The following is a 72089-nucleotide window of genomic DNA, read 5'->3' on the forward strand; positions in this document are numbered from 1 at the left end:
TGCTATGGTAGAGGAATATGATTCCATTATCAGAAAAAAGTGTTTGGGAAGTGGTCCTAAGACCAGCAAACAAATCAATGGTTGGTTCGAGATGGATTTTAAAGGTTAAGAATACAACAAATGGAAGCATAAAGAAACACAATTCTAGATCTATGGCCAAGGGGTTCTCTCAGGTTGAGGGAATTCACTATGAGGAGACCTTTGTTCTAGTATCAAGGTACTCATCCATCATGTCAATTCTAGCACTTTCAACACATATGGCGTGGAAGATCCACCAGATGGATGTGGAGACAACATTCTTCAATGGAGTTATTAAGGAGGAGGTGTATATTGTGAAGCTAGAGGGGTTTGTGGCCTTTGACAGAGAGTCACATGTGTGCAAACTCAAGCTAGTGTTGTATGGACTCAAGAAAGCACCCCATGTTTAGTACAAGAGGATCGATAGTTATAACACTAGTTTGGGATTCACCAAAAGTGAAGCAGATGCAAACCTATATCATATTTTGGAAGAAGGTAAATTATTGATTATAGTTTGATATGTTTATAACTTGATCCTTATTGGTTATGATCAACTGATTAGATATTGCAAGGATGACCTTGAAAGAGAGTTTAAGATGAAGGACATGGGCCTCATGCACTATTTCCTTGGATTGGAAGTATGGAAAGGTGATGGGGAGCTATTTGTCTCTCAGGGAAAGTATGCTAATGAGATACTTCAAAGGTTCAGTATGGACAGGTGCAAACCCATGGAGACTCCTCTAGTAGGAAATTGGATGATAGAGGATGCTACTTTAGGTGAAGTAGTGGAGACTACAATTTACAGGCGGCTTGTGGGTTCACTTGTGTATTTGGTGGACACACAAGTAGACATGTGTTATGCCGTTAACCAACTTAGTCAAGCAATGATTAAGCCAACCAAGTTGTATTAGAAGGAAACAAATCATGTGTTGATATACCTCAAAGCCACTACACAATTTAGTCTTTTGTATAGACAGATAGAAGGAGTGAAGCTATAAGGATTTAAAAATTTAGATTAGGCAGGGAGTCCATCAGACAAGAAGAGCACTTGAGAAGGAATTTTTAGTGTTAGGTGAGCAACATTTTCTTGGTACAGTAGGAAGTAGAGATCTGTGGCACTCAACTCAATAGAAGAAGAGTACATGTATGCAAGTCAAGCAACATGTGAGGAAATCTAGATGAGAAAGATTCTTGTTCGGTTATTTGGTCAAATGATGGATCCTATTATGATTTACTGTGATAATCAGAGTTGTATCAAACTCTCTGAGAATATTGTATTTCATGATCGATCCAATGATATTGATATGTGATATCACCATCTACGGGTTTGTGTGCAAAGGTGGACTATGTTTTTGTAGTACATTCCGAGAGAGGAACAAGATGCAAATATTTTGACAACGGATTTTTCAAGAGGAAAATTTGAGTTCCACAGGTGCAGGATAGGGGTGGTTGATAATCCATTTCTTGCTGAGACAGAGTGTTGAAAATTCAGGAAGAAAATAAAGTTTTGACTTTGCATTGGTAAAACTAGATTAAAATTCGAATTTCTATTTCAAAAGAATACTTGGAGGTAGATAACTAAGGTGACATGGCTCTTTTCACTCAGTTAACTCAGTAAATTTGAGCTAGAGACACTTGATTTCAGTTCTACATGATTGATTGCTAATTTATAGCGATCCATTTCAGTTAGTTTGAGTTATTATTAGTTTAACTAGTTCTAACTATCTAAACAACTAGTGGAGGTCAAGTTGTGGAAGTGAAACTTCAACCACACTCAGTGATCAACCAATTAACTAATTAATCAACCCAAAATAATTTTTGCATGCAGACAATTTGAGTTACCTAGTTGAGATGGAGATTCCAAGGCAGTGTACTATCAGTTGTAGCATATTCCCATGTGTATAGGTGGTGCATATAGTTAGAGATTGACCTAAGGCTATTTCACAATTCCTTGGCATGAAATTCGTAAAAAATAGGGGCAATTTCATAAGGGAACAACACAAGGAAATAGGAGCTTATGAAGGCTTGAAATTTGGTAAGTGTTGGGTCAGGTTCAGTCAGTTAGGTAGAGGGATAAACTATACACTTGCAAGGTGTGCTTAGGATTGTGAATGTATTATATTTCTTCTTTGTTCTCTAATTAGTGCAATACAGATAGTGAGGGGTTTTGAGTAATTTCTTTCCCCAGTTAAATATTTGTGCATGTGTGATGTTTCCTTTTGCATGTCTATGATTCTTATTTTAGATGGTGAATTAACTTCCACAAATTAATAGAGTAGCTTCATGTCTTGTAATTTAGCAATTTTCATGAGGAATATAGAATCTATGCATTAATTTTTACATATTTCAATTTTTATATTAGTCCAATTAAGTTTTTTTATCATAGGTATAACCAAAACACAGGAAATGAAACAAAAATAATTTTATTGATGAAGATAGTGAGGAATCTATTCCCTTTTTTACAAAAATTCAAGCTCCAACTTGTACAATGGAATCCCTAAACTTTTCAAGGCTCCAACCTTGAACAAATCCAAGCTCCAACTTGGTCAAAATGAGGACTCCAATCCTCTCAACAACTCCAAGCTCCAACTATGTCAAAGTGAGGACTCCAATCCTCTCAACAACTCCAAGCTCCAACTTTGTCAAAGTGGGGACTCCAATCCTCTCAACAACTCCAAGCTCCAACTTGGTTAACTCAAAACTTTACAAGGAATACTCACTCAAAAAATGCTCCAAAATGTCTTCAACAAATCTTTTAGGATGTCTTCAAAAATTCTCCAAGGATGTCTTCAACACTGCTCCAAGATTATTTAAGGAAGTTTGCCCCAAGAAGTGGCTAAAGTCTGTTCCAATAAGACTTCAATCAAGCTACACCAACAAGGTTTCAAAGATATCTTCAACAATGCTCTAGACATTTCCTCAGATGCTGCTACATAAGTATTCAACATTTATCCAACTCCCCTTAGAAAATGTCTTATAATTCTACTACAATTCAAGTTTTAGTTCAAATATTAGGAGGTTGAGATTTGGCTTTAGGATGTGTTATCACTCAGGTTGTCCCCCAGGTCGGAGTAAAGGGATACGGCTGAGGTAACCACAAACCAACTTTGGACTGCAGGTTCTAGTCCACTTGCAGTCAAAGAGGGCTCTCTCTTCATGATTTAGCTTTGTTGATGATGATTTTAGGCTAGCTATTGAGTTCAGGGATTTTTGTTTGTGTTTTGTTTGTGTTTTGTTTGTGTTTTGGTGGGAAAATTGATGTTTTCAAGTAAAAAGGCAAGTGTAGTGTGAAAGTTTCAAACCATTGGGCACAGAGTCAAGGAAGTAAGACTACTGGTGTGTTTTCTTGGTCACAAGAGGAATGAGGAGCAAGGTAGCTGCACATGGAACAATTTTCCAAGTTTTAAAGGATGGAAGGAATGCTAAGGAAGGAGAGGCAATTAAGAATCTCTCAGTCAGCTTAACAGAGAAAAGTGGATGAGCTCTATCTAAGGGCAGTAAAGAATCCCTAGATAACTGTCAAATAGATGTGAATAAGAGTAAATATGAGCCACAAGGAATTCATATTCATGTCCAGTTCATTTCAGATGAAAAAACATAAAGAAATAGCAGAAATTGAGCCTAGAGTGCAGTTAAACAAGTTCTAAGCTAATCTTTCTTTTTGCTATTTAGATGGTGAAAAATGAAAACAGAGATAAGAGGCACTTATTGATTCATGTTGCAGCACAAGAATTCCATCATTCAGTCTCCAGAGACCATTAACAACACATCAGGCAGTCATTCTTCCAATCTCTTCAGCAATCTTTGATTAAAGAAAAATATCAGACATACAGTGCGAGTCTCTAATGAAAAGTTATCAATCAACCAACCCTTGAAACAATACAATGGGTGGTATATATAGGGAAGATTCTCCAAAATTGTTTATTACAGCTGTGACCTAAACAGGTCTGAAAGTAAATGATTACTTTAACCTAAACTTATAAATGCAAAAAATATCTATGAGCTGCACTGAGGGCAGCCGTATCAGAACTGAATCAATGCATTGTCCTCGGTGGCTTCGTGCAGTGTTTCTGCAATAATTGCGCATGGACTTCTGCTCCATTGTAGTTCGGTGGCTTTAAGTGCTTTAACTGTGATTTGAGAGCTGGGATGGGCTTACAGCTCCTGACTTGATTCTGCTGGAGGCCAATCAATGCTGACCTGCCTTGGGAACTGAAGATTTCTATTAAAAAATTAACTGATACTCTTTGCCGCTTCATCTCTCCTCTGATACTCTTTGACAAATGAATTGGGTTGGTTTCTCTCTCGCTGCGGGTCAAATCAAAACTTAATGGCCGCGGTTCGGCCCTTTGTTTCCTTTAGAATTGTCTTTTGTTCATCTCAGCATGCCTCGCGAAGAAAAACGGGTCATTCGGCGCCTTTTGGGCTTGCTGGGGGCTGCACAATGAGGGATTTTCCATTTCAGCCTTTTTCCCGTAGCCATGCGCAATTAGCGCTAGGTGCTAATCACGCATGAAAAACTGCCTCGGAATTTGAATCCGGGCCTCCTAAGCACGATTTTCGCCTCAAAAATTGATGATGACGTCAGCGGGGGGACCATGGTACGACGGATGATGTGGCAGGATGACGTCAGTAGGGTGACGTCAGCATGTACGGTGGATGACGTGGCAGGGATGACTCGGCAGGAGGCCGATGTTGTGCAGGTGATGTGGCACGGTGACTCAGCAGGTACGTAGGACAGGATAGGTGACATGGGGCGCGCGTATAGAAGGCGGAAAGTGGTTTCATCAGACTGCTTTCTGTACGGGGGTGGTATCCGTCAGAGCCCCTCCGATGCAATAGGAAGTGGACAAGTGTCTTTGGGTACGGCGGAAAAACCACCTCGCTATCGGAAGCTAACGACCGAGCAGTGGGGCGCCTCCGAAATTGCCGAGAGCCGTCGGATGGGGAGGGCCCGATCCGACGGTGGATGGAGCGCGGAGCTGGCGAGAGAATAATGGACGGGCGCGTGAATATTCGATTTTTGATATAGCGCGGCGGGGAGGGTGAAGACTTAGGAAAATGTGGGTTTTCGTGGGTGTTAAACGAGCGGGGGTCGAATATATATGAACAAAACTTTAGGATAAGGGCAAAGAAGTGGGTTTTGTAGGTTTAGGGTTAGGGGAAAAGGTTGTTAACATGACCAGGTGTCACACCAACTCCTGTTAGGACGCGGATGGGTTCATGATAGTCCCAGGTGGACTATTATGTCCCAGAACTGATAAATACATAGCTATAGTGCTAGAGGGTGGGGTATGTATATAGGGGAGTTATTTAGCATAGATTTAGTAGGGGAAAAGGAAATAGATAGGGGCCTATATAATATAGTCAAGAGTTAATATGGAGATGATGAGAAAGCGCTAAGGTAAGGAACCTTAGGCCATTTTGGGGGAATAGGACTTTGTAACAGAAGAATGGAAATCCTTGAGTGAAGCAAATCTTCACCAAGGCCAATGATGTGGAAAATGATGGCTAAGAGGCATTAAGCAGACCTTGACCTCTTTTGGGAAAATTAGTGAGTGATTTGGGGAATAAGAATGAACAGGGGAGTTAGTTATGTCCAGCTTGACTTCCTCCAGATGAAAACTGCATCATGGCTGTGATCTGAAAAGATATAACACTTAGAAACACAAAATTGATCATGGATCATCATTCTGCAACCTCAAAAACTACCTACCCAGCCTACCATCCTAAGATTTTTTCTTCTCTTTGGTTTGGGTGCACTTAGACTTGCAAACCCAGCTTTACAAATTTTTCCTTTTTCTGTTATCCTATCTAAGTCTACATTTATTTCTGCCAAAGGTCCAGATTAAGCAGTTGGGCTCCTTTGATTCTCTACCTATCTACAAATCTGCCAAGATTAAACTGTTTGGACAGATATCATTCTCTATATTCTAAAACAGGAAATTGAAACCTAGGGAGACCAAGTTTAAGCTATTTGGCCCTCCCTTTTATAGAACAAAATGGTTGAGTCATCAAAATTGGAATTCAGCAGTGGCATTTGGATTGGCACACTTTCACAGTGTCTTCTTTAACCTCTTTTTGGAAATATGGAACAATGCAGCATGCAAAGTATGACATATTTGGCATGTAAAAATGTCAATCATGAAAAATGAACACCTATCGCAACAGGAGGCTAACAGGATGTCCAATAACTTTGCTTCAAAATGATCAAGGTTTCAACTCCTGGGTGACTAAGACTTCTACTCTAACGTGGCCATGGCTTCTATTCAGAAGGTGACTATGAATTTTTATCCAAAGGACCAAGACATTTTCTCAAACTACCAAAGTTCCTACTCTGGTAATTTTCCTCCAAAACTTGATATTTTCTGAAAAACAAGGTCAAAACTTCTTCACAATAAAGGCTTGAAACGTTTTCTCAATGAGGATTTATTCAAGGGCTGAAACTCAGAATCTGCTAAAAAAATCCCACAGGTCCAAACTTACTTTCCTCACAGTTGATATTTGCAGGAGTCTATGGTACATATGCCTCAGGGCCAAGGTATTATCTCATAGTCGAAGTGTACCTCAAAACTTTAGGATAGTCTATTTCAAGAGCAAGAAATGTATTCTCAAAAGGCCGAAAAATTCTTCAAAACGAGGGAAATGAATCTAGAAAAAGAGGCTACAAAAACTAAATAGATATCAACCAAAAAAATCCAAAACTAGATCCAAAAATGAGTTCTTCCTCTTGCTTGCCACCAATTTCATGATCTGTGAACTTTACCTTTGGTATGAACTCCTTGTCTTGGTTTCCAAGTTGGATGATTGAAATGGAGGAAGCATAGTTTCTATTTATACTTGTTTGACCATCTTTTTAATAGAAATGTCTCTTAGGGAGGCCGACTTGAAGAGATAAAAAAATATAATTTTCAATCTTGTAAATTTCAATTATCTTTAACGATGAAGAGTTAAGAGGAAAGTAGATACTCGTTGGAAAGAGCCTGGAGTGCTATACAATATTATGTGATTGTCTTCTTAAGCTATTATTCCCTTTGAAAATAATAATAGGATTTTTTCATAAAATATCCCCCTTTGTTATTGATGGAAACAATATCCTCATATGTTTATCCCTCTATCATTATGCTTCTCCCCTTATCATCATGCTCCTCCCCCTATCATATTATCCCCCTTTGACATCAATATAAAAAGGGATGCTCTAATGGGATGCAAGAGAGATGACCTCCATGTTTTGATGAAGATGTTCAAATGCTTCTTGAGGTAGGGATTTTGTGAAGATTTATGGAATTTGTTTCTTAGTGTTTAAATAATCCATATTGATGTTGTTCTCTGCAACTTGTTATCAAAGAAAGTGGTATTTTATTGGTACGTTTTGTATTTGAATACATGATTGGATTCTTTGAGAGGTTCATTGCATTGGTATTATCATAGTAGATGGTGATTGGATGATTTGTCTCTATGTTTACATCCTTTAAGGCTTCCTTCATCCATAGGATTTGTGTACAACAATCTACTACAACTATGTACTCGAATTCAGTTGTGGAGAGAGATATAGATGATCGTTTCTTGCTTAACCAATATACAAGACAATATCCTATTAAGAATGCATTACCACTAGTACTTTTTCAATCATCAATGCTTCCTACCCAATTTGCATCAGTGTATGTTGTCAAAGTAAGATTTTTTCTTTTAGGATACCATAGTCCAAAATCAAGAGTTCCTTTCAGGTATCTGAGTATTCTCTTTACAACTAGCATATGTGATTTCTTAAGGGATGATTGGAATATTTCCACCATTCCTACATCCTGAATGATGTCTGGCCATGAAGTTGTTATATATAAAACATCTCCAACCATTGATCTCTAAAGAGTAGCATTCACCATAGGATATTCATCATCTTTCTTAGCTTGCAATATGTAATCATAGGTGTGCTCACAATGACACATTATTCCATACAAATTTGCTTAAGAATATCCCTGAGATATTTTTCTTATGATATGAACATACCTACTTTGGTTTCAGTTACTTGAAGTCCAAGAAAGTAAGACAACTCACCAATCATTGACATTTCAAATTCTTTTGACTTTTCTTGAGCAATTTTTTGACTCATTTCATCATTATTGCTCCCAAAAAATAGATCATCCATGCATACGAGTGTGATTATCAGATTTTCTTTATCCATCTTCATGTAGAAAATTCTTCCTGCGGCTCCTTTGTTGAATATTTGTTGTCGAAGATAGTGATCAAGTCTATCATTCCAAGCTCTTGGATCTTGCTTTAATCCATTACGGGCCTTCTTTAATTTGCATATAAAGTCTATATTTTTAGACAGGTCAAACCCTTTTGTTTGTTCGATGTATACTTCTTCTTTTAGATCTCCATTTTGAAAGGTTGGCTTCATATCCATTTGGTATACTTTGAAACCTTTTGAACAAACAAATGCTAAAAACATCCTTATAACCTTTATCCTAGAAACAAGACTGGAGTTCTCTTCAAAGTAAATTCCTTTAATTTGTGTGTATTCATTGTGTTGGTTGCAGTATTGAAGGATATTTTAGACACCTTTTTCCCTATTTTGGGCCATTTCCCTTCACCGAATCCATCAACCCCTTGGCACAATGTCACTTTCCCTAGTCAAAAAGTAATCTTCTTCTCCGACATATTAATTATGCCATTTTCTATTAAGTATCGAAAGAAACAATGTCTTTTTGGAATGACTAACCAGGGCAATTGTGTAAGAGATCTTTTAGAAGTTTTCATTTTAGGTGTTGTTGTAATTACTAAAGGCTATGGGAAAAAAGTTGTTGTTATCACACCCTGGAGATTGTTGTTACACCCTAAAGGTTGTTGTTACATTGTGGCGCTACTGCTACACTGCAAACTGTTAAAGACCATGGCCGTTATTTTAGAGATAATTATTGAAGACCGTGAGATGTAATTCTATGTTGAAGATTGAAAAGATCTGAACGGTTATAGCTATAAGAAGGTTATATGATAGCTTGATAGTATGGCACTTTTCAGAGCAATTTATGGTTCCTCCATTTGTAACCATTACTTGACACTCTGGTGTTGGATATAGGAAGCAATTCAATTCCTTTTCTATCTTATAATGAATAAAATTATGGGTACTACCCGAATCAATCAACACTATTACCTTTTTCTTCTTGATATGCCCTTCTATCTTGAGAGTTTGAGGAGTGGTAATTCCTATCAATGCATTACAAGATATGGTCAGATTCATTTCTTCTTTATCTGGGATTGGTTCCTAGTGTATATCCTCTTGTTTTGATGTTTCTTGTTCCTTTTCTCTCTCCTCTTCCCTATCTATGTAAATTAATTTCTTCTCAGCACACTTAGGACCTTTAGTCTATTTTGTATCACAGTTGTAACAAATCCCTTTTGCTCCTTTTTCTTCCAATTGTTTTGGTTTCAACCTTCTAGGTGGTGAAAGGCTAGGAGCAACTAAACTTCCATCTTTATAGTTGTGAGTGGTAGGCTTCCTTGTTGCCATAATTTTTCTTTCCATTTTTCTTGCCAACCTGAATGACTTCTGCGATGAATCAGGTTGCCAAAGGCGAACCTCATGTTGGATGTTATCCTTTAAAGTCCCTATGAACACATCAATCCTATGCTCCTCTGGAATACCTTTTACCCTTATATTCAATTTTTGGAATTCCTCAATGTGCTCCATCATTGAACCCTTTTGTTTCAGATTTATCAATTGACTATAAAAGGTGTTTCTTTTTGTATCCTCCTAATGTGCTATCATTTCTTCCGTAAAAATTACCCAAGTGACATTTTCTTTACAAGAGCAAAGCCATCGATACCATACAAATTGATTTGGTTCCAAATATAAAGTTTGAATGTGTACATTTTGTGTGTTTTGCACATTATGGAGATCGAAATATTGTTACATCTGTAGTATCCATATTACGGGATCCTTTCCATCAAACTTCTTCATATGATCTTTGGAACATGGTGGGTCTTCAATCCAACATCAAAGTCTATGAAATCCTGATTAAAATTTCTTTTGTTCTCATCATGAGTTTCCTTTACTACCCTTTCACTACTAGTAAGCATTTCTTGTAAAAACTTTTTCAAATATATATTCAAATCTTCCATGTTGCCTTTAAGTTTTTCTTCTATACCAACCATCTTAGCTTCCATGTCATTCATCTTAGCCTCCACACCTTTCTTTAAACCATCCATCCTAGCTTCCACGCCTTTATTTAAGCCATCCATATTAGCTTCCAAGTCTTTATTTAAACCATACATCTTAGCTTCTGTTACTTTTTGTGAGAGTGAATTTTGATGCACTTTGTCTCGTAATTTTGATATATCATGTTGCATTTCTTCCTCTTCTTCATGAGTCATGCAAGAGATTTCAGGTCGCTTACTAGGCGTTTCCATTTTCTTTCTTCAGGGCATCAATTAATGATAATAATGCTTCACTATGCCCTTTGAATTCCTTCAAACTAATTTTTCAACCAAACTTATGCAAAAAAAAAAAACCTACACACTTTTTTTCACTTTGTGGGAGCTCGATATTCAATCTGTTGTATCTCCGTAATTGTGAATCTCCAAAGTCTGAAATTGCATCTTGCAGTAGCCCTCTGTGTCCTCTTTCCAACCCTGCAAGTCTTATCAAGATTGAATTCTCCAAGGAAGAGTTATGCCAAATCTCCCACAATGACCTGAATATAGACTAGTTCAGTAGAGCGAATATGTACGAAGTACCACATGTCACTGTTTTGAACTTAGGACCTGAAACTGATACAAAAAAAACTACAGTTTGTCTTATTTCTATAATTTTTTATGAAATGTCAATCTAATTCTCAAAGATAACGTTATTACGATTTTCCCTAGGTCACCTATTTGGGATGTAATTCGTGAGCCTGAAAAGACCCTAAATGTATTGGACCCTATATCCGAAAATATAGAGAAACAAGATCCGAAATTCGGGCCCAATCGTCATCCATATTTCGACTCAAATGGGTTTTAAGTTTAGAGTCTGATCTTTCGTACAAAAAACATTACAGTGAAAATTCCACGATGATCTGTTTGTGATGGAATTCTGGAGCTTGCAAAAACCATAACTTCCTCAGATCGTATCTCTGAAATGTAGTGAGAAAAGATCTGAAATTAGGACCCAAGGTTTCGAATGATTTCAGCTCAAATGGGTTTTTGTTTTAGCTTCTGAAACTTCGTATAGAAAATGTTATAGAAAAAATTCCACAATGCCCTGTTTGAAGTAGAGAAACCCTAGAATCCAAAGCTCTAATACCAAATGTTATGAAACCAACTCACAAACAGATAGAAAAGATAGATTAATGACTTAAAAATCGCCTCTTTGAGAGGGAAACCTCCTTTAGATTACACAAATGAACGATTCTTGGATGATATAAATGACAAGACCTCCTTTCTATATATAGGAGTCTAAGGGGTCCCAATACAATCAGAGCCTATATAACAATAATATTGTAGCGACACAACAATAACAATAGTGGACTTCTTTGGGGCATAATAATAAAAACATGGGGACTATATGGGCATAATAATACAATAAGGGGGTTGTATTAATAACAATAAGGGGTTACACTAGTAGTACAGGGACCTAACAAGGTCTTTAATTGAAAACTGGTTGTAACAACTTCTATTTTATTTCATTTCTGTTAAATCGATCAACATGAGAATCATGATATTTTCATGAATGATCCGTTCCCTAATTTTTGGGATTTGTAAGACTTTATAAAATGGCTCAGCCCTATGAGAAGGGGATGACAACATCTGGAGAAGTATCGATATTTTGATCTTATATCGTTCAACTATTTTAATACAACAAGTACTTGGTGATGATTCTGCAATTATTGTGTTGAATCTTTAAGTAGTTTTGTTCCATTCTTGCACCTTGCTAGGGAGGAAGGGCCCTCCTCTTTAGCAGGGATCACAATATTAGTAGTATATTTATTTTCATAGATGTTGATGTGAATTTCTTGTTGTCGTTGCATATGTTGTGGAATAGACACACTTTTGTTTTTCATATTTATGGTATGATGTTTCATATTATTGTTGCAATCTAGTTAATAATACATGGTGTGCCTATTTATTTTTTGAAACGTATGAAGTGTGAATTTCTTCTTTACTGAATGAGTTTCATTTTTGCAGTGTGCTCTTTACTTCCTACAAGTGTGAGTTCCGTTTCTACAAGAATTTTTTAATAATTCTGCAAGTGTGTTAAACGAGATTTCTTGTATTTCCTGGTTGTTCATGTATCGACACATATAGTGAAAAATCTTTTGAAATAAAAGACCTACCCTAGTTGACAATTAATGGTTGCGATTCAACTATTTTAAAGAGTGATAAAATAGCACAAACATTTCGGCATTGTTGTTGGGGAAGGCAGTTGGTGATATAGTCATCCAATACCTTTTATTGATTTTTCTTTTGATACAATGTTTTTAATTGCACAGGGGTTGGGCGGTAATATGAGAGGTAAGAACCTGCGCATCACTCTAACATACCTGAGCAGGCTCACCACTGTGATAATTAGGACACTTAGGGTGTGTAAATTTTTTAGATTTCCTTTTACAGTGTTTTTAATTTTATAGATGCTAGGTGGTAAGATGAGAGGTAAGAACCTACACATCACTCTAAAATACATGAGTGGGCTCACAAATGTAGTAATTAAGACACTTAGGGTGTGAATTAATTACAAATAGGGTCCATGTGTAGGATGTATGAGTAAAGAAGAAACAAAACATAGGAACTCTAATAAATCTACAAGAAAAACGGGTCATAAAAGGAACAAGAAAAATACAGATCTAGGGAGAAAACCATTTATTCAAGAATTGATCTCAAAAGAAGAGAGAGAGCAGTAAACTTCGCATAGGGATGCAAGAAAAACAGGTCCACATAAAGTTGTTACCCTCATATCCAAATTAGGAGTATCTGGTTCCTTTGTTTTAGGACTCCACCTTCCTCAAACTAGCCTACAAACTCCCAAATTTGTAGATTCAACTCGAGAAAAACAGTGAGTCCATCAGTATACATGAAAAAAGATATAATGGATTGACAAAACTTTAGGCAAGCTAAGGGTCAAAATGTGCAAAGATATACTCAAGAATTTAGGAAAAGAGCTTTGATTTTGGGTATAGATTTGTCCTCCCAAGATACTCTACTGAAATACATTGGAGGTTTTCATAGTTACTTAAGACGCACAATTCTGATGTTTAACCCTACAAAGCTAGATGAAGTTTGTGTACAAACAACTCATTTAGAAGCAAGAGGGAAGAATGTTTCTAAAGAAACTAGTAAGAATTCATTTAAGTTCAGAGATAAAGGAAAAGAGAATTTCAAAGGCAAGGATAAAAAGAATGCTCCAGTCAAGAAAGACGGAGTAAAATTCACATGTAAGTACTATTCAAAAGAAGGCCATGATGAAGACCAATGTTGGAAACTTCATCCTGAGATGAAACCCAAAACGTTTAACAACAAGGATAAATAAAAGATTGTTGCAACTACACAACAAGATCTAGGATCTGATTCTGAAGATGAAACAAAAAACATAGCCATGGGATTGAAAGGTAATGATTCTATTGCAAGTACTATCTCTTCAAGTAAGCCCATTGAAACTCAAAATGAAAGAAAAATAATAGAGCTTTTCCATATAAGAGTCATCAAAAAACATAACAAAGTAGATACTTTGTTTGATAGTGGATCACAAGCAAACCTCATTTCAGAAGACATTGTCAAGAAACTAAATTTGGAAACCATTTCTCATCCTAAACCTTATCCTTTGGGTTGGGTATGTGACAATGCCAAATTGCAATTGACAAGAAAATGCATACTTAGATTTGCCATCACTGCAAATTTTATTGATGAGGTAGAACATGATGTGGTACCACTTGACATATGAGGGATTGTTTTGGCAAGCCCATACTTATATGACACGAAAGCCATATTTCATTGCCATGAGAAAAAGTATAATTTGTTTAAATATGGGATTGAGTATATTGTTAGAGCACATCACAAGGAGTTGAATTTGTCTCTTGTGAATGTTGAACAAATGAAGAGGTTTGTAAATGTTAGTCAGAATTTTGCATTGTTGATGATTAAATATAAAGATGTTGATGAATCTGAAGCCTTCCAAGAATGTGATGTGACATTAAAATGAAATTTAGTTGAAGTTATTAACACATGTGATAAGATTTTTCAAGAATCTAATGTGTTGCCTCCGAAAAGAGGAAACACCATGAATTTCATTTGCAGTAGGATGCTTCACTTTTGAACATTGGTTTGAACAAGATGCCAGTGTTAGAAAATGCAGGAATCAAGAAGCATATGCAAGAGCTACTTGACAAAGGGAACATTAGTTCTAATACATATTATTGTGGGTTTCCTAATGTTTTGGCTTTGAGGAAGGATGGTGCATGGCGATGACAATCACATTTGGTGAAGAGTCAAGCCAAATACAACGCTAAACATGATAAGCATCGTGTTGACCATAGTTTTTAGGTTGGAAATGAAGCAAGGCTTTGCATTAGTAAAGAAAAGCTTCAAGGTGAAAATAACTTGAAATTGGGTAAGCACCCTTTGATTGAAGACCCAAGAGAGTGTTCAGATTCTTTCAAGAGAATCTTTATCTCCTGAAAATCTTGAAGAATTGCAGCAAGATCCTATCCTTGACAAAAAAACAAGAACTTCAAGAAGAGGGAATGTGAAGCACCTTCATATGAGGCTCAAAGGTTCAAAACTAGGCAAATCCAAATGAATTGAGATGGGAAGGGTGAGGGAACTATATCCTCATCTATTTGTTGATTGAAAGTAGTAATTTGGAGGTCCAAAAGAATCTAGTTGGGATGAGTAATCCATGGGATTAGTAAAGTGCTCAAAATTAAAAGTGTTCAAAAGTTCTCGAAATCTATACCAGAGTGTATATCTCAACAAACTGAATGCAACGCAACTTGAATCGCTCAAAATCGATATCGTATGCTCCCGATATTGCATTTTGATCGTTTTCCCAAATAGGTAAACAATTTGTAGGTTGGATGCAGGACTACTGACTGGGCAGGATGATTGTACAATTTGGGCCAATGGTAGGCTACCACTTTGCCTCTTCGTATTGGGTCAAATTTACTACGCATTTGATTGTTTGAATTAGGTTATGAGTTGGACCAATGGTGGGATGCCACGTGGCACCCTAGAGTTCACTAAAATTATGTTACAGTCGAACAGGCCTCCGAGTGAGTCGAACACAAAACTAGTGGAACAACATTGCAGCACCTTACCGATAGGGCACATTGTGGTTCTTCACTACTATAGTCCCAAATCGTATTTAAAGTTTATGTGTTTTGCATTTGGGGGATGGGGTCGGGGCTAAGCCCTAGCCCCTAGTCACCCCATGCCCACGAGGCCATAGGCAAGGGAGCCGAGGGCTTGGGCTTAGCCCCGACCCAAGGTTTCGAAGTCCAAATATTTTGAACCACCTGACCAAGGAATATACACCGTAGCGGCAACATTCATGGGGGAAGAATGTTTGGGACCAACCATTGTCTCATGCATATACCATACGACTAGAGTGCAACAATTGTGGGGGGCTAGACTTAAGCCTAACACACGGCCGCAACACAGGGCATGGGACCATGGCACGGGTAGAGTAGAGCGCTAGCAGTTGCGTGACAAAAGTATGGGGACCAACCCACAATCGCGTGTACCCGCATATGACTAGTGGCGATCAATGAAGGGCTTGATGAATTATTTAACGGTCGGGGGCGGAAAATAAGGGATAAGCCCAGGTTATATGGCGCACATGTGACCCAATGTGGTAACAGCTAGGGCTCCGAGGGCGGGGGCGAGACGTTGGCCCTGGTCCTCAACCACATGGCCCATGTTGCCTAATTTTTCTGCTCGCGGGGGTCATTGGACATTTAAACGAGACAAAAAAATGCACCCAATTTAGCGCAAAACTCATGACACCGAGCGAATTTGTCACTTGGTGGTTTCAGAAAAGGCGGATTTGTAGGATGGTTAGCAGTCGAGTGCAATTTGTAGATGAGTTAGTTGAGAAAACTTTGAGAGAGCATAACTTCTTCAGATTTTGGCCAAATTGAGCCCAACAAAAGCCCAACTAGGGGTTTATGACTATTCTAAAGCCATTGGAGACATAATATTTACATTCTGAGCACTTAAATCCATGTAAACAAAAAATTGAGCACTTAATGAAAGATGCCCAACATTGAAAGCTGGACCAGGAGATGTAGCCTTGGAGAGGGGTGAACTCCTTTATCATTTTTGTTGTTATGTGTTTCTAATATGGTATTTTGTCTCTGTTTATGTTGTTAACTAATTTTAAAATCCATTATTTTATGTTTGTTTGCATAGTGTTCCATTGCCTATAATAAATAAAATTTTACTTGTAATTTTTTCCAGTACCTTCAAGTTTGTATTACAGATCACTTAGTCCTGCAATGCCATAGCCAACGGTACTATGAACTTGTCGAAGACTTGTAGGATTGCTAAAAATGCAAGGTTGACTAAGCCTCTACTGCAAGATCATGAGTTATAATAGTCACAAGAGGAAGTTATCCTCATGATCAACACAAACCTCATAAACTTCCTTATAGGCTTGTGGCTAATATAAATGTACATTCAATGATATATGTATGCATAGGCCCTGTTAACATGTTTCCTTCGTTGTATCCCTTCTTCTATAATAAAAGAATCCTTATGTCAATGACTGTAATGATTAAAACTAGTTCTTGGAACCATTTATGATGCTCTACCATTGTATTATTTAACATGCATGCTAATATCATAGTCAAATATTTCATAACAACCATTCCATGCCAAGGATGTATTACACCTCTGCTGCTCACATTTATAAACATTGTTTTAGTTCAGTATTTATAACACATTCAAATCACAATTACCAACACCACTACAATCTAGAAATGCAGGCACATATTCATTAACACAAAAAATACATGAAGCACTTATCTTGGAATATCTTGGGCAACTGAGTCTGGGACATAGACTCTCCATGTTGGGTCCCTATAATACTAGTGATTACCCCATTACTATTGTAGTTATACCCATTATTTATATTGATGTACCCATGTAGTGCCCATATTGTTACTATTGTGCCACATAGAAGCTCACTATTGTTATTGTTGTGCCCTACAATATTATTGTTATGTAGGCTTTGATTGTATTGGGACCACTTAGACTCCTATATATAGAAAGGAGGTATTTTCATTTGTAGCATTCAAGAATTGTTCATTTATGTAATGTAAAGGAGGTTGCCCCCTCGAAGAGGCTGAATTCTAAGGCGTGGATCTATCTTTTCTATCTTTTCTTGAGCTGGTTTCATAACATTTGGTATCAGAGCTTTGGATTCTAGGGTTTCGCTGCTCCAAACAGGTCATCGTGGCATTTTCGCTATAACTTTTTTTATGTGACGTTTCAGAAGTCGCAAAAACAACCCATTTGAGAAGAAATCGCGCTGAACCTTGGGTCCAAATTTCAGAGTTTTTCGCGTGATATTTGCGGAGATATGATCTGAGGAAGTTGGTCTTTTTGCAGACTCTTGAATTACACTCAAAACAGGTGACCTACGGAAAATCGTCATAACTTTCTTTCTGAGCATCGGATTGACATTTCGTAAGAAGGTACAGAAATAGGACGGACTGTAGTTTTCTTTTATATATTTTTCAGAGTCAAAGGTTGAAACAGTGACACGTGGCACGTCGTCCAAGTTCGCTCTAATGAACTAGTCTATAATCAAGTAACTGTGGGAGATTTCGCATAACTCTTCCTTGGAGAATCCAATTGGGGTCAGACTTGTGGCATTGAAAAGAGGACACAGAGGGCTACTACAGGTCACAAATTCAGAACTAGATAATCAGAAAGTATAGAGATACATCGGAGGCAATATCGAGCTCCTACAAAGTGAAAAAAGGTGTGTAGATTTTCTTTAATTTTTGCTTAAGCTTGGTTTGAAAAATTATTTTGAAGGTATTCAAAGGGAATATTAGAGAATTATTATCGGTAACTGATGCCACGAGGAAAGAAAATGCAAACACCTAGTAAGGAGCCTGAAAGCTCTAGCATGACTCATGAAGAAGAAGAAGAAATGCTATATGATATATCAAAATTACAAGAACAAGTGCAACGAGTGTCACTTGCACAAAAAGCAACAGAATCTAAAATGGATGGTTTAAGGAAAGATGTAGAAGCTAAGATGGATGGTTTAAAGAAAGGTGTAGAAGCTAAGATGGATGGCATGGAAGCTAAAATTGATGGCATGGATGATAAGATGGATAAGTTGCTACAAGAAATAGTCACTAAGGGTGAAAGAGTACCAAAGGAAACTCATGATGAGAACAAAAGAAATGTTAATCATGATTCCATAGAATCTAATGTTGGATCGAAGACTCACCATGTTCCAAAAATCGATATGAGGAAGTTTGATGGCAAGGATCCCGCCACATGGATATTACAGATGGAGCAATTCTTCGATCTCAATAATGTGCAAAACACACAAAAGGTACGTATGGCAACTTTATATTTGGAACCAAATCAGTTTGTATGGTATCAATGGCTTTGTTCTCGTAAACAATTTATCACTTGGGCAATTTTTACGGAAGAATTGATAGCACATTATGAGGATACAAAAAGCAACACTTTTTTTAGCCAATTGATAATCTCAAACAAAAGGGTTCAATAATGGAGCACATTGAGGAGTTCCAAAAATTGAACATAAGGGTAAAAGATATTCCAGAGGAGCATAGGATTGATGTGTTCATAGGGTCTTTAAAGGATAATATCCAACATGATGTGCGCCTTTGGGAACCTGATTCATTAGAGAAGGCATTCAGGTTAGCAAGAAAAATGGAAAGCAAAATTATGGCAACTAGGAAGCATACCATTCACAACTATAAAGATGGAAGTGTTGTTGCCCATAGTCTTCCACAACCTACAAGGTTGACACCACAACAATTGGAAGAAAAAAGAGCAAAAGGGCTTTGTTACAATTGTGATAGCAAATACACAAAAGGTCATAAGTGTGCTGAGAAGAAATTATTCTACATAGATTGTGAAGAGGAAGAAGAAAAGGAGCAAGAAAGGTCAAAAGAAGAGGATATATTCCAGGAACAAAGCCTAGATGAAGAACAAATAAATCCGACCATATCTTGTAATGCATTGGCAGGAATTACCACTCCTCAAACCATCAAGATAGAAGGACAAATCAAGAAGAAAAAGGTAATAGTGTTGATTGATTCAGGAAGCACCCACAATTTTATTCATTGTAGGGTAGCAAAAGAATTGAATTGCTTCCTATATCCAGCACCAGAGTGTCAAGTGATGATTGCAAATGGAGGAACAATAAATTGCTCTGGAAAGTGCCATAATATCAAGCTATCCATGGGAGAATATGTATTGACTAGCCCAATGCTTTCCATTCCAATGGGAGGTGCTGATGTTGTACTAGGAGTCCAATGGCTACAATCCTTGGGTACAATAGCTTTTAATTTTCAAGAACTTTTCATGAAATTTTCTGTGGAAGGAAAGGAAGTTGAATTAAGGGGTATTGCAGGGAAACCAGGAAAGATAATCAGCTCTAATGGTATGACAAAGCTTCTAAAAAAGGAGCAAAGGGTGTAATTGCACAATTATGTTCGCTAGATGTTTCCACATTAGAATCATCTATTTCTCCAGATCTCCAAAAAGTCTTGGACAATCATTCCAAGGTATTTGAGACTCCCAAAGGTCTCCCACCTATGCGTGATCATGATCATGCTATTCATCTGATTCCAGGAAGTGTTCCTCCAAACATCAGGCCGTACAGATATCCCTATGTCCAAAAAAGTGAAATTGAACGTATGGTTGCAGAAATGCTAGAGGCTGGTATAATTCAACCGAGTCAAAGTTCTTTCTCTGCTCCAGTAGTATTGGTGCACAAGAAGGATGGATCATGGTGCATGTGTCCGGATTATAGGGAGCTCAACAAGCTCACTATTAAAGATAAGTTCCCCATTCCTGTCATTGATGAATTACTGGATGAATTGCATGGATCAATTTACTTCACCAAGTTGGATCTTCGTTCAGGATATCATCAAATCAGAATGAAGATTGAAGACATTCCGAAAACGACATTTAGAACTCATGAGGGTCATTATGAATTTTTGGTCATGCCTTTTGGCCTTACCAATGCACCTTCAACATTTCAAGGTTTGATGAATTCAATTTTCAAACCATTCCTTAGAAAATTTGTGTTAGTATTTTTTGATGATATACTAATCTACAGCAAGTCTTGGAAGGATCATGTTGAACATGTTGACAGGGTGCTACAACTATTGGAGGAGAAACAATTATATGCAAAAAGATCCAAATGTTTCTTTGGAGTCCAGGAGGTGGAATATTTGGGTCATATTGTATCTCATGAAGGAGTTAAGGTAGACCCTAGCAAAATTAAAGCCATTAAGGAATGGAAAATCCCCACATCCATAAAGCATTTGCGAGGATTTCTTGGGTTGACAGGGTATTATCGCAAGTTTGTTAAGAATTATGGGAGAATAGCAGCACCTCTAACAACATTATTGAAGAAAGATGCATTTTCATGGACTCCGGAAGCAACAAAGGCCTTTGAACATCTTAAAGAGGCAATGTGCCAAGCACCGGTCTTAGCTACACCGGACTTCACAAAAACCTTTATTGTGGAATGTGATGCTTCAGGAAATGGAATTGGTGCTGTTCTAATGCAAGATGAAAGACCCATTGCTTTTGAAAGTCGTCCAATCAAGGGAAAGTTTTTAAGCAAAGCTATTTATGAGAAGGAAATGTTGGCAATACTCCATGCACTTAAGAAATGGCGACCCTACCTAATGGGAAGACACTTCAAGGTAAAAACAGATCATGATAGCCTTAAATACTTTTTAGAACAAAGATTATCCTCTGAAGAGCAACAAAAGTGGGTCACAAAGATGTTGGGTTATGACTTTGAAATCATCTACAAAAAGGGGAAGCAAAATGTGGTGGCAGATGCACTCTCAAGAAAGGATGAGGATGTGGAAGCATTGTTGTGCGCCATTTCTATTATCCAACCAGATTGGATAAATGAAGCAAGGGAGGAATGGAAGAATGACGAAGAAGTGTGGGCACTTATTCGAAAGCTACAACAAGATTCCAGTACGTCTGATACATTTAGCTGGAAAAATGATTCGTTATGGTACAAAGATCGCTTATACCTCTGTAAGAATTCCCAGCTAAAACAAAAGATTCTTATGGAATTGCACACTTCTCCCTTAGGAGGGCACTCAGGATTTTTAAAAACTTACCACAGGGTTAAGAAGGAATTTTTTTGGGATGGCCTTAAATCAGATATTCAAAAGTTTGTGGCAGAATGTTTGGTTTGCCAGCAAAATAAAGTTGAAACAATTAAGACACCGGGTCTATTACAACCTTTATCCATTCCAAGCCAACGTTGGGAGGAGGTTTCAATGGATTTTATCACAGGTTTACCCAAGTCTGAGGGAAAGAGTGTCATCATGGTGGTAGTTGACAGACTTACCAAGTATGCACACTTTTGTGCATTATCACATCCATTTAAAGCCAGTACAGTTTCTACTGCATTTATGGAAACAATTCAAAAGCTACATGGAAACCCAAAGATTATTGTAAGTGACAGAGATCCCATTTTCACTGGAAATTTTTGGACAAAATTATTTTCTTGTCTTGGTACTCAGTTAGCTCATAGCTCATCTTATCATCCTCAATCTGATGGGCAAACTGAGATAGTAAACAAATGTTTGGAAGGATATCTTCGTTGCTTTGTATCTGATAAACAGACACAATGGGTCAAATGGTTGCCTCTGGCTGAATGGTGGTATAACACTTCCTTCCATACAGCAACAAAAATGACCCCATTTATGGCACTTTATGGGTATCAACCACCATCCATCACATCGAACATCAACAACAAGTCCTCCAACTCTTAAAGGATAACCTCGTGTTGGCACATAATAGAATGAAACAACAGGCAGATCAACATCGCAGTGAAAGAAGTTTTGATGTAGGTGATTGGGTATTCCTACGGCTACAACCATATAAGCAAATGTCCCTCAAGCAAGCTAAGAAGGATAATAAATTATCACCAAAGTATTATGGTCCGTACAAGGTGTTGCAAAAGATTGGTACTATGGCATACAAATTGGAGCTTCCTGCAGCTTCTCGATTGCACCCAGTTTTCCATGTTTCATGTTTAAAGAAGGTTATAGGCGACAAGCTCCCAGTTCAAACAATATTGCCAGAACTTGACGAGGAAGGAAAAATTATATTGGAACCGGAAGCAGTTATAGAAACAAGAACTCGACAGCTACGAAATCGATCAATTTCAGAGTACCTTATCAAGTGGAAGAACTTATCCGCTGAAGATTCCACATGGGAGGATGAGAATTTTATGCAGAAGTATCCAGAACTACTCAAGCGTTGAGGACAACACTTTTTTTGAAGGAGAGGGGCATGTTGGGTCCCTATAATACTAGTGATTACCCCATTACTATTGTAGTTATACCCCTTATTTATATTGATGTACCCATGTAGTGCCCATATTGTTACTATTGTGCCACATAGAATCCCACTATTGTTATTGTTGTGCCCTACAATATTATTGTTAGGTAGGCTTTGATTGTATTGGGACCACTTAGACTCCTATATATAGAAAGGAGGTTTTTTCATTTGTATCATTCAAGAATTGTTCATTTATGTAATGTAAAGGAGGTTGCCCCCTCGAAGAGGCTGAATTCTAAGGCGTGGATCTATCTTTTCTATCTTTTCTTGAGCTGGTTTCATAGCACTCCACCCAACCTTAAACAGTGGTAACCAAGCTCACTCGCAGCTGTCACCCCCGAGCCAGATTCAAAAGACTAAGGGGCTTGCTTAAGGGATAAAACACCAACTGATGGCTGAAACAAGGACTTCAGAGGACCTCCCTCCCCCACCCACCAACCAATCAATAATCAAATAAAGTGCAAGGAATTCATAGGTCAATTGCCTCCACCAAAAGATATCAATGGAATCTAGAGAGTAACCTCTCCACCCTTTACCAACACACAGTGGTTCGACCCACGTCAAAGAATCCAGAACCCACAGTGAATCAATAATAAGAAGGTTTTAAAGGCTCTCCCTCCAGGATTCAAAGGACACAATCCTCCATCCACGCCACTAAGAGGATCCAGATAAAACCATCTCCACCCTTTGGCTTTACAGGGACTCGAAATGCATTGTTCCTCACCAAGGAGAACCCATCTGTCTACCAATATTTCCAATCAAAACCGTTTACAATCCTTCTTCTTTCTTCTTGTCGAATGCTTAATCCACTCTGGTTGAGTGAGTGAGTGAGTGTTTTTTCTCTCCTCTCGAATGATAGTGAGCATGTATCTCCATGAGATCAAAACCCCTCTCTTTTCTATGTTGTCTTCTCCTCTATGTTGGGATTGATTTATGTCCTTTTCTACCAACACAATCAACTTCATTAATTTAGTTCTCCTTGCCTTATAAGTGTTTTTCAAGGAAACATGGCATGTGTACTTCCTTGCAACCCAGATTAATTTCCTGACCAGTCCTTTAAGGATCACCAACCAACCCTTTAATGGTTGTCCCCAAAACAGTTTAGCTTTCTGCACAAGAAACTCACTGACATCCCAAGCAAGCAACCTCCTCTCCGCTTTGGAATTTGTGTCCCTTGACTTAGTCCCCCTTTAAATTTTATTTATATAAAAATGTTTACAATGCATTTACAAGAGGCCCATGGTTGGGGTTGGCATAGTCCTAGCATAACAAGACACCAAATTGAGGTATGTGCCCCCCTAGTTGTGGAACAAAATACCTCATATCTATAGTGTTTTGACAAATTGATTAACATAGATTTATATACTATATGCCCCATCAAATTTGAACCTCTCCTTTCTTTAAAAATATCTTGTATACAATTATTTCATTTACATTATTGATACAACCTAGACTTTAACAATCATAAGACGTTCTCAATTATTCTCATAAAATCAACCTAGTAAACCTAGGTAAATTTGGTAAACCTAGTAAACCTAATTGTTAAAGGATGGTTTCAAACAATTTATAATTTTAACTATGATAGAAAAAATAATGTCACTAATAACACTACTTTTAATTCAGCGGTTGAATTTAAGATTTCAGTGATAATGATATCAGTTGTAAATGGTAACATTTCAAACAAGTTGTAATTTTAAGCTCGAATATAAAAAAGCGTCTTTGCAATAACACCAATTTTTTATTCAAGTTGATTTTAAATTTTTTGTTAACATCATTATGGATTGTAAAAAACATTGTTGTAAAATGCTCTCACATTTTAACCCTAAAAAATATATGATATTGAGAATACCATTTTTTGAAATGGAAGTAAAAACCACTAAATACAACCTTTATAAAAGAACCATGAAGGATTTTGGTCAAGTTGATAACTATGTTTAAACTAATCATTTTTTAATTATTAAATACCTACTGTTTTGCATTATGACTAACATAATGGTTGATTGTTTGTAATGTGAATATCCTTGTTGCTTACTTTTCTAGTGCATTAAGACCCTTAAAAAAATATCATCGGAAGTATCTCATAGTAACTTTTTCACATCCCATCCAAAAAAAAATCCATTATCATGTCAGTTACACTTATAATCTCTGCCTTTTGTAATTATTTTTAAGACAAACATTTTTTATACTAAAAATTAATTATACATTAGTTGAAAGATGCAACCACAACAAGATACAACTCTACAACTCTAATAAAGGATGTAACCACAACAAGATACAAATCTAATATATGATAATCCTTCGTTAATAAAATGATACAAAACCGTATCTTTCTCAACATAATATTTAATTAGTTATAATTAATGTGTCCCAAAAAAATCTAAATGATTAACATATATAACTTACAATAATATATATATATATATATATATTCTATTATATTATTATTTTTTTTTCTCGGTAAAAAGACTAATCTATTAAATATGTACAGAGTTCAAAATTACATCAGGTGGAACCAGTATGCTCTTGCCCTCGCAGGGGCACCAGACAGAGACCAAGACTAAAACTGACAGAGACCAAGACAGAGTCCAACACTGCAAGCCCGCGCAGGGGCAGTAATCTGAAATACCAAGGCTGACCATAGACGTAGGCCCACACAGGGGCATTAGACAAAAAGGATGCTTTCCAATTCCTCCCGCGCAGGGGAGACAGCTCTTGCCCACAGCAATAACATAAAAAAACATAGCAGCTATAACAACCCAGAAACCGCCAACTGAACACATAACAAAACAGAAAACGATAATTGAACCTTGAGCGACCTGGCGAAGCTTGAGCGCTGGCGCCGTCAATCGTCCAGCTCGTCCGGTTGCTCTTCCACAATTGGGCACCACCCATAGTGTTCCCGCTCAGCTTCAGTTGGAAAGGCCGCTGCCTCTTCCCCCTTTTCCGCCTTAGGAGCATTCTGGGTATGCTTGGCTTTTTCCGGGTCTGTAGCCGGGACCTTTGCTTCCTGCTCCATCTCAGCTGTCGGAGCCTGCTCTGCTTCCCCTGGGTTATCTTGCATCCTTTGCCCCTGAGCATCCATGGGGTCGTCATCATCTGGTATTATATTATAATTTTTATTAAACTAATAAATAATTGATTTTAATATAAATGGTTATATAATTTTAAACAAAATATAAATATAAATATTTTATTTTTGTTTATATAAATTTTTAATTAAATATAAAATATATTAACTCATAGACATGAATGAAATGTATTTTTACATATATTTTGGCAAACACACACCCACTTTTTTTTATTAAGTTTAAGATAGCGTTTACTTCAAATATTTACGTCGAAAGCGTTTTTCTCTACCGCATGGCACATGAACAATGGCAAGTGTTTATTTTAGTCGTCTTTTGTTTAATTAAAAATAGCCACATGGCATATGAACAGTAGTGTGGGTGTTTTCCGCACCGGCGACAATATTTGATGCAGAATCCACCAAAATCGGCGACTGCAAGTCTAATTCAGATACCTTTTGATTGTTTCTTCCGTTTCAACTATGCCCATGACCAGAATTTCGCACCCGTATGCATTTTCTGTCTAGAATAAATATCTGTTATCCTTTTACAGAATTGCTGTTACGGGTTGGGAGCATAGAAATTCCCAAATATTTTCCCCTACGAAGGTTGAATTCCTCATCACGCCCGTGAAAAATACGGAAAATTGATGACCCAAATTGTATTAGTCTAGCTGGGGAAATATAATTTGGTTTTTTGAGTGAAAATTGTGGCAAAACCAGGGTTGTGCAAACTGCGAAAACACTTTCACATACTGTATAATCTATGTTTTGCTGATAACTCCTGCATTTCTTGTGTTCGTGTTTGATCTATAAGGCTGCTCAGATGTTAAATATATTTGATTCGGTCTACTCTGTTCTGAGAGCAAATGAAACTCTCCGGGCTTATGAAGGTTGGTTTGAATTGAGGAATTTGGGATATATAAACACTGGCCATGTTCTCCGTACCATGGAATTGGGGGTTTCTCCTTAGGGTTTTAGTGTTTCAGGGTTTTGAGACTTGAATACCTCGAAAAGATTTGATGGGCGGGTTTTGAGAGTTAAAATCTCGAAAAGATTTGATGGGAACAGGTCTTCCGGAGATTTGAGGAATGCAAAACATGGAGGACAATGTGCAGAGCAGCTGGAGTCTCCACGGCAACAAAGAAATATGTGCCCGTTACGAGATTCTAGAGAGGGTCGGCAGCGGAACTTATTCGGATGTGTACAGAGGGCGGAGAAAGGAGGACGGTCTAATAGTAGCCCTTAAGGAGGTGCATGACTATCAAAGCTCTTGGAGAGAGATTGAGGCGCTGCAGAGGCTTTGTGGGTGCCCCAATGTTGTGAGGCTCTATGAGTGGTTTTGGAGAGAAAATGAAGACGCAGTTCTGGTTTTGGAGTTTCTGCCTTCCGATCTCTATTCTGTCATTAAGTCTGCTAAGAATAAGGGAGAAAATGGTATTCCCGAGGCCGAGGTTAAGGCCTGGATGATTCAGATATTGCAAGGGCTGGCTAACTGCCATGCCAATTGGGTTATCCATCGTGACCTAAAGCCCTCTAATCTGCTGATTTCGGCTAATGGAATTCTCAATTTCACTGATGATTTCGGCTAATGGAATTCTCAAGCTCGCTGATTTTGGACAGGCAAGGATACTTGAAGAGCCTGAAGCGAGCTATGAAGTAGAGTATGAGCTTCCTCAAGAGGATATCGTTGCTGATGCTCCAGGAGAAAGGTTGATGGAGGAAGATGATAGTGTTAAGGGAGTGCGGAATGAAGGGGAGGAGGATTCATCCACTGCAGTTGAAACTAATTTTGATGATACGGCAGAAACTGCGAATTTGGATTTGAGCTGGAAAAATGAAGGTGATATAGTGATGCAGGGATTCACATCTGTTGTTGGAACTCGATGGTACAGAGCTACGGAGTTGCTCTACGGAGCAACGATCTATGGAAAATAAATTGATTTGTGGTCGTTAGGTTGCATTCTGGGGGAGCTCTTGATTTTAGAACCTCTCTTTTCTGGGACTTCAGACATTGATCAACTTAGCAGGCTGGTTAAAGTTCTTGGGAGTCCAACAGAAGAAAATTGGCCTGGATGCTCCAATCTTCCTGATTATAGGAAACTTTGTTTTCCTGGTGATGGAAGCCCCGTTGGTCTGAAGAACCATGTCCCCAATTGCTCAGACAGCGTGTTTTCTATTTTGGAAAGACTTGTTTGCTATGACCCTGCAGCTAGGCTAAATGCTAAAGAGGTACTTGAGAATAAGTATTTTGTTGAGGATCCTTATCCTGTCCTTACCCATGAATTGAGAGTTCCCTCACCTCTGAGGGAAGAAAACAATTTTTCAGAGGATTGGGTGAAATGGAAGGATATGGAACCAGATTCTGACTTGGAAAACATTGATGAGTTCAATGTTGTTCACTCAAGTGATGGTTTCTGCATTAAATTTTCATAAACTCTAATTGGCTGATCATGTTTCATCTTCCTCAAATTGCCTTTTATATGGATTAGTATTCTAAATTAGCTTTGGGGGCTGCATGTCTTCAAGCATTCACTACGATAGTAAAGTAATCATTATGATTACTGATGTATTGCTGTCACTGGGTGAGAAACATTATAGCCATAAACCTACTGTTAAATTTGTAGAATTGTCTTATACTTGCTCAAAATACCTGACTGCATGTTTGATAATAAATTTCTCTGCAAAAAATCTATGTTTTGCTGTTCTGCTGTTTATTTTTGTTTCTGACCGCAAAAACCTTGTAAAATCCGCTCTTTTCCTCGGTTGGGATTCTTCAAAAACCTTATTTAGATGGATCTCAGAGAGATTTGAATCCAACAGTGGCCCAAAAGCATCACACAAATGGATATTCGATAGAGGTAATTCAGTTTCGGATATAGGCCGCATAGGTCGAGACTCGAGAATTCTTATTCAAAACTCATCATAACCAAGCCTTAATTTATCAGGAATTTTGGCTAAAATCCCAGCAGACAAACAACAACATCCTGTAACAGAAAACTCGTCAGAAACATGCCTTGTGGTGCCCAGTGTTTTGGAAACTGTGCAGAGGATGTTAGACAAGGCCTATTAAGAGCAGAAGAGTCTAAATGACGCTTGAAGAGCCATGCCATATGGATCAAGGAAGGTGATGATAACACGAAATTTTCCAAAGATACACCAATTTCTGGAAATTTTAAATACTATAGGGCACATTCATTCTTGTATTCTAGCAATGGGGAGTTCTGTTCCTAACCTGAAATGGCAGAAGAGAGCGTAAGGAAGTTTAGCTCTCTGTTTACTTAACCTTCAGGATGTCACATTCAAGAGATTCTGAAAGCCTCAAATTTGTTCTCGTCCTGTATTTTGGAAGAGATGACCTTGAAGCTAGTGGTCAAAGTTTCTGAAGTGGAGGTTTTATATGCTCTTTCCTCTATGCAAAAAGACAAAAGTCATAGTCCAGATTGGTTTCTGGTCAAATTCAATTCCAATTTTTATGATTTAATCAAACTCGATCTTTTCTTTGGTAATTCAGGAATCTCAGTGGTCAGGGAAAGTTCTTGGCTACTTCAATAAGACCCATATAGCTTCTTTGATAATTCAGGAATCTCAGTGGTCAGGGAAAGTTCTTGGCTACTTCAATAAGACCCATATAGCTCTCATTTCAAAGAAGCAGGTTGGTTGCCCTTTTGAGGATTTCAAACCTATATCTTGTTTCAATACTATATATAAGATCTTAGCTAAGGTCATGGTTTCTTGTTTAGAGCCCATCCTTAGCGAAGTGGACAAGCCCATCCTTAGCGAAGTGATCTCAAAAGAACAATCTGGTTTCTTCGAAAGGAGACAGATACATGATGCGGTGTAAATTGCACAACAATCTATCTATTTGGTCCATATAGAAAATCCTTCTAAGTAGCTATCCTCCCTGGACCATATTATTCCTTGGGGTTATTTCGATGGAGCATGCTAAGGAAATCCTCCCCTTTGTGATATTGGTGTAATTTTTTTCGTAAGAAAACTTGATTTTGTTCATGTTAAATATGCTCATGGTAGGGAGCCAACAGCAAATCATAATTTTTGGGTTTATGGTCTCAGATCTTTGGTTATTCACAGATGGTAATGAAATGGGCAAACAATGAAATTATCATTGAAAGTATTCCCCTCAACGCTATTCTCCAGACAATTCTTGATTCCTTTCATTGTTTCAAATGGCTCTCTTTCAAGCATATTTTCAGGGAGCTAAATGCCCAGGCAGATAATCTATCTAAGGAAGCGCTGGAGTAAACTATGTAAAGAAGCACTGGAGCTCTCAGCTGGTACTTTTAGTATATGGGAAATTGTTGATAGCACTTTCATGGAATCAATAGACAGCAGGGTATAGAGTCTTTTGCAGAATCTTGCGTTTTTGCAATCTTGAAAAAAGAAGTGATTTTCGTTCTTTGTGTCTATCAGTGGACAGCCAGATGGATTTTTGTTTCCGTTTCTGTTGTATTCAGATTTAGGCAGATTTATATGCATAGGTGAATTTACAGGTTTCCATAGTGGAACCAAAAATGGCTATGCTTAGCCATATATAGGTGAAACATGCATATTTATTTTCGACCTATAATGATTTTTTCTGTTTGGAAAAGTAGAACATTTTATGAGTTTTGACCATTTACAGGTAACTAATCTCAACAACATTGTAACTAATGAAAAGTACATGAGGGAAAAGATTAAAATTTAAAAAATTCCAACCTTGCCATAATGGAAATCTTCAATAATTCTAGGCCCCATTGCAATGCAATGGCATTTAATATAAAATTCCATATATTGTCACTCTTAACTTCAATGAAGAAGCACTTGAATGCAATGTTTTAAAACTCTGACTCCGACTACGACTCGACCGAGGGTCGACTCCGACTCCGATTCCGACTCGACCGAGGGTCGACTCCGACTTCGATTCCGACTCAGTATCGACTCGGCCGGCTTGATTTCAGTGACTTGGTCGTTATAAAAAATACATTAAATATTTATTTTTTATAAAAACACGTAATTTTAAAGATTTTCATTCATGTTTCCAAACACACAGCATTAGAGTATAGATAGAAGACAACATATGATCAAAGTAGGCTCATGAATATATCCATTATATCAAAATGGCACCCAGTGCACTGTCCAATACATACACGATGATGATATAGAGATCAAAACAAAAACACATAACCAAGGAGGCTAGAAATGACCTCTACAACAAAAGTTTGTGACCAATACTACTAGCTACTGCTAGAGTTGCCAACATCATCTAGCTCAGTATTACTTGGGAGCAGGAGCGAAAGCGGGGAGCGGGAGCGACATTTTCAGAACTCCCAGTTTGGGAGCGAATCCCGGAGGAGTTCGACAACCAATGTCACTAACATCAAGGTACATAGAAGGATTAGTGCTCTTGATTAAATACGAGTTCCATACCCTAATATATGACAAAATTCAATGGAAACATTGGAATCCCCCAATCCTGAAATCCTGAAAAACTGACAAGTCTACTGGATTTTGAAGGAAATCTAAAATTTTACTTTCTCCATATGAAATCCAATGAGGCCAGAACCACTCTCAAACATCCTTAGTCATTTCATGGTAATGTTAAAAATTTAAGTAAAATGATTAAGCATATCAATACTAGGGATTAGAGTCAGAGACAGGGAAGCCTAGGGAGTCCCCCACACTCAGAAAAATAAAAAAAATAGAAAAAGCGGTTTTTTGGGGTTCACTGACCGTTCTCTGTAACCCGGCTGGGTTGATATGGACTCGGCCGAGCCGGCTGGGTTGATATGGACTCGGCCGAGCTGGCTGGGTTAACACTGAGCCCGCTGAGTTGTGTAACAACTCAGCCGGCTCGGTATTAACCCGGCCGGCTGAACCGGTTCAATGGCCGGGTCAAATTTTTTTTGACTGACTCAGAGCAACTCGGCCGAGTTGATTCCGAGCTGGCCAGGTTTAAAAACACTGCTTGAATGCATGGAGCAAAGCCGCCTTCATCTCCTTCATCTATATGTCCTTATTTGTATGTTAAAATCAGTGTTTTACGAAACGGCCGTACCGAAACGGAAACGGCCGTTTCGATCCGGGTTAATAAAAAGAAATTCAAAACGGCCCTTTGACCCGGCTCGGTGACCGGGTCAGCTATGACCCGGCCGAGTCAGCCAATGACTCGGCCGGGTCATAGCTGACCCGGTCAACTCGGCCGGGTCACTTCAAAAAACGGCCGGGTTTCGTTAGGTCTGTCTAGGGTCTGTATTAGGACCAATTTGTACATGTATCAAGGAAGCAAGGTCCAGGTAAGTACGGTGGTGCTCCTTTTATTGCCTCTTATATGTGACTTGTTGAAGATCTCAGATATATGATTGTTATTGCAGCATTGTTGTAGTCAAACCTATTAATGTTGCACTAACCCTCTTTTGCAGGCAAAGGTAAGTGTTTTGGACCTCAAACATCACTGTAACAAGGTCTGCAACTTCCAGCTATTCTGCTCCTTAGATTGTTGTTCTATGCAGCCCTAAACCTTAGACTTCTTACAGTATTTGACTGCCCTCAAACTACTGCATATTAGTCTTCAATGCACTGCTGTCCTCTCACACATTCAAGGACAAACCTTCCACACTATCTCTGCAACCATTTCACTCCTTCAACCAGCCCTCTCACATTGTCACAAGCCCAGCTCCTCTGCCCTTTTTGTTTGCTGCTCCGGTTCACAACCAGAGATAAGATTCGGCCTCACTAAGGACTGCCCACACCACAGAACCACCAGCGCAATACTCTTGAGGCTTAGCGGCCTTATAACAAAGGTCTGTAGGCTCCTTTTAAGGGTCTCGACCCTCCTCTTTCTACGCAGAACCTGAGTGCATACAACTGAACATTAGTACAGAGATTTATGTGGATTAGGAGTTAGGATAGAGTCCCAACTTTTGGTTGAGGGGTTTATATGCTTCTATTTTTTGGGTATTGGGAATCGGGATTCGCTTTGCAGGTAAAATTGACTCAAGACACCCAAAGTTGAAGCAGAACTTTAGGAAGAGCAGTTCAAGGAACATCACTCAAGGGACAAAGCAAAGGCATCAGAATAGTAGAAGGCAGAAGCAGTGACGACAATACAAACTGAGCAGCAACAAGGTTCACCAACAAGAATAGTTGGTATAACAATCTTGTATGCATATTGAAAAGAGTTTGTCGGACATAGTCAACTGTAGTCTGTCTTGAAATGATGTACACTAGCCTCCTTGGTTATTTGTATTTTGTTTTGACTCTTGAGTCTTTGATCATGTATGACAGACTACAGTTGACTATGTATTTACTATTGCCATTGGGTACACCGGTGACCGTACCATTTTGATATAATGGATTGGTTCATGAGCCTACTTTGATCATATGTTGTCTTCCATGTATATTATAATGTTGTGTGTTTGGAAACTTGAATGAAAATCTTTAAAATTATGTTTAAAATATTTAAAATTATGTTTTTTTATAAAAAAAATAAATATTTAATGTATTTTTTACAACGACCGAGTCATTGAAATCGAGCCGGCCGAGTCATTGCCGTTTCCGTTTCCGTTTCCGAGTCGATCCTCGGCCGAGTCCGAATCCGAGTCCGTTTTGTAAAACATTGGTTAAAATTGAGGCATCTTCAAGTTTATCTGCTAACCTTGTTTAAGCACTTCATAAGAATGGTTAAATCATTCTGAATCTGGTCTGATTCGAGGTCCTGCAGAAATAAATCCATCATATAGCTAGATTTTAACATCCTCACCTTCAAACTCCATGAACAGAAGCAACATCCTCACCCTCAAAAATACTCCATGAACAGAAGCAACATCCTCAAAATTAGCCAAGGCTTAATTTTGTATTCAAAACAATGAAAACCAGAAAACTAATTTCTTTCACCTGACTACCAAACTGTACAATGCCTTTTAAATGGTCAATCTTCAGCTGTAAGAAATTGTACTTGACAACATCCACACTAAGCTTCTATAGTATCATCCTTGAAGGGGCTATGGTTTTCATTGTTTGATACACTTGTGATACGTACAAAAGCATGAATTGAACACACTAAAAACCACTCCGATCAATGCTATAAGTGGTCAAACTCTAAAGTTGTCCACATGAAATAAGCAAAAAATGATAGAACAAATCTTTCCACTTTTAATATTAAACTTCCCTGATGTCCACTAATGAACTAAAATGCAGTCAACAAGACCATAGTAAAAGACAGAATTGAGAATGCCTCATGCAACTCCAAATTTAATAAGAGATAGAGAGCTACACAGGTTCAGAAAGCCAAAATAAAGAACAGAAAATAAGTCCTTGAATGCTGTAGGACCTTTAGTATGAAAGAAGCGGCAATTGATACAATAAATGTTTCCAGTTTTAACATGAACTAGCAGAGGAGGCCAACAATATACTTGCTTCCATTTGTCCTTCCAGCTCTTGTTTCTGTCCAGCCTTATTTTCTGTATTGTTTAACAGGTTTATGTTAAATGAAACAAATCTTACAAACAATTGACCAAACAAGAACTCAAGATCCACTTTCTTCTGTTGCAGTAAGGAACTAGGGAAAAGAAAAGCTTGGGACCAATAATTGATTCTTTAGGGTGCCATAAATTTTCTTATGTTTCTTGAACCCAAAAATATGGCAGGTAATAGGTAGCCTGTATGACCAAATTATAAGTACTATAATCGTGCAGTATGGATCACGTATATCCACTGGATATTGATGCTTGTAACAAGGTGGAAAGATGAAATATATTTTTCCTTTGGTCATCTTGGATGTTTTTCAGCTATGTTAACTTTGAACCACTGCAACAGAATCTTCTCAATCAACCGATTGAAGCCATTCTGAAAAGTTAGATCACCTAACCAGTTATTCATAAGTAATGATTTAGTCTGAATGCCCATGTATTGCACGGGATACCCAAACTCCAACCACTAGCAAGTGTTTATTTTTGTCGTTTTTTTGTGTAAAATAAAAAATGTAGCTGTAGTCTAAAAATTATGCTTTTTTCCCTAAAAATTATGTAAATTTTGGCCATATTTTGAAAAATAGTGACAGGGATTTTTGTAAATCTAAATAAAAACTGTTAAAATTAATAATTTTAGGTGTTTTAGACATTTTTGATGAGGCTGAATTCATTTCTATCCTAAAAAAACATAATTCAAAAAACATGATTCAAATACTACATCTATAAGATTTTTTGAATTTTTTTTTTTCAGATTCCAACCATTTTTTTTGAAATTTTTTTGTTCAGATTCGAGCCATTTTTGATGTTCCAGGTAATTCCTCCTCCATAGACGACTCCGAAAATGTATCGGCATATAAAGAGTGCCCACTGCCTACACCGCAGCGTGGTTCTTTTTTGGCCTTCTTTATCAGATTCTCTGTTTAGTGTTAAACATGTCAGAGCCATTTTTGGGCGGACAATAAACTGGGAAAATTGATAATCGTAACGTCGAGGTCTTTATGAACTTTCCGGCAACAATATTTGATCCAGAATCCACACAAAATCAGCGACTGCAAGTTGAATTCGGTACCCTTATGAGCTTTCCGGCAACAATATTTGATCCAGAATCCACAAAATCAGCGACTGCAAGTCGAATTCAGGTACCCTTTTGATTTTTTCTTCTGTTTCAGCTTATGCCCATGACCAGAATTTCGCACCCGTATGCATTTTCTGTCTGGAATAAATATTTGTTTTTTTACAGAGCAAAAAGACAAGATTATATTATATAAGTTATATAAAGAAAAACAGATACATTTGACAAAAAGATCTTTATAGGGGTTATTTTTAGTCTAGAGATAGGATTCCAAAAATTATAGCCAGCCTTTTGAGCTGCCAAAATTTGCAGACAAAAGTCAGCCTATTGAGCTGCCAAAATTTGCAGACAAAAGTTGCAGGATAAGAGGATACATCGCAGATAGAGGAGAAAAGGAGGAGCAGAAGGTTCTCTTCAAAGAGAGAAAACAGTATTCAGTAACTGTCAAAGGATTCTGAGTTGCTCCAGCCAAAACTTTAAAGGAAAATGCATACCTGAAAACTAAAAGATTTGAATTAAGAGTCGGGAAAGGAAAAGTCTTGGATGGAGAAGATTTCCTCGCCAGATTTTACCTTCATGTTCCAGATACCTGGTTCCAATAGGAGACCCTCCTTTGATAAGATGTCTGCTTGCTGGTTCTGTGATCTGAAAATGTGCTGGATGGAGTACCCTTCCATCTTCCTCCAAAAGAACCTGATTCTGTCCATCCAGCCCTATTAGGACAGGGTTGCTGATATGGCTCTTTCCTGCTACAAAATCAACCATGACTTTGGAATCTCTAAAAAATGACACACACTGAATGTTAAAGAAAAAGCAAAAGGATAAAAACTTAAAAGCCCGCGAGAGCCATCGCCTCAGCTTTACTATTTGCGCCCTTTCCCATTCCAGACAATGAAAAATTGATCATTTTCATTCATAATTTATGAATGCTGCAACCACAAAAGCCATTTTGTGCAGCACCGTCCTAGTATGCTCTGGGAGGCATTGAGTGATTTTGTGCTTGCTCCTTGTGATTAAACTTTTTTTGCTTTTAAGTTTTGTGGCTTTTCTGATAAGGAATGATAAAAAGCAATGATACTTTGAAGAGTTTCCATAAATATTTGTTATCTTTTTACAGAATTGTTGTTACGGGTTGGGAGCATAGAAATTCCCAAATATTTTCCCTTCGAAGGTTGAATTCCTCAACACGCCTGTGGAGAATATGGAAAATCGATGATCCAAATTGTATTAGTCGAGCTGGGGAAATATAATTTGGTTTTTTGAGTGAAAATTATGGCAAAACCAGGTTTGAGCAAACTGTGAAAACACTTTCGCATACTGTATAATCTAGGGTTTGCTGTTCTGCTATTTATTTTTCTTTCTGACCGCAAAACCCTTGTGAAATCCCCTCTTTTCCTCGTTGGGGATTCTTCAAAAGCCTCTTTTAGATGGTGCTCGGAGAGATTTGAATCCAACAGTTGCCCAAAAGCATCACACAAATGGATATTCAATAGAGATAATTCAGTTTCGGATATAGACCGCAACAGGTTGAGAATTCCTATTCAAAACCCATCATAACCAAGCCTTAATTTTTCAGGAATTTTGGCTAAAAGCCCATCAGATAAATAACAACACCCTGTAATAGAAAACTCGTTAGAAACAGGCCTTGTGGTGCCGAGTGGTTTGGAAACTGTGCAGAATGTTCAGTCTGATTCTGTATGTGCAGGATTGAAAGAACACACAGGATATGGAAGCCCGCAAGCAGTGCACATCCGGGGGAATTTTTTGAGTACATATCATTTTTCTACTGCACATGTGATAAATGGTCCATCTTTGGCTATGTCATCTTAGCTCTCTGGCTCGTCGCGTTATTCTATATGTTGGGTAACACTGCGGCGTATTACTTTGGTTGTTCTGTAGAGAAATTGTCCAGGCTTTTGAAGCTACCACCAACAGTGGTCAGAGTGACTCTTCTTCCTCTTAGAAATGGAACACCTGATCTATTTGCAAGTATTACTGCTTTTAGGGGGGCTGATGTTGGTGAGGTGGGACTCAATAGTGTTTTAGGAGGAGCATTTTTTATTACCTGTGTAGTGGCTGGATTGATTGCTCTATTCATTGCTGGTTTGTGTGCACAGATTAATCGCCGAAGCTTTATGCGAGATGTTCGTTTCTTCCTATTGACCCTAGCTTCACTTTCTCTGATTCTGTTCATTGGAAAGATTAATTTGTGGGGAGCACTGGCTTTTATTTCAATATACATCCTATATGCATTCACTCTCGCAGCAAATGAGTTTACGAGGAAACAAACTCGGAACTTAAAGTGGGATTCAATGACACCCATGTAGTCTTTCCTTGAAAGTACTATTCTCTCGGTTGTGAAGATGAAGATGATTCCATGTATTGGATTTAGAGTCAACTACAGGGTTGGCTGCTGGTCATGGGTTCTTGGAGACTTCATTGCCTCAGTGGATGTGGGCGTCAAATGTAGCTATTTTCTCAAACCAGGGACTGTCAAAGACAGTAGAAGAGACTAGGCCCCTGTGGGGATGGCGTTAGGACAGTGAAAATTATCAAACGAGGTGTTCTTTATTTGGCTTTCTACAGTGTTTTGTTGAATGGTCATTGACGATACTAAGACAACCAACCCTCCCCATAGTGGAAGATGACTGATGGTTAAAAAGGTTGCAGTTGCATCTGTAACATGTTACATTGTCACCAATTCTTTTGGCTCTGCTCTGGAATATTCAAGAAGTCAAGCCCTTGGGTATTGGCAAGGTAGCATATGTTGTTGGAGGAATTTTGGGTGTTATATTTGGAACCATTTGATATTTTATAACCAAGACAACACCCTCCACGGACATTCTTGTTTTCTTGGGTTGTTGGTGTTGGCATTATGATTCAAGTGTTGTCCTTGATGGCAACTCACTCAGAGGTTGGTACAGGTGCTCAGAGGTTGGTACAGGTGATGGCAACTTAATCAGAAGACAGATCCTAGTACAGCATGCCAAGGAAGTTCATACACGCAGGTTCATTAAGCCCAAGTCACGTGTACACGCAGGTTGGCTTCAGCAAAAGCGCGTGTATGTGGAAAAGTACCTTTGGTCCATGGCGGTTAGTCCTTGGAAGTTGTGCCTATGGTTTCGGACCATTGTGTCTCGACGGGCGTGTCGATCCCTAGTTTTGAAGCTGATGGTATTGTGATACTATGGTTTTGGCTCTTGGTATTAAGCAAGGCCTAAGGCTATATAAGGAGAAGAAGATCATTAGGCAATATCATCTTTCGACAAGGCTTGAATATCTAAAAGAGAAAGAGATCTGAAATGCAGGGTCTGGGTTGCTTGATCTAAGCTAAGGAGAAATCACATCGGTTGATGGAAGACTAGATCTAAGGATAAATCGGGATCTAATGGTTTGAAATGCACTATTATGATATGGTTGATTATGTGTATTTCTAGATCTGCATACTGTCGCAATATTATGTTCTGGGTCTAACTGATGTCTGGTACAGCTGCAAGTTGAGAGAATTTATTTTTAGATCTGTACGCATGTTGGCTTAGGTAAAAGCGCGTGTATACGCGGGTTTCGCTCATTGAAGTAGCGTATATCTCTTGAAGCTTGATTTTTGGGTTTGAAGTTGGATCTGACTGTTATTGCAGAGTTCTGTAGACTGCTCTGTGTCCTGGTATCTGGTGATTGACAGGGTTCAGTGGTTCAGTGATTCAAAGTTTGATAATGCTAGTATTGGTTGTTTTATGCTTCAATGATCTGTTGTGAAAGTTGAATGAATCGGGATCTACAGATTGTAATGGTGTGCTTCAGGAATATCCAGTCTGAAAATGTATGAAAGGTGGTACCTGAAAGAAAGACGATTGTAGGCCAGCACCTACGTACTAGTATCTTAGCTAGTACAAGAGCAAAGGGGGTTGGAGCTCCCTTCCAAGGAAGTTTGGAGAACGAGAGAAGGTTGTAGCCTTCTGTAGGTTGAAGCCTGCGTACTGGTATAAGGCTGCACCAGTACAAAAAGATTGTAAACTGAAATTTTATAGAAACGACTTGCAGCAGGTGGTTTTCACCCACATTGGGTTTCCACCTTATATCTTGGTGTTCATGTGTGTGGTTTTTGATCTGTTCTGTTATACTGCACCTCTTTACTGTTAATGTGGTGAATAATATCCTGATGCACTTAACTGAAGATTAATCTAACTAAATTATAAGTTTTCTTCTTATACGCGGTTTTATTTAGTCACAGTAGCGTGTACACGCTGGTTCACTTAACTGAAGTAGCGTATATGTTTCTGAGCATTGAAAAAGTTTGATTGATCTGATAATACTGATTCACCCCCCTCTCAGTATTATTTCCAACAGTTGGAGGTTTCCTAATGAGTATAGTGTGGTTTTACGTCATTGCAAATGAGTTGGTGGCTCTGTTGGTTTCCTTTGGTGTAATTTTTGAGATAAATCCATCAATCTTGGGCTTGACAGTGCTGGCCTGGGGAAGGAATTCAATGGGTGATTGGATGAAAAATGTTGCTTTAGCATTGAATGAAGGAGATGGGGTTCAGATTGCAATGTCAGGATGTTATTCAGGACCTATGTTTAATACACTTGTTGGACTGAGAGTGCCTTTGTTGCTGGGATCCTGGTCAAAGCGACCTGCTGCTTATATTGTTCCAAAAGATACTAGTTTGTTTTACACCCTCGGATTTCTTGTCACGGGGCTTCTGTGGGCACTGGTGGTTTTTCCCATGAATGATATGTGCCCAGGGAAGTTGTTGGGAATTAGCCTTTTAACTTTATATTCATCATTCCTTCTACTGAGATTGAGCAGTGCTTTTGGGCTTCTTTCGATTTTAGGTTTGTATTAACCTTAGACATGTCCAATCATCAGGTTGATAATTTCACTTCAAGAAAGCATTCCCTAATCATTTTCTCTGTTTCTCAGGGGGTTTGGTGTGCTCACGGTTGCGAGTACTCTCAACCTAGACGCTAATGGCTGGAAGATTGGTCGATATCAATATTTTTCTCTTCGCCACTCAAAATGTCCATATTGGAAATTCCAGTTCTCAGATTTCTCTCTCACCCAACACGATGTTTCTCTGTCAAATCTGGGGTTTTACTCTTCATTATCAGCCTCGTCGTGGAAATTTTCTCATGGGTGTGATTTGGACGCAAGGTGATTTGGTTTTACCAGAGAGTTGTCTCTTATGTATTTGGAGAGGATTCAACAATCGACTTCAATCGGGTCTTGATGACCGTTATACTACTACCAGGTACCAAGAAACAACCCCAGAGAGTCCTCGGCCTCACTTACCTTGAGTATCTTTTTGTTTGATGCAGTTCCCAGTGGGACGTATCTATCGCCTGCTGAAATCTCATATATCTTGAAATGTCAGAGTGGGAGCAACTGTTGTTGTATATTCTGCAGTTATTTTGGAGTATTTGACTGCAAAGCTTTTGGAGTTGGCAGGAAATGCAAGCAAAGATCTGAAGGTCAACCGTATCACTCCTAGACATTTGTAGCTTGCGATTCAAGGGGATGAAAAACTTGATACTCTGACCGGTTTTCTGCAACTTCCATGGTGTTATTGTGGCCTCCTCAAGATAGTAATTTAAGTAACACATACCCCTCCCGTTACTGCGTTGATCGTAAGCTAGAACCTGGTATATTCGGAGGAATTGAAACAAGTCTTGTCCTCACCTTCTATATTCGAAGGAATTGAACAAGTCTTGTCGTCACCTTCTATCACCTACATATTTCAAATCTTAGATCCAAATTCTTATACTTATAAAAGGTAGAGTTTTGTCCTCACCTTCTATCACCTACATATCTCAAATCTTAGCTTCAAATTCTTATGCTTATAAAAGGTAGAGTTTTTAGACAGTCCAAAACAAACAACCATCATCTGTCCAAAATAAGAGCCATTTACAGCGCTGAGAATGTTCAAGTAACAGAGTTTTAAATCATTTCACCTAAACCATACATATAACACAAGCAAAAATAGGCCTTATAACATGGCTCAACTAAGCTCAGATATAAAATAGCTTCCTTTTTTCAGATTCACAGAAGCGACTTCAAATATTATTTTCTTCTGTTGTTAAGTACTTTATGGCGTTCTTTTTACTGTTGATCTGCCTCTGTTTATAAATGAGCTATTTATGGTCCCCAGTCTATTAAAAACAGAGCTTCAAATCATATCAGCTAAACATGCTTAAATACAAGAAAAAAACAAAAATAGGCATCGCAACATGGCTCAACTAGTTCACATACAAAAAGTATGTCATTTTCAGATTCGCTGAAGCTGCTCTGGTCTAATTAACTTCATTTATTGGGACAAGACCGTCTCTGGATTCCTGAAGGCAATCTGGTTTAGTACTCTAAATATATGAATATATTCAATATTGAATCTTGTGCGTGGTAAGTTATGTCCACCACTCTGCATTAAAATTTTGATGTTTGATGTGTGATCCCATTTTATGATATTCTAATAGGCAGGTAAAGGATGAACAGGGTTGATAGTAATGTGCATATCTTGTATACACAGGTACCCCTGTTGAGGAGGCATTACAGTTGCATGGAGACCACGAAAGCCATGTCAATATAGAGGTATCCTGCATGCACCATTGCTGAGAGTATCATGACCGACTTTACATTATGAGATTTTATGACTTAAACTACTATTTTCTTTTGTATTAGATAACTATTGGAATCGGAATCCAGCGGCGCTGTGTTGGTTACTGAAGTAAGACACTCGTTTCTTGCGGTGAGAGTACGACTCTTGCCAAGGTCCATCTAATTCCAATAAAATGTCGAGAACGGCATAGGATACACTTGTATTATACTTTTTATTCTAAACCCATGAAGTTTGTCATTGTTAGTTTGACAACGAATTAGTAATTTTGGGTAAAATGTAACTAGACAGTTTTACAGTTTTATACCGAAATATTAGTTATGTAACGACGGTCGATGATATAAAAGAAACAAATGCCCATGAAATGTAATGTGCGGAGATTCATTGTTGAATAACAAATTCCAATTCAGTTTCTTATTCAGTTCCGTGTCTTGGTCATTCTGTTGTGGTTTCTTTGTTGTTTCTTCTCCTATTTTTCTCCCATTCTACCAACAAGTAGTATCAGAGCTCCGAGGGCGTGAAACGCTGTCTGTCTGTTGTGAATAAAGCGGCTGTACCACCTGCGTGACTGTGTCAAGCCCTGCATGAGGAGTTTCAGTGCTGCGTGTTATAAAAAAGGCACAGAACTGGTGGCTGTCAAGCCCTGCGTGAGGCCGAAAGACCTGCGTGAGGAGTTTCAGTGCTGCGTGTTATAAAAAAAAGGTCACTGTGCTCACAGAGGCTGCGTAGTGGAGTTGCTATGTGTTGCAGTTCAGCAAGGAACGCAGAGCACTATCTAGCGAGGAACACAGAGCCATATTGTTGCGTGAATGTGTGAAGGCGTTGCAGTTCAACAAGGAATGCAGAGCCAGATTGCTGCGTGACTGTGTGAAGACGTTGCAGTTCAACAAGGAACGCAGAGCCAGATTGCTGCGTATTTAAAAAAAAGGGCGAGCGAATGAGAACCTGTAGTCGACTTGAATAATTTCCTGTGTGGAAACCTGCTTGATGAGAACCTGTAGTGCGAGTTGCATGATTGATCTGCGTGAGGCGTTTTTCTTTGCTGCGTGAAGGAGCCGAAGTTGCTGTTAAAATCCGGGTATTTTTTTTTTTTAAGAAATTTTGTTTCAGAAAGTTTTTGAATAAAGGGGTGAATGTGAGAATTTGAAGAGAAGAAGACAAGTTTTTTTTCTTTAAGGAAAAGAGAAAAGAAGTTTTTTTTAAAAGGGTTTTCTTTGAATTAACAAAAACAAAAGTTTTTCCCTGAAAAATATTCAGAATTTTTTTTTTAAATTGAAGTAGGGAGAGTTACAACAATTGGGAAATCCTTGGTTGGCATTTGAATTTTTTTTTGGAAGAAGAAAATTTAAATTTTTATTTAAACCCTAGACTGAAGATTGAAAGTCTTAGAAAATGGCCAAGATGTCGAATGCAAAATTCGAGGTGGAGAAATTCACCGGAAAGAGCAATTTTGCTCTTTGGAAACTGAAGGTTAAGGATCTGCTTGTGCAACAAGGGTTGCACAACGCATTGGATGGGGTAACTAAGAAACCTGCAACCATGACTACTTCAGACTAGGAGGACTTGGATGCCCGAGCTCTCAGTACCATCTGGTTATGCCTAGTGGATGAAGTTCTCTTCAACATTGTTGAAAAGACTACGGCGTCAGGATTGTGGGAAAAACTTGAAAACCTCTATATGACAAAATCATTAACCAACAGAATTTCTCTGAAACGACAATTATACAGTCTTTGAATGAAAGAAGGTTCAAGCGTTGCAGAACATTTGAATGTTTTTAATACACTAATTTGTCAATTAACAGATATGGAAGTCAAAATACAGGAAGAAGATAAAGCCATAACCTTGCTGTGTTCTCTGCCTGAATCATGGGATCACTTCGTAACTTCAATCAGCTTTGGCTCTGCTGATTCTTTGAAGTTTGAATCAGTCATGGGAGCTCTTCTGTCTGAAGAAGTACGAAGGAAATCCAGCACTGAAACAACTGCATCAGAAGCCATGGTCGCTAGAGGACGCTCAAAGGAAAGAGGAGAAAAACAAGGGGGTCTTCCAGGTCGAAATCGAAGGGCAAGAAGTGTAAGGCAAAATGTTGGAACTGCGGTAAAGTTGGACACTTGAAGAAGGCCTGTTGGAAACGGAAGGAATCTGAAAACCCGAAGAACGAAGCGAATCAGGTCGATTAAGGTATGATAGACGAAGTTTTATCTGCTGAAGAATTATGTATGATAGATGAAACTTCACCTGAATGTAATGTCTCTCAGAGTTTTGATAGCTGGCTGTTAGACTCTAGTGATTCACATCACATGTGCCCACATAGAAATTGGTTTACCTTGTATGAAAATGTAAACGGTAGTTCTGTGTTTATGGGTAACAATGTGTCATGTCAGACTGTTGGGATGGGACATATCAGGATTAAGATGTATGATAACACAGTTAGGACATTAACTAGTGTTAGGCATGTACCTGATTTGAAGAAAAATTTAATCTCTTTGGGAGTGTTGGATTCAGATGGTTATAAGTTTACAGGTCAAGATGGCGTCTTGAAAGTCTTTAAAGTAGCCCTTGTGGTTATGAAGGCAGAAAAGGTCGGAAATCTTTACAGGTTAAAAGGAAGTACTCAGGTCAGTGAAGCAGCGGTTGCGTCAGAAAAGGAAGAAGCAAGTACTCGTCCGTGGCATCAGCGTTTGGGTCATATGAGTGAGAAAGGTCTTCATACACTGATGAGACGTAAATCTCTTCCCGGTCTGAAATCCTTGAATTTAGATTTCTGTAAACATTGTGTGTATGGAAAACAGTGTAAACAAAGATTTAAAGTTGGAAATCATAATAGTAAAGATGTTTGAGACTACATTCATTCTGATCTGTGGGGGCCTTCCCCTGTTGTGTCATATGGGGGTGCATTGTATTTTTTAACGTTCATTGATGATTAATCCCATAAAGTTTGGATCTATATGATAAAAAGGAAAGTTGATGTATTAAATGTCTTTAAACAATTTAAAGTAATGGTAGAGAAAAGAACAGGCAAATCTATTAAATGTCTAAGAACTGACAATGGTGGTGAGTTCACTTCTGTTGAATTTGAACAATACTGTAAGGATGAGGGCATTGTTAGACACAAAACTGCTATTTATACTCCTCAGCAAAATGGTGTTGCTGAGCGTATGAATTGGACTCTTATGGAAAGAGCCAGAAGCATGATCAGCAATGCTAACTTGCAAAAAGAGTTCTGGGCAGAAGCAATATCCACTGCTTGTTATTTAGTTAATAGGTCACCTTCAATAGAAATTGATTGTAAAATTCCTGAAGAAGTTTGGACAGGCCAGTCTTGTGACTATTCACATTTGAGGATATTTGGCTATGATGCTTATTCTCTTATTCCGAAAAATCAGCGTTCAAAATTAGATCCAAAGTCGAAATGTTATGTCTTTGTTGGGTATGACTATGCAGTGAAAGGATATAGGTTGTGGGATCCTACATTGCGGAAGATAGTCATTAGTAGAGATGTAACATTTGATGAATCCTCTTTGTTAAAATCAAATGTTGAAAGAATTGAACAGGAGCAGGTATCGCCGAGTCAACGAGTTCAGTTGGAGGCTAGACCTTTCAGTGACAGTCGAAAGGAAGGAGAGACTTCTGGAGAAAAATGTGTTGAAGACACAAAGGAAGCCGTTGAAGCTTCTGAACCAGTGCAAGTTTCTAAACCAGTTCAACAACCAGTCGCTCTGAGAAGGTCTACAAGGGAAAGGAAAACTCCCAAAAGGTATGAAGATTCTGCTTCATCTTTTGCTTTGACTACTGAAGATGGGGAACCTTCTTGTTATCAGGAAGCAATAGATGATACAGATAACGAGAAATGGAAAATGGCTATGGAAGAAGAAATGGACTCCTTAGCCAAGAACAATACCTGGGATCTTGTAGAGCTTCCTGAAGGGAGAAGTGTTGTTGGATGTAAATGGGTCTTCAAGCTGAAATGGAAAGTTGATGGTAGTATTGAAAGGTATAAGGCGCGACTGGTAGCAAAAGGGTATTCTCAGGTTGAAGGTATAAACTTTCATGAGATTTTTTCTCCAGTTGTAAAACTTGTTTCTATACGTACTGTGTTGGCACTAACTGCGTTGCTTAATCTTGAGTTAGAACAGTTAGATGTTAAAACAACTTTTCTACATGGTGATTTGAATGAATAGATATATATGGAACAACCAGAAGGTTTTGTACGAAGTCGCAGCAGAAGATTAGTTTGCAAGCTCAGGAAATCATTATATGGTCTGAGGCAGTCTCCTAGACAATGGTACAAGAAGTTTGATTCCTCATGGTGAGCCAGAACTTTATAAGAAGTGAGTATGATCATTGTGTGTACTTCAAAAGTTTCAATGGCATATTCATTATCTTAGCTTTGTATGTTGACGATATGCTTATTGCAAGCAAAAGCATGGAAGAGATCAACAGGTTAAAGGCTCAACTCTCTAGGATGTTTGATATGAAGGATCTTGGAGCAGCAAAACATATCTTGGGCATGGAGATACACAGAGACAGGAAAAATGGTAAGTTTTTTTTGTCACAACAGAAGTATGTGGAGAAGGTACTTGAAAAGTTTTCTATGAATAATGTGAAACCTGTTAATGTTCCTTTAGCTTCCCATTTTAAGCTTTCTTCGGTTTTGAGTCCTAGAGCTGATGAAGAAAAGCAGTATATGTCTCATGTACCATATGAAAACGATGTAGGCAACTTAATGTATGCAATGGTATCTACAAGACCTGACATTTCACATGCAGTTGGAGTTGTCAGCAGGTTCATGGCAAATCTAGGTAAAGAACATTGGCAAGCAGTGAAATGGGTGCTTCGATATCTAAGAGGCACAAGTGACCATTGCATCGTCTTTAACGGTAGTGAAGGATTAGTCTGTGGATATGTAGATGCTGACTATGCAGGTGATTTGGACAAAAGAAGATCTACTACAGGTTATGTCTTTACTCTTGCAGGTGGAGCAATTAGTTGGATGTCAAAGCTTCAAGAAACAGTTGCGTTGTCCACTACCGAAGCTGAATATATAGCTGCTTCAGATGCCAGTAAAGAAGCAATCTGGTTAAAGGGTCTGCTCGACGAGATTGGAAGGACGCAAGAGAAAGTGAATGTACTTTGTGACAGTCAAAGCGCTATTCACTTGGCTACAAATCCTTCTTATAACAACAGAACCAAGCACATTGATGTAAGGTATCATTTTCTGAGACATGTGATCGATGGCGGAAAAGTAGCTCTTCAAAAGGTCCATATGCGAGAGAACTGTGCAGATATGTTCACAAAGCCAGTTACAATAGAGAAGCTGCAATGGTGTTTAGCTTCTCTTGGCTTGAAGAAAAGATGATGAATGGCCATGGGCAAGAAATTAGGAAAATTGTTGTCAAGGTGGAGTTTGTTAGTTTGATAACGAATTAGTAATTTTGGGTAAAATGTAACTAGAGAGTTTTTACAGTTTTATACCGAGATATTAGTTATGTAACGACTGTCGATGATATAAAAGAAACAAATGCCCATGAAATGTAATGTGCGGAGATTCATTGTTGAATAACAAATTCCAATTCAGTTTCTTATTCAGTTCCGTGTCTTGGTCATTTTGTTGTGGTTTCTTTGTTGTTTCTTCTCCTATTTTTCTCCCATTCTACCAGCAGTGATCCAAGAAATTAGAGAGGTTTCTTTTTTCTCTCTTTAGTATTTGATTCATACTTTCATCTGAAAAGGGATATCCACCTAGAGAAGCTTTAATAGATGCATACAAATTTTTCTAGGTATCAAGTATACAACATTCCAATAGATAATATTTATATTGAATATTCAAACTTATGTAAAACAGGTATTGCATCTAAAATTTGTTTTTTACAAGGCAGGTAAAACCACCTAGCTACTCTCGTAGTGGCTTCCACAATTTTCAAACAATTTCGTTTCCAATTTGAGTTTAAAAGGTCTATTCTATCAACAAGCTACCAAAGCCTAGTGTACTTTTTTGTTAGTAATTCCCACTGCAATATTGGAAATTGTTTCAAATTTTAACATATTCTGTTTGTAAATCAACTCTTACAAGATTTTATTTGGATATCATGTGAGCTATAATATCAGTTTAACCAAAAAATCTGAAAGAAACATTGCTCTTCTGCATTGAGGTCGAATCATCTATTATGAGATTTTCTTTGGACATCACCAGCCATAGTAACAATTTAACCAAAAAAATTGAAAGAAATATTTTTTTTCCATAAATTTGTAGGTGGGAGCCCTACGGTAATACATGTTGCCCAATCCCTATTATAGCATTTGAAATAACATTTTATCACCAAAATAGGTTTCTATTTATCTTTTTATAATTATAGTGATATTTAATCTCAATTCTTCTTTTGCCCTTGTTCTTTTTGTTTTTCCTTTCAAATGGAATTTTAGTTTTTCTAATATTTTGTATATTTATGTTGCGGTATATTTACATTTTTTAATTATGGGAATTTTGAGGTCTAAAATGGGCCTCTTAAGGAGATGATAAAATAATAGTGGAAATAATAAAATATGATTAGATTACATCATCAAATTTTAAAGGGAAAAAATAAAAACTAATTTTTCAACTCGTATTTTCAACTTATCTCCCAATGGGTTCATTCAAATTTCAAGTGGAAACATTCGTTGGATGCAGAATTTGATTCCTCGTCCAAAGAGTACCCATGTTGCATACTTTCGATGGACCTTACTACACGAAAAATGAGAAATACATGAAAAACGTGATTGCAATCACGTTTTTTCATATATTTCTCATTTTTTGTGTAGCAGGGTTCATCATGAAGAATTAAATTTTGCATCCAACGAGTACTCCCACTCGAAATTTGAGTAAAACCTTAAGGAGATCAGTTGTGAACATGAGTTGAAAAAAAGTTTTATTATTTTATTATTTTTTAATCTTTTTACTTTTTTACTCCAAAAATGGTGAATCATCCCCGATGGTTGACATCATCATCTTGATTCTTATTGGTTCTTATAAAGTTTATTTTGGTTGTACATTTTTCTTAGGAGGCCCATTTTAGACTTCAAAATTCCACTCATACATATCCTGAAAAGAACAGACACTTTTAAATCTTAGACATCAAATTCTAATTGTTGGCCGAGGAAGTGAAGATATTCAATGTTCTTTTAAAGTGATTTGTTATCTTTTAAAAGTTTAGATTGTTCAAACCGAAGGCTAGCAATAGCAGAAATACTCGAATCTTAACAATTTTCAATTTCAGGGTTTTGTTTACTCAATTTGAGAAAAGCTAAAGTATTTGTAACACATCCTACCACCTGATTAATAGACATGGGCCAGAGACACTGTGAATATCGATTAATATGCCTTACTATTTTTGAAAAGTTGATATTTTGCATGTATTATATGTAGCCACAAGAGTTGTCATAAAGAAGGCTCACGAATTGTCATCACTGGGCCTAACGAAAACAAAACCCTAGAACAAAACAAGAACAGGACCATCTATTAGTGATGTTTGCGTGAAATTGTTTTGAGTGTATACAATGCCAAAAATGCTCAAGTTTTGTCCATTTATGCTTTTTGGGAGTCTAGCCTAGCTGTAAGTTTCCAACTGATTCACTGGATATTTTTTCATGCTGCAGAACTGGGGCAACTTTATCAACCAACAGTAGACTTGGCTCGTAGATTACTTTCCTTTGTAGATTTTGATGACATGAGGGACATGATACTCCCAGCTTATTATGAAAATACCGATTTAAACACTATGGGTGTAGTCCCTTATACTGAAAATAGGTCCTCATTCTCTACTTTTACTAGCCATTGCAAGCCTTCTGATTATATCCCTACAATGATAGTGGATTGGTCATTTATTGATCCCAAATGGTATGTGAATATCATGGGAATTATCTTGGCCTTCAATGCATTAAATGCCACATGATCAATGCTTTAATGGGTAGACTAGAATGAGTGAATTACACTCAATAAGATATTTGCATCAAATCCAAACTGAATATTATCAGAACGTTCTAGTGTTTTATATAAGAAATTATGGGCCTTCAAACATGGAGAAAGCTTCAATGGAAGATGTTAAATCTTGGCTTCCTGAATTTCTTAGGAAAGAGTGTGGAAGAAAAGGGTACCTTATCTCTATTATTTATTAAGAATTCAACAAGGTTGCTGGTAAAGTTTTAAATCTCAATTATTTGGGGTTTCCTAAACTAGCAAAACTTCTTGAAGAATTTAGGGATGTGATGTTGGTAAAGAGGGTGTCACCCAGTGAGGTTTTATATTCCCTATAGAAACAGAACATTAGAATGAAACTATAAAATCTTTTTGAATCTTCTATTCATTCGACGTTCCTTTGCACCTCTCGGTGCAATTGCTAGTTACTTGTGATTTGAAGTTGATTGTTTTGAAAGTTATGTCATGAACAACTTTTAAAACAAATATGTGATGTTGGTAAAGAGGGTGTCACCTAGTGATGTTGTATATTCCCTGTAAAAACAGAACATTAGAATGAAACTATAAAATCTTTTTGAATCTTCTACTCCTTCGGTGTTCCTTTGCACCTCTCGGTGCTATTGCTATTTACTAGTGATTTGGAGTTGATCGTTTTGAAAGTTATGTCATGAACAACTTTTAAAACAAATAAAATAGTTCCTTGCTCGATGTCTCTATGTCGCCAAGGGGGGTTTTTAACACTAAAGTCACATGTTAAGAATAATTTTTGAAACAAAAAACACAAACGAAACGTTGGGTGGCATGTATGAATCGGTGGCAAGTGGTATTCAATGAAATCAAATCAACGAAAAAGTCTAGTCTTTTCAAGTAAAATCGAAAGAAAAGGAATATTTTTTTTTCAAAGTGAATGGAAGATGAAACACACGAAACATGTGATGTGGGGCCATGTTTTTGGCTAAACTAACTACCAAGTAGTGAAGGTACCGATGACAAAAATGCCACACACTTTGGGCTTCGTTACCCACTAAAATAATGAAATTTAATTAAAATTTTTTGTTGAGGCCCCCCTCATTTATGTAAAGGATCGACAATTGCATCAATTTCAATACTATTGGGCAGATCAGTAACATAACATTACTAGTGCCAAAGCTCCCCCAGAATATGCAAAGGACCTCATTCTCCCACACATGCTCCATCCTTCGCACAGTGAAAGTTCCATACAAGAAAACATAACAATGCTAGCGTTAGAGCACCCTCACAATATGCAAATGACCCTCATTTTCTTGCACACTCTTCCACACAATAAAAACTCTGCACAAGGAAACGTAATAATATTAATTGGAAATTTGTTCAGGTCTTGGTCGCCCTTCCCCTCCCCTCCTTTGCCTATGCAAAGAACCTACAACCATGAAACATAATAATATTAATTAGAGATTGTTCAGGCCCCTTTCCTCCCCGGGGCCGTGCATAGGACGTGCAACTACATCAATTCTAACATCATTGGGCAAATTACTAACATCATAGTGTTAGTATTAGAACACTCATCAACGGATTGACCACTAAAAAAATTAGTTTTATTTTTACTTTAAAATGAATTGTCAAATACAAACAAATAAAAAAAATAAAACACCCTCCACTAAAAAATTATGTCCTCAAAATTAGAAAACTATTTTTTGAATTTATGCATATATATATTTAGCATTGAGAAAAGGATTAATGGGGGGTGGAAAGCTTACTTTGGTCTTGAAAATAATTGTAAAATAGCAAACCTTGTAATGTGGGATAAAAAGAAGTTCCTCTTTGAAATTTTAGTCACTCCTGTTATCTTATATGGCTGTGAGGTTTGGGGTTGCAGCATCTCCAGAGAATCATGGAGAAAGATTGAGCAAATCCAGAAGCGTTTTATAACTTATAACCTAAAAATTAAAAGTAATACACCCTATCCTATTCTCCTTATAGAAGCAGAGATTTCCCCTATTGAGAGCCTAGCTATGCTTAGGTTTCTGTTGTACAAACACAAAATCAGTAACATAGACAATCATAGACTTCCTAAGCTAGCTTTAAATTCTAGCCAAAACCACCTAAGGCTCAATCGAGGGTGGCATAAAGACACAAGGGCTTGGTTAAACTATTGGGAGATCAACGAAAATGATGCATTGCAAAACATAAATAACATTAAAGATATTGTTACTTCTAAGTTCAAAGAAAAATGTGGTGTGAGAAAGACTTAGCGGCTAAAAGAAAATTAAGTTATTATAAGAAGGTCATCAACCCCACCCTAGAAGATCAAAAGTATCTCTCTATTTTAACTAGCTCAAAGAAGAAAATTAATATGGCAAAGATTAGAACGAATTCTCATGAGCTCCATAGTGAAACAGGTCGTTGGGCAGTTCCTAAAACGCCATGGACGGAAAGGATCTACCATATATGTGAGAATAAGAACATCGAGGATGAAAACCACTTCCTCTTAGAGTGCCCCGCGTATAACCACATTAGATCTCAGTTTCACAATCTTTGTTACAATACTGACCTTCCTAGCCTTTTACAATGTCAAAATTATAGTGAGCTCGGGAGGCTTCTCTCCAAGCTTTTTGAGCATAGGAATAAAATCTTAAATCAAAATAGATAATTTGTTTCTTTAGGTCCGATAGACCATTATTTGGTCTCAGCGGATGTTAATCATCATCATCATCATCATCATCATCATAAACAAATAAAAACAAATACTATATATATATATAAAAACAAATGCTATAATTCTAACAAAAACAGAGAATAATAAAATAGATCATTGTACGATGCTTCTATGTTTGGTGTTGGGTGAGTTTTTAAATCGTTTTTGAAAAAGAAAACACAAAAAGAAACTAAATTGTAACTAGGAAGGTGGGTGGCATATAAGAATCGGTGGCAATGCTTTATTCAATGAAAAACCAAAATCAAATTTTTGTTAAAAGCGTAGTTTAATTAGTCAGAAGAATTGCTTGGAAAGTTATGGAAATTTTGGCCATATTTAGAGAAAATCTGGCAAGGATTTTTGTAAATCCAAGTTATAGTTGTTAAACTTGAAAATTTTAGGTGTCTTAGATGTTTTTGATGGTGTTGAAACCATTTCCACTATAAAAACACGATTCAAACCCTGTTTCTACAAGATTTTTTGAAAATTTTTCGCCCGGATTCCGGCCGATTTTAGCCGTGGTGCTGAATCTATTTCCACCATTAAAAACACGATTCAAACATTGCCTCTACAAAAATTTTTGAAATTTTTTCGCCCAAATTCCTGCCAATTTTAATTGTCCCAACAATTCCTCTGCCTCTGTACTCTGACTAGACAACTCCTTTTTAAAAGTGAAATGGATTCTTCGCCTCTATAGATGACTAGACGACTCCTTTTTAAAAGCGAAATGGATTTATGAAACAGACAAACCCCTGATGTGGGGCCGTGTCGTTCGCTAAACTGGCTAAACCAACTTCCTAGCAAAGCCGAAAGAAAATGAGTGATATTTTTTAAAGCAAAATGGACCAGACAAACACGTGATGTGGGGCCCTGTCGTTGGCTAAAAAAAAGCCACACGCTTTGGGCTCCATTACCCACTAAAACTATGGACTGTTTTTGATTAAATTTTATCTAATAATTAAATAAACAATAATAGACAAATGGCTAGATGTTTTGGTCATTAGATAAGTAATTGTGTCCATGATTTTGATAGTGCATTGCAGTTTTGTTTGCTCGTTCGGCAAGTATTGAGAGGTATTTAATTGCAGTTTTGTTTACTGGTTTGGAAAGTATTGAGAGATAGAGATAGAGCCACACAGTGTGCCAACGGCCTCAGAAGCAACTAGTGTATTGAGGTGATTGATTGCGCATTGAGGTGATTGATTGTGCATTCCCCATCTTTTCTGTTCTACATCCCATGGCATCTTCCTCCAAATCGGCATCCATCTCTGCCTCCACCTCCACGGCCGATGGCAATGTCTGCTACTCGTAGGATGTCTTCCTCAATCACAGAGGCTCTGACGGTAAAACGTTTGCCAACCATCTTTAGGATCACCTCACAGATCATCGATTGCGAGTCTTCCTGGACAGGGAAGAAATGGAGAAGGGAGAAGAATTAACACCTCAGATAAATGATGCTATTAGAGCTTCCTCGGTTAGTATAGCTATTTTTTCTCCCAAATATTGCGAATCAAGCTGGTGCCTGAACGAGCTGCTACTCATGCTGGAGTGCAAGCGGACGAAGGGTTCAACTATTCTTCCCATATTCTTCCATGTCGAGCCTTCAGTACTTAGATGGACGGAGGGAGAAAAGGGAGTGTATGGTGAAGCCCCGAGCTCGCTCCAAAATAAGAAAAATTCTGATTCTCAACCACGATACGATCCGGAAATCATTCGAAAATGGAAGGATGCTCTCCATGATGTTGCAAAAATTAGCGGTTTCGAGTTGGATGGCGAGTCGTCGTATAATGGGTTAGGACTCATGTCTCCCTCTTCCTTTGTCATCGTTTTTCCATCAGTCTCATTCATATAGGTATATCATACTTTATCTACTTTTCTTACTAGTAAGTTTATTTTTTATATCATTCACTGATGAGAGTAAGCTGCTGAAAGATGTCGTCGAAAAAATGCTGAAATTAGTTCCAAAACCACCCTTGTATGTCTCCATATATCCAACTGGATTGGAAGAGAAAGTTAAAGATTTTGAAGAAAGAGTGTTATTATTAAAATTTCTTTGCTGTTTTAACATACCACGATGCACGAAGTTGAAATAGTGGGAGCATTGCAGGCACCTGGGAATCTAACCAATCTCCAACATATTGACTTGTCTTTCTGCCGCAAATTGGAGACCCTCCCAAATACTTTCGGAAATTTAAGACAACTTAAATTTCTGTTTGCAAGCGTGTGGGTTGACCATACCAAGAGAAGCCCTGCGGAACATCACCACACTTGAACACTTAAATCTTCAGACTTGCTAGAAGCTATCGGAAACCTAAGTAATTTGAAATTTCTGTTCATGGACAACTTTCAATTGTAAATGCTGCCACCTTCATTCGGTGATCTAAGGAGCTTGGAGGAGTTGGAGTTCCAGAATTGTTGCCTCAAATGTTTCCATGATTCTATTAGAATGCTGCCTTAGTTGAAAAAGTTAGCACTCAGATATATGGATCTTAAACGGTTAAAGATAATAGAACGGATCTCTGGATTGCCAACAACACTTGAAACGTTAGAGACGAGTGTTGGAGATTTCTGATAATTTCGAACAAACAGAGGAAGCAAAGTTCCTCAACTCAACACAAAGAAATGAGAGAAGTTTGGACAAAAAGATATGGAGAAAAAGCTCTGTTTTTATTAACCATAAAAATGACAATTACAAACTTCTTCAAAACTAGAGTTCTGGAAATAACAAAAAAAAACTCCATATTCTGTGTTTTTCTATATGTTAAACTCTCTAACATTCTTCTAATATATATTAAAAAAGAACTGTTGTTCATGATGAACGAAATCTAATCTTTTCAGACATTCTGCTGTGCTTCTTAAGTTGGTTGTGTGGAAGCTCATAACTAATAAATGCTACGCGGCCAGCTCCGTTGTAAGAAACCCATAATCTTTTACTACACCAGCATGTGGCGCGTTCTTCTTGTTCTCGGCCATGCTGTTTATTAAATGTTGTAGCTGAGAATTCAATGTGCAGGAGCTGGATCTGATCTTCCTCCTCCTTTGGGAACATAAATAAGTAAATGGCGAAAGGACATTTATGGCAGTGGCGTGAACAAGGTAAGAACAAATAATGGCCGTTGGATCAAAAGCGTATGACCCGCTGAGATCATATGTAGGTGAAAGTGCGATCTCCGATGGCTCAGGTCGCATCGCAACGTTGCGGAGGGCTTAACGCGCATGATCGCATTGCATCACGATCGGGGAAGCCACAGGGTAAGGTGCGATGAATCGCATCGCAGGGAACTTCAATGGGGTTATAGTTTGCGATTTCTGTTCAACTGTTGCTGCAGTTGAAATTATATTCCAACATTCCCCTTTAATTTCAACTGCTGGGTTTCTCTGCATACCCAGGAATTTCCTGAAACGATCAAAACTTTTCTTTCCCAATGGTTTTGTCAAGATGTCAGCTAACTGATTTTCCGTTCTGCAGTGCTGCAAAACAATTTCACCATTGTTAACCAATTCATGTATGAAGTGAAATTTGGTGTCTATGTGCTTTTTCCTTTTATGAAAAATAGAGTTTTTAGACAAAGCTATTGCCGAGCTATTGTGTGGTAAATGGTTGTGCCCTTTTCTTGTTCATGACACAAATCTCTGAGAACTCTTCTCAGCCACACTGCTTGGCATGCTGCAGATGTTGCTGCCACATACTCTGCCTCTGCTGTTGACAAAGACACAACTGGTTGCTTCTTGGAAGCCCATGAGATGGCTCCCGATCCCATATGAAACACATATCCCGATGTGCTTTTCCTATCATCAACACTTCCAGCCCAATCACTGTCAGTGTAACATGTCAACATGAAACTTTCAGAAGAGGAGTATAAAATACCAAACCCCTTCGTTCCATTCACATACCTTAGAATCCTCTTGGCTGCCTGCCAATGATTCTCTTTCGGTCTTTCCATAAATCTGGAGATTAAACTCACAGCATGCATAATGTCCGGCCTAGTTGCAGTCAAGTACATAAGGCTTCCAACTATGCTCTTGTACAATTTTGGATCAAAATCCTTGCTGCTGTCTTCTTTGGTCAATTTCAACCCTATTACAGTTGGAGTCACAGTTGCCTTGCTGTTCTGCATGTTAAATCTCTTCAACACTGCTTCTACATATTTAACTTGAGAAATGAAAACACCATTTTCACTTTGGTCTACTTTAATTCCAAGAAAATATCTTAAGAAGCCCAAGTCAGTCATTTCAAATTCACTCTTCATGACTGCTTTAAAATCAGCAATGAGAGAAGCATCATTGCTAGTAAAAATCAAATCATCTACATATAAAACAACAATAAGAATCTTACCGTCATTCTCCTTTATGTAGAGTGTGGGTTCACCATCACACTTATCAAACCCATTCTCAATCAGATAAGCATCTATTCTGCTGTACCATGCTCTTGGAGCTTGCTTCAGCCCATAAAGAGCCTTCTTTAGTTTGCAGACTTTATGCTCTTGGCCTTCAACTTCATAGCCTGGAGGTTGTTCAACATAAACCGCTTCTTTTAACACTCCATTTAGGAATGCAGATTTAACATCCATCTGATAAATCTTCCATTTGTGTTGTGCCGCAATAGACAACACTATTATGATTATTTCCATCCTTGCTACTGGTGCAAAGGTTTGATCATAGTCTTTGCGTTGTTGCTGCTTGTAGCCTTTCACAACAAGTCTTGCTTTATGCCTGTCAATCTTGCCTTCAGCATTACTTTTGGTCTTATAGACCCACTTAACTCCAATGGCATCTTTGCCTTCAGGGACGTCCAATAACTCCCATGTTTTACTCTTTTCAATTGCACCAATTTCTTCATTCATTGCTTCAATCCATTTATCTTCATTTACAACATCTTTAAAATGAATTGGGTCATCAACATGACAATACAAAGCGAATAATGAATTCAGACCAGTATTGTTACTTACCTCTCCTTGTTCATAAATCTCATTCAGATTTCTGAATCTTGGTCTTCTTGGTGTGCTTGGAGTTCCATCCGAACTTGAGGGTGTTTCTGATCCCTGTGATGTGCTTGGAGAATCACTTCCTTGACTTCTCAAGGCTGTTCGAATTCTAGCTTGTGGTGTGGTTTGTTGTACTTGCTGTGGTGGAGGAGGAGCCACCAAGGAAGGATTATTTGCTGCTGTCCCTTCCTCTTCTTCTTCGTGAGACACAATTGTCTTCACATTCACTGTCTTCTCTAAGCTTCCATCCCAAGCTTCATCTTCAATGAACTGCACATCTATGCTTACTATCAATTTCTTAGTGGATGGATTATAGAGTTTGTATGATTTTGACTCATCACAATAGCCAATAAAGACACACTTCTCCCCCTTACTGTCAAGCTTCTTTCTTAGCTGATCCGGTACATGTGCATATGCTACAAAACCGAATACTCTCATGTGAGTGATAGTTTGCTTTTGACCACTCCATGCTTCTTCTGGTATTTTGTTCATGACAACTTTAGTTGGGCATCTATTCAAGATGTAAACTGCGCAAATGACAACTTCTGCCCAATACTCTTGTGGCAAGTGTTTTGCCTTCAACATACTTCTGGCCATGTCAAGAATGGTCCTATTCTTCCTTTCGGCAACACCGTTTTGCTGAGGTGTATACCTCGTGGTGAACTGCTTTTGTATGCCATTCTCTCTGCAAAAACGCAGAAAGTCTTTGGAGATGTACTCTCCTCCTCTATCTGTTCTGAGCACTTTGATATAATGCACACACTGTTTCTCAAGAAGAGTTTTGAAGTGGCGTAATTTCTCAAACACTTCACTCTTCTGTTTCAACATATACACCCATGTCTTTCTGGTGTAATGATCAATGAAAGTTAAAACATATTTATTTCCGGCAAATGATGGTATTTGCATGGTATTTACATGTTAACAACATAATCTTTGGATTCTTATCTTTTTCATTTGCAAAATTAGCATTCTGCCTACTATTCATGTCATTTTGATTTTTTCTACATTCATTGGCGTAGTGCCCATATTTCTTACAATAATGACATTGAACTTGGGATTTGTCATACCTTTAGCCATGAGTTTGTTGTTTGCTTGAACCTTCATCTTGGTTCTGATTGCAGCTCCTTTTGCTTGTGTTTGCAGGATTATTTCTGCCTTTGTTTTGGCTTCTTCCACGACCTCTGTTATTTTCTCTGCCTCGACCTTTTCCTTGGCCAAAAGACATCTGAGTCTTGAATGCTTGCTCAAAAGAGGAATCTGTTCCTCTACTCAGTCTGTGTTCATGAGACATAAGAGAAGCACTCAGTTCATCTACAGTGAATTGTGAGAGATCCTTTGTTTCTTCTATTGCTACCACAACAGCTTCAAACCTTGAGTGTAAACATCTCAAGATATTTTCTACAATTCTTCTTTCTTCAAGAATCTCACCATCAGATCTTATCTGGGTTATCAACCCAATAACCTGAGTGAAGAATGAATCTATTGTATCAGATTCCTTCATGCTGAGTGTTTCAAAATTTCTCCTCAACATCTGCAACTTTGCAGTCTTCACCTTCTCCATGCCTTGATAGGCAGTTTTGAGAATATCCCATGCCTCCTTGGATTTTGTTGCTGCTGCAATTCGTGGAAAAACACTTTCATGTACTGATTGGAAGAGAAAAAAGAGGGCTTTGGCATCCTTCTTCCTGTCGCTCTTCAACTGGTCTCTTTCTGCTACTGTCAAAGCAGCCAATGCTGTTGCATCTGTAGGTTCAGCATAGCCAGTTTCAACCAGCTCCCATATTCCTTGAGAAGCAAACAATGTTTTCATTGTTATGGACCAATAACTGTGATTTTTCCCATTAAACTGTGGCAGTTGGGAATTTGTCAAACCAGTTCCAGCATCTGCCATCTTAACCTGTATAAGTAAAGAAGAGATACTAACTGTATAATTAAAAACAAGCAAAAACTTTCTCTGCTGGAGAAAATCTGCTCAATAAGCTTCTTACAACTCCTACAGTGAAAACACAAACTCTGTTTTTTGACTCACTGAGTGCCTAGACTAGCTCCGATACCATGTTGGAGATTTCTGATAATTTCGAACAAACAGAGGAAGCAAAGTTCCTCAACTCAACACAAAGAAATGAGAGAAGTTTGGACAAAAAGATATGGAGAAAAAGCTTTGTTTTTATTAACCATAAAAATGACAGTTACAAACTTCTTCAGAACTACAGGTCTGGAAATAACAAAAAAAAAACTCCATATTTTGTCTTTTTCTATATGTTAAACTCTCTAACATTCTTCTAATATATATAAAAAAAGAACTGTTGTTCATGATGAACGAAATCTAATCTTTTCAGACATTCTGCTGTGCTTCTTAAGTCGGTTGTGTGGAAGCTCATAACTAATAAATGCTCTGCGGCTAGCTTTGTTGTAAGACACCCATAATCTTTTACTACACCAACACGTGGCGCGTTCTTCTTGTTCTCGACCATGCTGTTTATTAAATGCTGTAGCTGAGCATTCAATGTGCAGGAGCTGGATCTGATCTTCCTCCTCCTTTGGGAACATAAATAAGTAAATGGCAAAAGGACACTTATGGCGGTGGCGTGAACAAGGTAAGAACAAATAATGGTCGTTGGATCAAAAGCGTATGACCCGCTGAGATCATATGCAGGTGAAAGTGCGATCTGCGATGGCTCAGGTTGCATCGCAACGTTGCGGAGGGCTTAACGCGCACTGGCTAAGTTTCACAATCTGCGATCGCGTCGCATGATCGCATTGCATCACGATTGGGGAAGCCACAGGGTAAGGCGCGATGGATCGCATCGCAGGGAACTTCAATGGGGTTATAGTTTGTGATTTCTGTTCAACTGTTGCTGCAGTTGAAATTATATTCCAACAATGAGGGGGTGGAAAGAAATGGAGGAGCTGTTAGGTCTGGAAGGATTGGAATCTTTGGAGGATTTGCAGATATCTTCATGTCGTGGGCTAAAGCGCATACACGAGTTGGCATAGGTGACAAAGCTTCAAACGATGGACATTCAAATGAACAACGATTTAGAAGAGCTGCCCGTCATTGAGGGTTCCCAGTGTTTGAAGGAGGTTAAAGCCTTAATGTGTCCCAAACTGAAGCGGGAATATAAAGAGTTCACAAAAAACTTGTAAATAATTTTTTCTAGGGAAGCACATAAAGAACTTGTAATTTTTTTTTTTAGGGACGCACATAAATATTGTAGACTTAAAATCCAATGTGTAGGGTTATTTACAAAAGTTGTATTTGGTTCTTTCCCATGTCCTTTTGTGCACTAGATTATGGTTCTTTCCCATGTCCTTTTGTGCACTCAATTATGGTTCTACCACTTATGATGACGTTTTACTCAATTTAATGTTTTGATCATATATTTGTCTTCATTATTTCCAATATAATCATATCTGGGTGCTTTATCTCTCCCCCAAATCCACACCTGTCCTCACGACCAACCTCTTATATCTATTTTCACTATAAGGAAAATTGTGATAGCATATCAGCTATCATCTCTTTGGTTTGTGTCAAGTTTAGTCTCAATAGGTTTTAAACGCAAACTTCATAAGAACTTGTTCACGGTGGTAAAAGTCTAAAAAAACTCAAACCTGTAATTCTAAATCAAAAATTAAATTTTAAATATAATAATTATTAATTTTATAAATCAAAATTTTAAATTTAAATATAATTAATTTAATTTATATGATTAAAATTAATGTGTTATATAGATCAATTTAATATTAATTTTATAAATTAATAAAATTATTGCTATTATTATTTATATATTATAATAGGTTTTATTGTTAGAATGTGTTTATTGTTTGTTTAGTGGGGCATGTTATAGCCCAGTATGACACAGATCTATAAGTATGTTTGTTCTTAAAGTTAAATTTTAGATAATGTCAACCAACATAAAAATAAAAAATTAGAAATCTAAATAATGTTTATGTTAGTCTCTCCAATAAATAATAATAATGAAAATAGAAAAAATTAATGTTGGCCCAAAACAAAAATGAAAATAATTATCTATATCAATTTACCACATTAAAATTCCAAATTAGGTAAAATTTTAAACATCTTTACACTTTACTAAAGACACTACTATTTCTTAAATCAAAGTAAAAATGTTAATTCAACCTAAAGAATCCAAAATCTTTTAATATTTCTTTTAATTAATTATTTGTAAAATGAATCTTTAAAAGGAAAACCATATCCTATTGATATATTAAAATTTTTATACACAAATATTTCTACGTTAAAGTTGTAATATTAGAAAATATTTGTTCCATGTAGTTTTATTATAAATTGTGTTATCATGCCATGTAAGAACATCATTAAATATAATATTAATATTGATGTTTATATTATTATGAAATCTAATATTAATATTAATATATTATAATATTAATATTATTCAACTTAATAACTTTTAATTAATATAATATTAATTTTTTATAGTATAATATATATTAATATATCATTATATATATTAACTCTATGTATATATGGGATGGAACAATAAAGACGTAGAGAGATAGAGGGAGTAAGATAAAGGAGGAGAGAGGGAGGGATAGAGAGATGGAGTTGGGAGGAGAGAAAGGGAGGGAAGAAGAAAGACACGGAGAGAGAGGGAGTGACAAGGAAGAGATGGAGAGAGAGTGTTTATGCTTGGGGGTGAGATAGAGAGACAAAGAAGGAGAGATGGAGAGAAAGGGGGGTGGAGGGGGAGAAGGATGGAGATAGTGACAAAGTTGGAGAGAGAGAGAGAGAGAGAGAGAGAGAGAGAGAGGAGAAGGAGAGAGGGAGGAAGGTAAGAAAAAAGACACATAGAGAGAAAGGTGGAGAGAGTGAGAGAGAGTGATAAGGGAGAGAGGAGAGCATGATTTATAATGGAGAGAAATGGAGATGGAGAGAGAGGAGAGATGTTGATTTCTAATCCTATTTGATTGCTTCAACCAGATGCATTGATTTTAGTGTAGATGTTTTCTAATTCTATTTGATTAGTTGCACTAAATGCATTGATTTCAGTGTAGATGGTTATTTATAATCTAATTGATTGTTTGCACTAGATGCATTGATTTCATTGTATATGGTGATTTATAATCTTATTTGATTACTTGCACTAGATGTACTGATTTCAATGTATATGTTGATTCCTAATGATATTTGATTGCTTGCACAAGATGCATTGATTTAAGTGTAAATGTTGATTTCTAATCCTATTTGATTGCTTGCACTAGATGCATTGATTTTAATGTAAATGTTTTCTAGTTCTATTTGATTTCTTGCTCTAGATGCATTGATTTCAATGTAGATGTTGATTTCTAATTATATTTGATTGCTTTCACTAGATGCATTGATTTTAGTGTAGATGTTGATTTTTTATTATATTTGATTGCTTGCATTAGATGCATTGGTTTATGTGTAGATGTTGATTTCTAATCATATTTGATTGCTTGCATTAGATTCATTGATTTCAGTGTAGTTGTTTTTTCTAATCATATCTGATTTCTTGCATTAGATTCGTTGATTTCAGTGTAGATTCTTGTTTTTGATTTGATGTAACTGGATGTATCATGGTACATTAATTTTAAAGTGATTGAATTAACAGTGTGATTGATTTTAGTTTAAGCACAAAAAAAATATTGACAATGTGCATTGCTTTTTGTGTTATGGTAATTTAAATTATCAATATTGTAGATCAAGAGATAAAAGGTAAGATGTTTACTACAATAGCTCAAGTTAAATATTTGAATGGTTTAGATTTAAACTGCACTTTTCATATAATCGATATGAAATTATTGCAAAACTAACAAGGGTGACAATGGGAATAGTAGAAGAAAATAGTTTGAGATTGATCACAATGAAGACTATTTTTAATTGACTACATTCTTATTATTCACATTTTTTGCCATTCATCACTATTACATTGTCACTTTGCATTCAAATTTTTTATTTCATCATTTTACACAATTAAAGTTATTAACAATATCTATCATCTCAACAAATATAGGTAACTCAGAAAATTTAAAATTAAAACTACTCTTCAAGGTATATTTAGTAATACCTGGAGGGACACTATTAAGAATTAATTAGTTGTCAAAAATTGTGATACCTAAAATTAAATGAAATAGATGTGTAGTATCAATCATCGTACAAGCTATTGACACGACTGACTTCTTCATCACCAACTAAATACTAATAGACAATTACATACACATATAGAAATATAACAAAAAAACTATACCATTCATAAACATTACCAAAGCATCCAAACCCAAATGCACACAAACACTCAAAACATCCAAACACAGACATACAAACCATTAAAAGCTTGCAACATAGACTAAATTAAAGAACAAAATTATATGGTAATGTTAGAAAAAGAAAACATAATGTAAATTTCAAAGTATGAAGTTTATCTCAAACATATACATAATAATGATAATAAAAAAATATGACATTGTTGCCCTCAATTGGAACCAACCTAGATCCATCTAACTCTAGATATATCATGCGCTGAGAGGGATCAAATCCCTCTAGGTGTAAATCTTTCCTCAAATTCTACACTCCAAAAAGAAGGTTTGCACTACAAGGGATTTGATCCCTCGGCGCATGATAGATTTGGAGTTAGACAGATCTAGGCTGGTTATATTTAACTATAAGGCATTTTATATTCAAAAAGATGTAGCATTAGACTATCACAGATGTTATCATTCATTAACATTTATGAATAATTGGGTTTTACCATTTAAATTCTTTGCTTCCTCTCTTTATGTTTATTAAAAGTATTATATTTATTTAATATTTTTCTTAGGATTTCAAATATGATAAGAGTTACATCAAAAGATTTTAATCTTCCTTTTTTATTTCAAAAATGTTAAAATTGATCATATTAAACACTTCAATGTCTAATTTTTAAATCTTATGTGAAACTCAAATACATTAAAGAAACTAATTTCACACAAAACTGAATAAAAAAATAATAACTTAACTCACCGTAATGAAATAATATAATCATTCACACATTTGAATAAGAGTTGTTCTAAATATTTTGATCTCCCAACTTTTATTTCAAAATTAATAAATAATAAGAAGTTGTAGAATTCCAAATTTTCCAATCCTTGGGTGCATTTGACATTGACAAAAATGCTTAGGTCTAAATTATGGAAATTCCAACCCCTCACCTTTCTTCAAAATTATATTCAAACTGATAGAAATATCAAGTCACTATTACAAGATTTACAACCCCTTTTATAACATTAATACTGGATTTTTAGAAAAAAAATATTTTCATATTTTTCTTCAAAAAACTCCCTAAATGGATATTCAGTTGTGTATTTTGTTGCATAAGAAGAGAGATTATTTTTCTTGCGAAGAAGGATGTCTCATTATCCCAAATGTTAAAATAATATATATATATATATATATATATATATATATATATATATATATATATATATATATATATATTGTCGTCCTCCCTTTTCTTCTTCAAATCTATAATACATTTCTCACATTAATATCATAGACCTTGTGGCATTTAGATATTTGTATAGTCCCCACTATATTTTTCTTCATTAATTTTCCTTTGGAAGGCCTTAAGAAGCATTTTACTTTTGTAAAGATAAACCATAGTGAAAATAAAACTAATGGAAACACATGAAATCAATTATGCAATTAACTTTCATTGATAGATAATTTTTTGTTAAATGTATAAAAATCTATAGGGTCACCAATTTATAACAATGCCAAGATATTGGTGTATCAGCCATCAACATATCGAATATTGAATATCAAATTAGCTTTCATACTCACTCATTGCCTTTAATTTAGATAAAAAACTTATCTACACAAAGTTTTATTGGATTAGAAAAAAATTTGTTTTCATGCTTAATTATCTTCTTTATTTTTAAATGAAAATAAATCTACACAATATTTTTAAATTTTTGTTAAATATTACCAAATTTTAAAATAACTAATTTTAATAATCAATTTTTTTACCTTAATAAATTTAAAGTATGGCTTGATTAAGCCAATTAACTTTAATACTTAACTTTCATACTCAATCATCTCCTATAACTATATGTGCATTACAATATTTTTAATAACCTTTATAAAAATATTTAAATTATTAAATAAATGGTTTGTTTCCAAAAATACAATGGGGAGATCTGAGAGACAAATAGACTAAACATGATTGGTTTACATAATCCACATCATAATTAAAATTTTTATGGCCAGACTTGACTAGAAAAAAATACATAACAATAAGTAAGAAAAAAAGGTATGCATTCTTTTCTAGTGAAAACGTTATGTATTTTTATCCTCAGAAAGAATTAAAAATCTCACTAGAATCTAAAGGAAATCTATAGAAAGTCCGTCCTAACAAGAATGTCCTATCAATATGATACGTGTCTCATTAGAATCGAAAGAAAATCTATAAAATAACACAAAAGTCTGTCACTAGCAAGAATGTCCATATCAATAAGAAGCGTTTTGTGTTTTGAATTGCTTTAGGGGAGGGATGCCATTTACTGTGCGCCCTCGTCGCCACCTTGTCTGCCGCCACGTGAATCGCATGAATTTAGTACGACAACTGTCTGCCGTGGAAGTCCACGTGTTGGGCATCGTGTCAAGAGGTTTAAACACCGTTCCGCGCCATGTTTAGGGTTGATTCCGCGTCATTTGTACGATGTGTTGTTTGCCGTTTGTTTTTCTGTTTGGGTCCGATTGTTGGACGAAGCCCTCCGCCGAAGATGGCACTAGACACGATGTGTAACAGTTTAAATATTTAAATTAGATATTTTTTAAATGTTTATTATTTTTAAATATATAAAAGTTATAAGTGGTTAGATGGATTATCCAATATTTATTGATTTTATATATTATAAAGTATGGTTAAATATATATATATATATATAAAATATGATGTAATAATTATATTTTTGAAATAAAATTATTATTATTATTTTGAAATTAAAATTATATATTAAATTTGCTAACCAGTTAAAAATTACAATTTTGATATTAGATTTAATTTGAAAATAAAAAATATTACTTGCTATATAAAATATTAAAATTTTTATTTTTTCATGGTTTAAAATCATAGCTAAGGTTAAGCAATACCCTCGAAATAGTATTACTTAATCATATTTTTTTTATTTTTAATTGAAAATTTATTTACACAATATGTTTAAACTCTTGTGGGACTTGAAAGTAATTGGCTTTCATGCTCAATCATCTCATTTATCTTTTATTCAAGCCTTATCCACACAATAGGTGTAAAGTCTTGCTAGACTTGAAAGGAATTGGTTTTCATGCTCAATCATCCCATTTATCTTTAATTGAAACCTCATCCACAAAATAGGTTGAATTGGTTTTCATGCTTAATCATCTTCTTTATCTTCAGATGAAATCTTATGATACAATAAGTTTAAAGTCTTGTTAAACTTGGAATGAATTTGCTTTCATGCTCAGTGGTCTCCTTTGTCTTTGATTGAAACCTCATAACACAATAGGTTTAAAGTCTCACTAGACTTAGAAGAAATTGACTTTCATGCTCAATCATCTACCTTATCTTTAATTGAAACCCTAGTCACATCATAGGTTTAAAGTCTAATTGAACTTAGAAGGAATTGAATTTCGTACTTAATCATCTCCTTTAACTTGGATAGAAAACTCATGTTTATTTTTTTCTTAAACTTGAAAGAAATTAACTTTTATACTCAAACATCTTCTTTATATTTAATTGAAAAACTATCTATACAATATTTTACAAATTTTATTAAATTTCATCCAACTTTAAAATAAAAATTTTCATAATTAATCACCTTCTTTACCTTTAATAAAACCACATCACACAATAAATTTAAAATTGAACTAAGTTAGATTTCATACTAAATTATTCCCCTTTATCTTTAACAAACATATCATCCACACTATAATTTAAAATCTCTCGGGTTGACTAAAACAGAATCATAACAATAAGTTAAAAATCTCACTAGACTTAGAAAGGAAATCCATGAAATAGTACAAAAGAAATCCATAAAATAATACAAATGTTTGTGACTAGGGTTTAAGAACACCCTTATCAATATGAAAAGTTAAAAATAATTGAAAATATCACTAGACTTGAAAGGAATAAAATAATTGAAAATATCACTAGACTTGAAAGGAAATCCATGAAATAGTACAAAGGAAATCCATAAAATAATACAAAAGTTTGTTACTAGGGTTTAAGAACACCCATATCAATATGAAAAGTTTTGTGTATTTTAAATGGTTATATTCAATGCTTCATAACACTTTAAATATTTAAATTATCTAATTAGATGTTTATTATGTTTTTAAAATTAATTAGTATATAAATTTTTTAAGTATTTAGATAGATGGTTAAATATTTATTAATTTTTTTTATATAACTTGAAGTATTATTAAATTTATTAAATTTAAAGATTTAAATATATAAATATGTAAAAATTATATGGAGTAGCTTTTGTAATAAAACAAGTATTTTTTTATTTTAAAATTAAAATTAAAAGGAATTTATTTTTTCTAATATTTAACATATAAAAACTTCTCAATGAGGATTGGAAGCACGAATGAGTAGGGTGTTGGGGACAAGCTTGCCACCTCACTGCCTCAAGCGACTTTCATGCACATGCATGCGAATGAATTTAACGTAGATGAAGGTGGTGGTTTCTATATTTGGTCTATCTTTTGCTACCAAACAACTAAGGTAGAGGGTGGTTATTACTCTCTCCAACGTAGGAAGGTCTATGACTGTAGATATATAGATTTCTATTGAGAATCCATTATCCCATAGTTCCAGTTCTTTTTCTCACCTCAACCCTAGTTTTGGATCAATCTAAAGATATTTGTGGAGCTTTGGTAGTGGTGTTTATCTCTCTGAGAATTCATAGGCGTGTCCTTCCTGAGGCGAAATCTTCATGGAGTGGGTAGAACTAACACTTCATGAGCATGGTCGGTCATTTGCTTATTGGTAGGTTGGTTGGGACTTTTATTTTTTATTCTATTGTTGTTTTGGAGTATGCAAAGGATCGCTTCAGTCTGGTCCTGGGCCAAGGCAAGTGACTTTACGGTGGTACTTTTTGTGTTATATCTCAATCCCCCTTACTTTTGGAAGCTCAATTATTGGTTTTTTCATAGTTAGATGTTTATTGTTGTTACATTATGTGGCCAAGAAGGGTAACATGAATTTTATTTCCTGAAGCTTTGTTTCGTAATAATTCTCCTTCCCACAAGCTCCATTCCCTGCTCGTCCTTTATCTACATACATGCTCTCAATTTTTTACCTTTAGTTTATCAATCTTTTTATTCCTACCATGTTATTTCTATTATAGTCGTGTCACTCCCTTAGTGTCTATATAATACGAGTACCCACCCTTGACAGTACATGCGCAACCATAGAGGTGGAAGAGGTGGAGGCAGAGGTGAAGGTGGTCACAGAGTTTGGGAAATTTTCAACCTTTTCTGCACTTCGGGAAATCCAAGAAAACTATTTTTAATTGAAAAACATGAACCAATAGTTTTGGACTATTGGATCAACTGAGACCTTCCTTGACTATTGTATCAAATCATGCTAACAACAATACAAAGGAAGCTTACAAGGTTCTACTCTCTATCATCCCAACCTGTTACTCTCATATGTAGCCAATCTACTCATTATAGAATACTCCAGTCTCTCATCTATCGTTCAAACAACCATAACATTCTCTTTCACTACCCTACAAAACACGAAGAATATCTTCCCTTTCTTCACTCTAAAATCCCATATGGGTCTTCTTCTTTTCCAATGCTCTTGAATGCATACAAAAACAATCTAACTATTGGATGTATTTTGGGAATAACCTAGGACAAAGAATACTTGGCCTTAAAATATCCAATAAGAAACAATAGTAGGAATACAACATTGAAGGTGTTTTATTAAGTTATATTGGATATTTCAACTATGATTTATCTCTCAAACAATCCCATTTTCTCTCTGGTGAATTTTCAATTGAAAGTTTCACTCATAATACATATGTACTTACTAGCCATGATACATAAAAATCTCTTGCCATTTGTAGTCATAAAAACCATATCAACCAAGGGAAACATCGAGATCACATGGGAGATGAAACTAATTGTGATGTGTGCCTCCTCCACACACCCATAAAAGGTTGAATGATAGAGCAATGGAAAAAAACAATGAGAGGTCTTTTCTCGCATGAAATCTACAATTTTCTCAAGGGCATGACACTTCTACTTGGTACATGCACACAAGTAATAGTTTGATAGGACAATCTTGAAAGGAAATATGGACAAAAAAGGGTAGTACTTATAAAGGACAATGACAAGGAAAATAACCATTAACCCCCTTTCTTCTTCCCCTCTTATGGTATAGTAATCTCCTTGTTGCTTCATTGAGTAACAATTTTTTATTGATATTATATTATTATGTATTTTACTTTTTATAAATGCTTTTACATATAAATAATCATATCATCGAAAATATAACAACCACGCCATAACCCTAACCCACCATTGGGACTTATGCACGTTCACCAGTGTAACATCCCTCCCTTGTGTGCTAAATTATTGTAAACCTAAGCTGAGTTAAAGCTAGGTGTGATATCCTCCCTTGTGTGTTAAATGATTGTAAACCTAAGCTGAGAAAAGCTAGGTGTGATACCCTCCTTTGTGGGTTAAACTATTTTAAACCTAAGATGAGGAAAGCTAGGTGATATGTAACATGGAAAGAAAATGTGTTATTAAATAAATTAATAAAATAAATTACTTGGAGGGTGGAGCACCAAGAGAGAGGAGATTCTTTCCAAATCCCATTGAGGAATGAGATAGAGATGAATCTCTCATGACAAAGCTTCTAGATGTGATTCTAGATAAGCTTGGATGGATTGGAGATCCATCAGATGGATGGGAGATAAATATCCATTGAACATAAAATCTTTGTGGGAGATAAAGGCAAGTTATGAGGAAAATCCTCGTGGGAGATAAAGACAAGCTTTTCCGAAAAAGACCTAGGCAAATGGAAAAATCCATAAAAGCGGGACACCGATAATGGAAACTAAATCATGAAAGAAGGTATTAAATACCCAGTGCATTGATCAATTGAGGACAGTGGATCCTTGGCAAGAACCTCGGCTCGGGGGAATTAGAGGTGATTCATGGTTGGGTGGTGGTGCTCCTCCCTCCAAGTGAGTCTTTATTCGGTATCACATGCGTGGATTGTACTGTATGTTGCTCCCTATCCTGCAAATGGTTGCAATGCTTTCAGTTTATTGTTTTAATTGTTTGGGAGAATGATATCTTTGCATGATGAATGATTTTTATCCTAAGTTTGTAATTATAGAGGCCAAGGTACCGGTTATTCAATCTATGCATTGTGATGAAGTACAACTAATGAAGGTTCTAGTGTCAAGGAAAATAGTGTGCCTCTAACTTATTTATACATTAAGACTTTGGTGCATGCGAACAATTATGGAGTAATGTTGTTAGCTGTATAATGATGCAGTATTATCTATGCCCTACATGAGCTATATCAATACTATTCTTCATAAGTATATTAGATGCAATATACCCAAAGCAATATCCTATTACTTGTTGGTGAGGGGGTTGTCAAAGAGTTTAATGGTTGTATGTTATGATTTTTCTTTTTCCTACAAAATGTAAATGGCTGATTTGAAATATAAACTCTAACAACTGGATCTAAACACCCTCATCCTGGTACCAGTTGGGGACAGTGTAGGTATTCTTGCATGTGCATAATAGACGAGACAATAGTAGCTTTGATTATGCCTGAAGTATGATGCATGCCCATGCTAGCATAATTAGATGTAAGATAATGTTAAATTAATGTTACATGGAATATTGCATGAAGACATTAAATTTGTTGTAAGGGTTGCATGTCAAGAGAGTATGTGATATTACGCCTAGGGTATATGATACTCTACCTTGACATTTCATAGTAGTTATGATCCTTGGTTCACTAGACTCGTGATGAATATGAAATCTTAACTGTAACTAAGACAAATTTTTTATATTTATGGGGCCTAAAGGCTATTTTCCTGGATAGGCTAAGGAGATTCGTTACAAATGGTATCAGAGCAATCAAGTTCAAACTTTGCGGCCTATGGACCAATATACCTCCATAGGGTATGGAAAAATTTAAGCATGAACTTAGCGAGAGTATTTTAAAGGAAACCCTTAAACACTACACTAATCAAACACTAATCGAACATGTTTGGGACGGATCGTATGGTATCAAAATTTTGGGACGGATCGTATGGTATCAAAATTTTAGGACTTGGTCACTCATTTAACTTAAGGTGCTAATTGATGTAAATAGGTAGTTTGACATGTGTCACAGTGCTGAATGGTTTCCGTGCGAAACTCATGAGGTTACAGTAAAAAAAATGCGAAAATGAAGCTACGACGAGTTTGTTTCGTAAGGTTTTTTTGAATCATGATTGAAACAGATGACGCTTTAACTATACAAAATTGGTTTGAACCATAAGTTTTTCCATATAGGTAAAAGTTACAAGATCTGCCTACAAGTGCATCCATGTGAATATGACCAGGCCCAATCTCTTGTATTGGTTGAGGGTTGATATTTTTCTATGGGGACCATATATTATTTATTTTTTTCGGAAT

General features: G+C 36.7%; 1 protein-coding gene and 2 pseudogenes across 2 annotated transcripts; all 3 read left to right on the top strand.

Annotated features, from left to right (window-relative positions):
* The first annotated feature begins 26052 nt into the window (after positions 1–26052).
* On the top strand, positions 26053–35222 carry LOC149210141 (cyclin-dependent kinase F-1-like; annotated as a pseudogene). The gene is made up of 3 exons (XR_016252935.1): positions 26053–27193; positions 27228–29303; positions 34928–35222. The product of XR_016252935.1 is annotated as a cyclin-dependent kinase F-1-like (transcript).
* Positions 35223–36289: 1067 nt separating this feature from the next.
* Positions 36290–38046, top strand: LOC149210142 (cation/calcium exchanger 4 pseudogene; annotated as a pseudogene).
* A 1499-nt stretch (positions 38047–39545) lies between these two features.
* On the top strand, positions 39546–42047 carry LOC149210143 (cation/calcium exchanger 4-like). The gene is made up of 2 exons (XM_089396638.1): positions 39546–41774; positions 41865–42047. The coding sequence occupies exon 1, from the start codon at positions 39550–39552 to the stop codon at positions 40033–40035; it is 486 nt and encodes a 161-aa protein (XP_089252764.1). The 5' UTR covers positions 39546–39549; the 3' UTR covers positions 40036–41774; positions 41865–42047.
* The last annotated feature ends 30042 nt before the right edge of the window (positions 42048–72089 follow it).

The sequence above is a fragment of the Pinus tabuliformis genome, chromosome 1_2, assembly GCF_031772625.1.
Source record: "Pinus tabuliformis cultivar Carrire ecotype Pingquan chromosome 1_2, CPIR1, whole genome shotgun sequence".
Taxonomy (NCBI): domain Eukaryota; kingdom Viridiplantae; phylum Streptophyta; class Pinopsida; order Pinales; family Pinaceae; genus Pinus; species Pinus tabuliformis.

Excerpts from the sequence above, each read along its gene's own strand:
- LOC149210143 (XM_089396638.1), top strand. The coding sequence starts at position 39,550 with ATGAGTATAGTGTGGTTTTACGTCATTGCAAATGAGTTGGTGGCTCTG.